Source organism: Carassius gibelio, chromosome A18 (assembly GCF_023724105.1).
Source record: "Carassius gibelio isolate Cgi1373 ecotype wild population from Czech Republic chromosome A18, carGib1.2-hapl.c, whole genome shotgun sequence".
Taxonomy (NCBI): Eukaryota; Metazoa; Chordata; class Actinopteri; order Cypriniformes; family Cyprinidae; genus Carassius; species Carassius gibelio.
The window spans coordinates 3,379,112-3,451,200 of NC_068388.1; the positions used below are offsets into that span (position 1 = coordinate 3,379,112).

A 72,089-nucleotide genomic window follows, 5' to 3' on the forward strand; every position below is an offset into this window, starting at 1 on the left:
AAAAAAAAGGTTATTAATAATATATAAAGAAAAAAGTATACTCAAACACATACACACATAAAGAAAATCAATTCAAAAGCTGAATGGTTAAAAATGGCTGTAAAAAATTGCTGACTCTATTAGACAACATGCAACAAGGGTTAATCATTTGTATAAAAAATTTGAGAAGTAAAAGTCTTGCCACAGGCAGTGAATATAAAAATCTCACTAAAGATTGATTTATGTTTAAAACAAGACAAATCAATTTGTCAGTGGGAATAAATCTTGCTTTAAGCAAGATGGACAAAAGCAGTATTTACGAAGTCTTAGTTTTTATCCTTCCAGAAAGAGCTACTTTCTTTTCTTTCTGGGTTTGCCTTATCTGTGAAGGATATATGTTGGTCCGACACAAACTGGGCCAAAACTTTGAAGGCAACATACCTACTTTATGATGCATAAAAATGCTGTTTTTAAAGTAGGGAGCTCACTAGAGTTTGGAACAAGGCTGTAGAGACTTGTTAACATTATCACAGACATGAAAAGCAACCCAGGAGTGTTTTTTTTTTTTTTTTTTTTTTTTTTTTTTATGTGAAAGCTCTTTGGAATACTTCCAGATAACCGAAGCACTCACATACAAACCCAGAAAGAGATGTGTCTTCATCTTAAAGAGCTCATAATCTCTGTCTCACTGTGGCATCAGTGTGTACAAGTGCCAGTGAGTCAGAGATGCACAGCTTTAAGATTATAAGTCTAAAGAAGCCAGTGGAAGAGCTGTACGCTTTAGAGAGAGCATCTGAGATAGCACATCATCTGTCAAAGCTTCAACATATCTCCAGGGTGCTACAAAAGAGATTTATATATATATATATATATATATATATATATATATATATATATATATAAATGTAACATAAACAAATATTAAAAAAACTGAGAACATAGTTTTAATGAAAAAAAAAACTATAATAGTTTATCTAAAATAAAACTAATCTAGTGTCTGTAAAAGCTGTCTGTGACTTAAAATCACACATACAGCTCATTCAGAACATTTATTTGTGCAAAAAATATGAATAGGAGCCTAAACATAATATGCATATTGTCAAACCGGTGGTGAATGTGAATGATTGCTCGTCACTGCATTTGTTTTTGTAATGTCGATTGACTTTTGATAGACTATTCAGAAAAGCACCTCTCTCTCTCTCTGAGCTGTAACATAGCAGTCTCACAGCATCCAGCATTCAATGCTGCTGCCAACCCTTACGAAAGAAAAATATATTTACCAATATATTTCTTAAAATATATTTTGATATATTGTAATATATTATTTTCCCTTTTTATTTTCTAATATTGAATATATTTGAATACATTTAATAATATATTGATGATACATATATTATATAATATATTGCAAAATATACAAATGATTGCCGCTTTTAATATATTGCAATTTATTGGAAAAATGTAAATATATATAAGAATATATGCCTAATATATTACATGATATTTTCCAATATATTGTAATATATGTTTGTTTCATAAGGGAAGCACTAAACCCTCAAACTCTCCCTTCACACATTCTTCCTTTCTCAAACATACAAGCTCTTATGGACTGTGCCAGCCAACAAGGCATGGCCTTTTCCTGGCACCCCACCCAGACTGAATTAGGTCTCTTAATTAAAATCTCTCAGCAGTGGCCCCAAGCGCTCTGAGTTCTCAGTTGCTATGATCTAAGCCAGTGGTTCTCAGCTGGTGGTTGCTGGTTTTCTAGTGCTTAACAATGCAACTAACCATTATATCATGTGTACTTAGGAGGACAACAAAACAAAAAGGCTTATCGACTTTTAACAAGAGGAGAAAAAGATTACAATTTATTTTGTTGATACCAAAGACTTTGAGTCCAATCAAACTCCTCTTTCATTTGATAAAAACTAGTCAAATTAGATATGCCAACATACTGTAGATAGGTATAGGTTTTGCGACATCCTCAAAACCCATTAGCAAAACTATGCAAAATAAAAATATTTAAAACACACTTGCAACAAGAATATTTTATATATGGTTTGTGCTGACAAAAACAGTGAAATATTTTCAACCAAGAAAATGAAACTAAATTACATAGGGATTGAGGTGTCTGAACCAGAGCATTCAAATCGCTTTCACGTGTTTGTTTATTCATTGACTTGAAGCATTGTAGCGCACTTTGTTTTGTTTTTTTTGTTTGATTTTGGATTTGTGCGCAGCGACGCTTCAAGTCAATCGAACAAACATACACGTGCGCATATTTGCATCGCTTTGAACATTCCCTCTGGACCTCACTTTCTCACACACAGCCCCACGATTGGTCGATTATGTACAGTACTTGCATGTTATTGGTCAAACTGCTCTGGATGTTTTAGGCAATATTAAAATCCTGGCCAGGACGTGTTCCATATGAATGGTGCATATGGCCACCCTACTTATAAGTTTTAATTGTACACACCACATGTACAATGTTACAATAAATGTTTTGTACAAAGTATAATAACAAAGTATAGTAACCCTTTGTATAGTAAAGCCTTCCCACCGGCCTTAAATGGGTTACCACGTCCTGGTCAGCTTGTAAAAACATGACAGATATAGCATTTGTAATTCACCAAGGCAGTCTCAGGTCACACTCCCTTGACAGGATGGCACATCACCTCCTTTTATGGGCACAGTGCAATCTCCTTGCTGAGAGCAGTTCATGTGCCGGGCAGACTGGACCAAGGAGCAGACATGCTGTCCAGGGACAAATGATGTGGTCTGTCTACCAGGAGGCACAGGTAGACCTCTTTGACTAAGAAGACAACTTTCACTGCCCAATTTTCTTTTCAAAGCAGCGAGATGCCCTGGCCCAAAAATGGCCCAGTGCCTGCTTGTATGCCTTCTTCCTGGTTGCCCTGCTCCTTCAAGTCAAAAGACAGGTCAGGGAAGTCAGATGCTCCTTGAGACGCCACTCTAGAGGAATCATATATGGTTCCCCAAGTTGATTCAGTTGCTATTGGCAGCCCCTAAGTCGATACCACTGAGGACGGACTTCCTCTCACAAGTGAGAGGAATGATTTGGCATCCCTGCCCCGAGATATGGAGCCTTCATGTTGGGCCACTTGATGGGAACCTTTACAGCTCTGATGGAAACTCAGAGACTGAATCCGGCTTGTCCTCATACTGTGCCGACCTGCGACCCTCCCTTTGAGCCATTCCAGTTGGCCAACTTGCGGCACCTGTCACTCAAGTCCACCCTCCTTTTGGCATTAGCATCAGTCAAGTGAGTAGGTGACCTGCAAGTACTGTCAATCAGTGATTCGGGCCTTAACTTTGGGCCTAACAACTGTAAAGTCATCCACAAACCAAGGTGTGCCTAAGGTACTCTCAACCCCATTTAGAGCACAGGTTGTTACCCCTTCTCACTCTTCCTAATTCAGAAGATGAGCAGGGTCCCAATCCATTCTGTCCAGTTTTGGCTCTTAGAGTGTACATTGAGTGTCTTGGCCCATTTTGGCACTCAGTGCAACTATTTCTATGCTCTAAAGGGCTGCAGTTACGAAGCAAATAGCTGATGCCATAGCCCTGCCTTATGCCTCAGAAGGCTAACAGTGTCCTATCCAGGTGAGAGCCCACTCCACCAGAGCGTTGGCCTCATCCTGGGCATAGTACAGTGAGATATCTGTTGGTGATATCTGTGTGGCCAGCTAGTCATTGTAATCAACCTTTATTAGGTTTTGCAACTTAGACATCCCTACCCTCCAGGCACAGTTTTTGTCTGGGATTCAGAGATTTTTCAGATTTTGTCTTAAATCACCTATGTGAATGGAAAGGGTTCTGCTATGCAGTCCCTAGCTGGGTGGCTCAGGTCTCATAATTAGCTCATGCTTTTTAAAAGCCATCATTACGGGCACTCTGGGGATGGTTTCAGAGAATGGCTCCGTTCTGCATTTGCTTATAGCAGAGCTTTACTGGATGTATTCCCAAATGGATGTACAACGGCTTCGGTTACTAACATAACCTCAATTCCCTGAGATAAGGGAATGAGCATTATGTAAACTTCCATGCTATTAGACTGGCAGCGAATCGATGGCTATCACTGTCAGTCAGAAGATTCAAAAAGCATCCACGTACACAACAAGTATTTAACTCCTCAGTGAATCGATGTTTAAATGAATCAGTGCTTCCGTCATTAAAACAGTAACATGTTTGGTTACTGAATGAATCAGTGTGTTTGAATGATTCAGTTAAATTATTGATTCAATGATCCACCCATAAAGGCTTGTTTCAGTACTAAATGATTCAAGGTTTTTGAAAGAATCGATCGAATTAATGATTCATTGTTTAACCCTTTCGAGTCGATTAACGCATATATGCGTTTTGAGTCATTTTCACCTGATAACCCCGAAAAGAACTTAAATTACACTCTCAGTTTTAATCGTACAGATAAGAGTAACACATCAATCGAATCTGTAAAGGGTTTAGTTTTTTTTGGATACAGACATAATAACAAAAAACCTTTGTGCACTTATAAAATAAAGATAACAAACAAGGTGCACTGTCTACAGTCTTTGTCTCCGCTGATCGTCATGTACAAACATTTCATTAAAATGAACTGTAACTCCGTGAATACTCAACGAAGAGACATGAGAGAGATATCTATAGAAAGCCTAGAATGTCTACTTTTAAACTAAACAAGTGCTGCCGAAAACAAATATTCTGAGATAAAGTAATCCATATGAAAACAACGCAATGTCTGTTTTTCATATCTCCGCTCATTATATCTAATGTGACCACGCCCCCGCGCTTAACGCGCTATTCAGATTCAAACTGAAGCGCGCGGCTTGAATACGCCCACACAGAAGAAAAAGCAGCGAGACTGCTCTTCAAGTTTTTATTTTATTTTACTGTTTGCTTCGCGATGAGAGGACTAAGACATAATTCACCCCAAAAAGATGTGATGTGGTTGAGGATTTGAGAAATGGATTTCCTCAGAAAAAAGAATGAAGCACTTTATTCAGCAGAGATCATAAACATGAGTAAGTCTCTTTTTATTTATTTGTACTAGTTTTCACATAAAGTGTAAACATTTACATTTACGTCAACACCGTGACGTACTTGGGGAAACAGGTGGGCCATGGCCAGGTCTGTCCTGTTGACGCCAAGGTTACCGCTGTGCTAGCATATCCAGCCCCCAAGACTAGACGTGAGCTCCGTCGTTTTCTTGGTATGGCTGGATATTACAGATGTTTTTGCAGAAACTTCTCAGTAGTCATTGTCCCCCTGACTAGTTTATGTAGTCCCGCTGTCCCGTTTGTGTGGACGGACGATTGTCAACATGCTTTTGAAGCCGTAAAATCTCTCCTCTGTTCTGCCCCTGTCCTGGCTGCGCCAAATTTCTCTCTCCCCTTTAAGCTTGAAGTTGATGCTAGTGCTACCGGCGCTGGTGCTGTGTTGTTGCAGGATGGAGAAGGAGATGTTTGTCATCCGGTTAGCTACTTCTCTGTCAAATTTAAGAAACATCAACTGAACTACTCTACTATAGAGAAAGAGACCCTTGCATTGCTGCTCGCTTTGCAACATTTTGAAGTCTATGTTGGTTATAACCCCTCTCCAGTTGTTGTATTTACAGATCATAACCCTCTGGTTTTCTTGTCTCAAATGTATAACCACAACCAACGACTGATGAGGTGGGCTTTGTTGGTGCAGGGTTACAACTTGGAGATCCATCATAAGAAGGGAGCTGACAATGTGATAGCCGACGCCTTGTCACGTGGGTGAAGTAACTCAGTCAAACTTCTAGTTTGAATTTATGGGGGGGAGTGTTACGTCCCTTAGGTCAGGTGTGTGTGTTTGTGTCTGTCTGTCTAGATGTACTGCTGTTTCTTTTGTCTTTCACAGGTTCTGTGTGCACACCTGTCTTTTAGTTGGTAATCAATTAGAGGAACACCTGTTGGCCATCAGCAGGAGGGCGAGAGCTGGTATAAAGGGAAGAGAACCGGCAGAAGTGAGTGGAGTGGATGGAGAGCAGACATCTAGCTGGATACAGCTTCCTAGAGCTGGGTGATACTGAAGGGGCGTTCGTGGAGTTCCTGCAGTAGCGTTTGATCCTCGTGTTGGGGGTTTACTCTCTCGGTGGAGAGAGGGTGGTAAAGAGTAATGTGTATGCTCTTTCTTTCCATCGTTGTAGTTCTTGGTATCTATTATGTATTTGGGTTAATTCAATGGGTAAAATAAAACACCATATATACAGAAGATCAGTTTCCTTTGTTTTTTCAACCCGAAGTGGTTTTATTATAATTATTATGGTTGAAAACCTTCTCCTCTGGACCCTTCACTGGAGGTTCGTAACAGCAGAGCTTTACTGGATGTATTCCCAAATGGATGTACAACGGCTTCGGTTACTAACATAACCTCAATTCCCTGAGATAAGGGAATGAGCATTATGTAAACTTCCATGCTATTAGACTGGCAGCGAATCGATGGCTATCACTGTCAGTCAGAAGATTCAAAAAGCATCCACGTACACAACAAGTATTTAACTCCTCAGTGAATCGATGTTTAAATGAATCAGTGCTTCCGTCATTAAAACAGTAACATGTTTGGTTACTGAATGAATCAGTGTGTTTGAATGATTCAGTTAAATTATTGATTCAATGATCCACCCATAAAGGCTTGTTTCAGTACTAAATGATTCAAGGTTTTTGAAAGAATCGATCGAATTAATGATTCATTGTTTAATAAAGAAAGACATTTATTGCCACCTATAAAAAAGAAAAATCCCACTTAACAATTAATCAAATTTGTACAACAACTGTTGTATAAAACAATATAAACACACATTTCAATGTTTTAATGACATTTTTGTCCAACAAACAGTTGCCACTTGATGTTCAATATGAAATGTGTGTCCTGATGCCAAACCAATTGAGAACCGCTGTCAGAGAGCACTCAACATCTGCCTTTGAAAACAACCCTCACTCTAAACAGTCAAAAAAAGAGTTTTGGTTTTGAGGATAAACCATCTGTGGTTATTTATAATTGAATGAGAGGTGAAAATTGGTATGGAGGTGAGAAGGATCAAAGAGATTTGTGTACCGCTGGTGCATGATTGCGTGCGTACTTTAGTCAATAGCACTTTACGAGTGAAAGTGATTCGAGGCACAGAGGTAATGCAATGCAAAGCCCTTTTCCTGAGAAGATGGACAGATGACTGAAAGAGTAAAGCATGCTGCTTTCATGCGGTAAGAGCTGTAGCGCAGAGGGAAAATGTATGTGCAAGGGGGTGTATTTAATAGAGAAAGTGGTGCAGATGGATGATATTCAAGGGTTGACTTTGAAAGCACTGTATGGACTCAATGCCAAAGTATAGGACGACAGGAAAAGAGCTCAGGCTGTACATTTTCTGTGTGCTGTGTGTAAGAGCAGGAGTGTATTGAATTCAAGAATCTAAAAGCTTTCAAGTCATTTCAAATTGATGTTTGCTACTAATTTTAAGATACTTATTTAATGTGATCCATTGTTAAGAGGAATAGGATATTTGACAAGAAAATAAATGTAAGGTGGGACTGAATTTTATCCACTGGGAATTGGATGGATTGTTAAATTGGATATGAAGTTGCAAAATTAGACAGACCAGAATGAAAGTTTGCTAAAAGCAATGTCTAAACAGCTCTTTGGCTCTTGGTCAAAGCTATAGCAAGGTCTTGGGACCAATGTACAAAACTTATTTTATTTTGAGAAATTCAATAAATAAAGGGTTGGATTTAAAATGTTTTTTTTTTTTTTTTTGTGAAGTAATCATTTTGTAAATGCTTGCTAATCATTTATATTGAAAAAATACTTACATGGTACCTCGCACTCTTTCAACTTTGACAAATATCAAATACTGAGGAGGTGGGGGGTGGTAATTTATAATATTAGATTAATTTCTAATTATTAGGGTGGTTACAGCCCTGCTATTGGTTAACTTTATCCAATGGCCTGCAGGGTACATTTAAACAACAATGTACTACAAAAATAAATTATTTATTTTTGTGTTTTTGAAAATATTTTTATTAAGAATGACATTGTTGTCAGAACGATCGTTTCTCACAGATCTACAAAAACAACAAAAAAATGCTGTATCATTCATGCCAGGCCAGTTGGTAATGTCCTTTTGTACAGAAACGCTACATATCTGTGCATAGACCGAACACATAATATGCATGAAGTCACCTTTTTCCCAAATATACATTTTTAAATGTTTACATGGTATAATTTTCAGAAACTTACAAACCCATTGAAAAATGTAAGCAGGTTGAAAATAGTTCAAGTAAATGCTTTTAAATTACAGCAGCAGAAAGGTGGGCAGATCTAGTTAATTAGGTTGATATTATTGAATTTGAACCAATAGATGTGCACAAAACTCACCATAAATAAATAAATAAATAAAACATGCTCATGCTCAACTAGTTTTCTGCAAAAAAAAATGGGGGGCCTAAAATTCACTGCAATTAGCTACTGTGAATTAGTCCCAGTGAGAGAAAGGGCCCCATTTAAAACAAGCACATCTTGAAGATTAGATGAGCACACAGTTGAACTTTCTATCCAGTAAGAGCAAATGTTCCAGCTGTGACTGCGGGATTGTGCTTTGATCCGGGACATCCAGTATTAAGGAAGGATAATGTCTTTGGAGAGACACTCTCTGCTTGTTACCAATGCTTTATTCTTTTGTTTGACCTCTTTGGACAATAGAGTACAGGAAAAAGATCCAGATAACAGAAAAATGAAGAAAAGAAACAGACATTGTTCTTTAAAGCTGTATAAATCCAAATGAACTTCTTCTGAACTTCCATTCGACATTACAAAAAACATGACAACTACTGTTTGCCAACCAGAGGGATGTCTTAAAAATGAAACAAAAGGGTTGTTGCTTTTTCATCTCGGTGTTTACCCTCAGTCCAGCAAGTCTTCCTCGTTGAAACGGTTTTACGTTGGTGAGTCTCTGGGGTCTGTCATTTCAAAAACACGGCTGCTAATTAGTGGCTTCACAAACTTTGTAAGTCTTTATAACTCAACGTACTGAAAGCTAGGGTTGGGCGATATAGCTCAAAAGATTACACTTCAATAGTTGTCAGCTTTTTTGTATTTGGTACTATGTATATTATTATATATTTATGTTTATTTATGCATTTGCTTCTTGCCAAGTATATTCAAAATGCTTCATATATGATACTTAAATGAAAACTAGTATAAATCTAGTTTAAAATAAGGCATGTTGTTCTGAAGTGTAATAGTTTGGGGTCATAAGATTTTTTTATGTTGTCGAAAGAAGGGCTTACCAAGGGTGCATTCATTTGATCAAGAATAGATTGTGAAATATTAATACCATTTGAATGTATTATTTTCATGTAGTAATATTTTCTAAAAAAGCAATTTAGTATAGTATAGTATTTTTTACATTACTATACAAGTTATTAAGTAAAATTATTATTTAAGTTGTAAAGTTGTCCTTTTTTTAAGTGGAAATAGTTAAGTGACGAGTTTTGTGTTACTAACGTAATTCCTGTGATTATGCTTATAAAATTGTTTTTAATTGTATTTGAATGTTTATTGTCAGACATCATGCATTATTTATGCCCTTTTTAAATTATTTTTTGTGCAAATCAAGATTATACTGCTTTAAAAAAAAATGTGTGAATTTAGCAAACACAGACTACATCCACATTGACTTTATCCATTAAAGGTAAATACAGTTTATATAGAAAGTTAAACACAATGACACAACTCCCTGTCTGTTTTTCTTTCTAGATTGAGACTCGCTTGCAGTTACAGAAGGGCAGCTTATCTTAACACGTTCCCAAGCTTTGGGAAAACTAACTGAAATTTTGATTGAGTTTTAATGTTGTGTTCATATCCAAAAGATGCAGGTGACAGTGTTCCAGTCTGTCTCTCGCTTCTCTCTAATGTTTCCCTCTATCTGTTTACTCGGGGGGTAAAGCTAAAATAATAGAGAGGCTTTTGTAAATAAACTAGCCGTGTTTTCCTTTTGATATTCATTTCAGCTCTGATGGAAACTCTCTGTTGATGCGTCCAACAGAGGATTCACATTTTCACTCTGCGTGTTTGGATGAGAATGACTAGAAGCTGTGTGAACCTCAGTGTTCACCTGTCAGCAACATGACTGATGAGTCAAGTTGACAATGTTGTCTTGATTAGGTTTTTGATTTAGAGTGAAATTAATGAATGACAAAACACTGACTATATTGTGGGAAATTATTTTTTGTCAAAAGAGTCATAATAACATGCTGAATTCCATCTAAAAATATACTGTAAAGACAAGAAAATACCACCTCAGTCTTTCTAATTCAAAATGTCATGGTAAATTCGATGTGTTATTTTGGTGTTTGTTTTTAATTGCACTCGAAAAAAAGCTGGGCTGTTTCAACCAAACTCAAATATGTCAAATATGGACTAACCCAAACGATGGGTTAAATTGTTTGATAAAAATTTTAACCCAAAAGTTGGGTTGGTCCATTTTTGACCAAAAGGTGGGTTGAAACAACCAGGCATTTTTTGTGTATTTTTGAAACTTTCTAGCAAGTTTTGAGTGAGAAAAAAACAACAACAAAAAAAGTACAAAAGAAAAAGATCAAGAAACATTTTTTACTAAGAATATCAATGTGGACCCACACTCAATTAAACATGAATTTTTGAAGACTGAAATATTATTGTCTTGTAATTGTAAGAAATAGTTCAGTAAATGATATTTTATTGACAATTATAATTTTTATTTTATTAATTACTATTTTTGTTGTGTATTGTAAACAGAAAGAAAGAAAAGACAGAAATAGTGTGTGTTTGTGTGTGTGTGTGTGTGTGTGTGTACTAGAACTGTATGTACTAGTGTTCTAGTAATTTCTAATTTCTGAAGTATTTCTACACCAATTTTTTTTCAGAGTATGAAAATTTACATTTGAAATGGGCATTCTTTCTGTTATATATTTGTATTATTATTTTTTTTATTTATTTTTTTTTTTTTTTAAATGTACTCCTAAAACCTGTTTTATTTGACTTTGAAAAGATAATTGTATACATTGTATGAATGTTAACCTAAAATCTTGATTTAAAATAAGTTCATTTACCAGTATTGTCACTTTGTAACATTTGTAACAGTGTCATTTACTCACCCTCAGGTTGTTCCAAACCTGTACGAGTTTTTCTTCCGCTAAACACAATAAATTAATTTTGAAGAATATTGATAACCAAATGTTTGCTGGTAGCCATTGACTTTTTAATAAATAAATAAAAATGTCTCCATATTATGGAAATCAGTGGTGAGCAGAAACTGTTTGGCTAACAACATTCTTCGAAATATTCTTCTTTTGTGTTCATACATTTATACAGGTTATGAACTTGAAGGTGAGCAAATGATGACAAAATGTTCCATTTTTGGGTGAACAGTGCTCATCTGTGAGAAGGAAGAGTCAGGCTTAGCGCAGACAACACAGTTGTATTATTTCAACCCCAGGTGAGGACATGATCTTCGCTTGACTCTGAGCTACAGCGTTTGCCCTTTGACTTTTCATCTTTTTCTCAGATACAGATCACACTGTGTTGCTTCTAATGAGACTCAGTCACCAAAGAGCATTCACATTTTATTCCATTTATCTCTCTGTCTTTGTACTGCAAACTTATATAAAACTTGGCGTCTGCACTTTTATTTTAAAGGACTGAACATGTGAAGAAAAACTATAGGAGTTTTAAAGTGAATAGATTTGAAAGAAACAGGAATTTACTAAAGAAGACAGAGAGATGCCTTGTGTTTTACTCTTCAAATCAGTCCCACTTTGTTCTTTAAATAATTCCTTACCATCTATTTTATTAAATTTTTTCCCTTCATGTTAAAATCAATTATCCTTTGTCACTACCGCTGAGCTATTTTCAGAGTTGAGCTGAGCATGAAGTGAACTTTTAATGTTCGCTGCTCATTAAACAAGTTTCTGCATGATTGTCTTAAGCATGTCGCTATCATATCTTCTCAAATTGGGTTGGCTGACTCAAAATCTCTCCACCTGGAAGAAGAGTGATGAAATAAGTCTTTTGAAGCATTTTGTCTTGATGTAGTGCATTCATCTTTCAGAGAATAATTCATTTATAATCAGTTTTTGTTGAAAACTCTCTCAGTTTAATGATATTAATGATTGAGCGGGTCTTTTTAAGTAAGATTTCAGCCTATGGTTACATGTGGAGCCCATACAGACGGCCCTTCCGCAGATCGATAAATCTCCATGTATTTTTTGATGTCGATCAATAGATTGCCCTCTCAGCAAAATACTGTCTCACATCTACCTCGAGTCACCTAAAGGTTGGGAGAAATCCATTCTGCCTCGCTGTCAACAACGCTGATGTTATTTTTATACTGGTTGAGAGCAGCTGAAAGCGTACGCGGTGAACGCTGTACTTTTGCGTCAGCCATCAGCTCCTGTCTGAAAATGTGAAACTTTGTAATTGGATTCATGCCTCATTTTAACCTTGTGCATGTGCTGTTTCCTCTTAATCAATTGTTTTAACCATCACACCTCTAGACAGTCTTTTGCAGTGCAGCAAAAAAAAAAAAATTACAAATCACAGTGCAACAGGGTTAGAAGTTAACCATGGTAAAATAAATTTGGCCATTTTCTCACAAATGTCCCAGATGTGGGGGCATATAATGCCTCTGTTATCTAACATTTGATGCACTTCATAATATCCTATTCTAGTCATGTCTAGTTAAATGTTTAATGCATCTGCGGAGACCGCAGTGACCTGTAGCTGTCAGATATATCTCAGAGCTGAGCGTTGTTAGACTTGTGGCTAATATGAAATGCCTTTAGATGGAAAAGATCTAAAATCAGCTCTGAAAACACTGGAACAATTCAAAATAACTGCTGAACCTCACATAGGGACAATGTTGATTTGATTCAACAGACAACAGTGAGATTCCAGATCTTGACTTCTTGATCCTGCATGTGTCTTCATGTGTTTATATGCCTAAAAAGATCTGTGACCCAACTTCCTCCACAGCAAACTGGGTGTTAAAAGAGTTGACAGCGAGCCTTAACACAGGCCATGTTATTTTAGACATTGACTCTTATCTCTCCAGCACCCACGTTTCAACATGGCATTAAACACAAATTACTCTGCACCTTTGATTAAATGTTATTTTACATAAACTGAGTGCAGTGCCCCAAGTAATGAGATATCTCTGTTTCTCCTCTCACACAGCTCTTTGACTTGGACTAGTAAGGTAAAAGTTTTACATGTGCAAGCACCACTTGCATTTTCTTTAAAAAATGTGGTTTAAAATACTTGAAAGTGTCCCATATTGGATGGTCTTCTCCAATTTTTAATGCTCATGTAGCATTTCTGAACGGTCTGGTTATGTGTGGCTGTGACTGGCAGTTTTGGAGAGCGTAGGGCTCTTGACAGAACTCCCATCTGCCTCTTCCATCCAAAATCCATCAGAAAGCAGTTCACTATAAGAGGCCTGAAGGAGAGAGGAAATCTAATTAAAAACTCCAGGGGCATCAGGAGAAGGTTCTGTGGTAACAAAAAAGCCAAGTTTAATTCAGTCCAGTTAATTGAATCTACAAGCCCTCCGACACTTTTTGCTGCTCAGGCGTTCTGCGGCGTTGACTCTAAAGGACCCTTCTTTCTGCACACGTTTCCTTTCCTGTGCTTCTCAGGGATGAAATCAATTTCATTCAGAGGTCACTTTTGAGTGCCCTTCTGTAACATACACAGAGCTCTTTAGTAAAGGGTCACCATTGACATTTTTAGTGCATGTAATGCCAATGTTTGGTTAGGCATGGCACGAACAGTGAAAATTAAAAGGTGTCATTAATCACCTTCACTTATGGGGCTGCCATGTGGCCTGCTGTGACGGATTCAGACCTGACGATGCAAAAATTTAAAAAAAACTCCAGCCACACCTGGTTTATGTCTAAAAACAAACAGTGGCAAAATGCCATTTTCACACCAGCCATATGAACCATACTGCAATAATGCTTTTTGATGGAAAAGATCTCAAATCAGCTCTGAAAACTCTGGAACAATTCAAAATAACTGCTGAACCTTAAATAGGGACAATGTTGATTTTAACCATGGTTAATACCAAAATCAGTGGTGTGAAAGCACATCAAACACTCCTGAGATTAAAGCCAAAACGAAATCACAAACAACCTTGTTTATTTCCTTAATGCAAATTTCAAGTCATATTTTGGATGTTATTACAAATACCAAATTGTTTGGTTTTACGATCCAAATTCATTAAGAAAAGAAGTATATATATATTTATATTTATTCAAACGTATGTGTGTGTGTTTGTGTGTGTGATATAATTTACAACATAAACACATATAGTATATAAAATTTTAGTTGTATTATTGTCAGTTATATTTATTATAAGATATATATTTAGTACCTTTGGTTTAAGTTTTATGATTCACTAGTTTGATTAATCAAACGCATATCATTCTTCTATTAAAGTTTAAATTAGAGATTAATCATCTGTCTAAACTCTGATTTACAAGACAAAGAATGGTCACAAAATTAATCTAATGTCTTTTGGAACTTGATGAAAAAATAAAAAGTGCATTTAAATGATTACAATGTTGCTAGAGTTCATGAATATTTGATATATTGCCCAGCAAGTCCATGTTACAAATCCCTTCAATTTGTTTCTATTAGCACGGAAGAATAAGTCTATGATCTTATTGTGTCAATGTGAAGTGCTTTTCCTGCTTCTCCTTAATCTAAATTAACATACTTACTGCCCATTCGTACAGCTCACAAAGAAGCTGAAATAAATTATGAAGCAAGACAGGAGGAGAAAGAAAGAAGAGAAGGTAGCAATCAGAGAAATCGATATCTAGATATATTGTTCAGTGGCAGATAATGAGATTTTCATGACATGGTGGCGGAGTTATTGAATTTGGTGAGATGGCAACATGCTTTTGATGACTGTCGATCCATCCAGGATAACTCTAAAGATCAAACAGATCGTTGGCCATTTAACCTTCTCACCTTCCCAGTCGATGTTTCAACAATGTCGCATCAAATTAGCTCGCAGAATTCACCCATTCGTCTACATGACTCTTATTGATGCGGAAGATCAGACTGGTCGAGTCAAGAAGGTGCAGCAACAGTAGATTTTGGGAATAATCAGTTATTTCTCCATTTAAATTCTTATTTTAACACAGACTGACATCAACTTACCCACAAAACAATAAAAGGAGTAAAAAGTAGGAGCACAAATTAGCTGTTAATGAGAACACAAAGCCTCTGCTGTCATCCTCTTATCCAATCAGAGACCCAAAGAGCGCATGCTCATTAGAGACTCTAACATTTGAAAATAACATTACACATGATATTTTACAGATCAGTCAGGAGATCTAATTACATTTTAATAGGCCTACTAACCTAAATAGTAATCTGTCTAATTCCTGTGCCACTAGTGTTACCTTTTAATACCTCAAACAAGCACAGCCCGTGAAGTGTCCGACACCTGAACAAATGACTCTTATGAACCGGTTCATTTTTAACGAGTCAAAAGATTCGAAAACTACATTCGTTCTCACTCGTTGGTAAAAGTTTTGAAGCAGGCTCACTCGGTTCACTCACTCAGTCGTTCAAGGCTGTTACTGATTCCCTTATTGAACAAAGAGTCATTTTTTGTTGACGTCCGATTTGAAATGAATAGGGAACTGTTAGTAAGTGATACTTGTTGCTCACATGATCATTTCGATTTGTGTTGTAATAGAGAGTATTTTAACAATAATATAAATATTTCACAAAAAAAAATACTATTGTTCATTTGTATGGTACATGTAATTCAAGCTGCTGGCAAAGAATCATCTGAATGAAATGATTCATTAAAATGAATCACAGATTTACTGGTTCATTCCAGGCCCTGTAGATATGCCCAATGAGTCATTTTATTTTATTTTTATTTTATTTATTTTTTTGTGTAGAAAACTAGATAATTCTGAGCATGAGTATGTTTTATTTATTTACTGTATATTTACTGGTTCAAGTTCTATACTATCGTCCTAATTAAGGCCTATAAGATAAATGATAATCTAAATTATAAATAAATCAAGAATAATATATATTTATGAAAATGTGTATATTTTTAGAAAAGCATTACAATTATATAATATCATTTTTATTGTTTTGTAGAATTAAGTCCAACAGAAATTGATGGATAGATTGCTTGAGATTAGTGATTGAAATATCTGAATCAACACTATATTCGACACAAAATGTATTTATTTAACAGGCATGGATATTCTTAAAGAAAAGAGTGATATTGATTGGCATAAATACAATCTGTTCTTATTAATTAATTTATTTTGGCTCTTTTATCCAACAATTAATTTAAAAAAATTAACTGTAATAATTATACTGTAAGTTCCTTTGGATAAAAGCATCAGCTAAACTGCCAAATTAGCAAATGGCACAACTCATTATGTCTTTACAACAGGAAGGTGTTGTGTCTTGTGTTAGGTCACCACTTCCCGTTTGCCATTCGAGTCACACAGTGGGCTAAAGCACATCACTTCAACTAAACGCAGCATTTTTAACTCACTTAATCTCAAAGGCTCGGTGTCGAGTGAGGGCACACAGGTCAAAGCACACACTCGGCCACTCCATGAGCTTTAATTGACTGTCACTGGAGACAGCAGCCCACTATATAGAAACCCACTGCAGTCGTCATAGTGATCTTTCAGGACAAATTAGGAAGCTGTTTGAGAAGTCTCTTTACCTATTTCACACAGAGAGAAACATCTTGAAGCGCTAGGATAAAAGACCTCAGTGACTCTCCACAGCTTCCACATCCCTCTGAGATGAATCAATACATCACTAAAATGGACTGCTGGCCTAATGTGTTTAACTGGCTCTGCCCCTCCCTCCTGCATTGGTGCAGTCCAGGTTACTGCACTGGCAGCAGCCAACTGAGGGAAATAGGGGAATACAAGCTTAATAAGAAACCTATCGTCTGGGCACAGGATACATCTATCAGACTAATTAAAATCAGGTCAAATGAAATGATGGGAGCCTAATGTCATCCTGTGTATCGATGTGTATCATTTATCTGTGTGCACAAAGAGAGGGTTGTTTCTTGCTTCTAATGGCAAAATTTACAGTAATGGTTGGACAGGCACAGTATATGATTCACTGGATCACTTAATTTTGATTAGTCAATCATAGCAAGTCTATTTTTATATATTATAACTCAAAATGACTGCACAAAGATGGCTTTGAAGGACTTTAGCAGACTAATTATTTTCAACTCTCAAGCAGGAAAAATAAACACTTCAGCTTTTACTCTCAAAAGCAATTAAACTATTGTGACAAGAAAACAGACAAAAGAATAGAAGAATTCACGTCAAATTAGATAAATGTGTCAAGTGCATTAAAGAACATTCATTTTTTTTATCTTAAATACTCCAAACTTTTGACCAGTAGGCTACTGTAATTATGACTTTTTTTTTTTTCATAAAATCCAGTTTTTATTCATAAAATACTGAATTCAAGACGTGTACATTTTATTATACTGTATTTAAAAACTGTAATAATTTAGTATATGTTTAATGCCAACAAATGTATTTAAAATGGAGTGTAACATGTTTAAAAACATGCACTGTTTAAAAAGTTGGGGTTGATAAGATATTTATTATTTTTATTATTATTGTATTTTTTTATATTATTTGGGTTGTGAAATAAGTATCTCATGCTAACCAAGAGTGCATTTATTTGATCAAAATTATAGTACAAATGTAATTTTGTTAAATATTTTGGGTGCTTAGTATTTTTGTGGAAACTGTGATTCACTACGATTTAAAGGTGTAGATGGTGTAGATGTATACTTTTAATTTAGAAATGATGCATTAAACTGATCAAAGGTGAGATTAAATATTTGTGTCCTGGGAAAATAAAATCATAATTTTCACAAATGATATGAAGCAGCACAATGCCTTTCAACACTGAAAATAATTAATGTTTCTCGAGCAGCAAATCTTGATATTAGAATGATTTCTGAAGGATCATGTGATACTGAAGACTGGAGTAATGATGCTGAAAATTCAGCTTTATATATTCAGAAAAGTTATTTTACATTCTAATAATATTTCACAATATTAATATTTTTGCTTTATTTTTAATCAAATAAATGCAGCCTTGTTGAGCATAAGAGACTCTTACATTTTGAACAATAGTGTACAGTATTTTGTAAAACTCTCGCTCCATTTTAAAGTCAAACTAACGCTCGCTAATGCAACACATTCAGATGTGCTCGCTTGTTTGATTTCTGGCATTCTTGTCTTCAGTAATGAGAAGCACCTGTTATCTGACCTCTGTCTTCAGTGCCCATGACGGTGGTCCGCTTCAGCTCTCCCACCCACTGAGAAAACAGCACACACCCCGTTCATTAGCTCATCCTTTCCAGCACAGCTGATTGGAGGACAATGAGACGTGACAAATAAACAGCCTACGTGACCTTCCGGTACATGAAGCAACAGTCTAATGAAAGCACAGCGAGACCTCAATCAGCCCAGAGACGGTGTGTTCAGATACGAGGTTATAAGAGGTGAAATGCTGACAGTAAAAAATTTACTTATTTTATGGATCTGAATATACATTTCTGGTCATAACATTTGGACTCTTTCAAACATGCTCATATACATGCAAACATGAGTGGATGAAGACATAAACATGTATCTGAGTGTAAACATATACATCAACAAACGCCTCGTGACATGTAATGGCATGAGTGGGTTCATGAGTAATACCCGCTGCTGTTCTCCAGTGCCTGGTTTATGCACAGGGTGGAAAAATCTGTGTGGGTCCAACTGGAGACCTGTCACCGTAATGACAGATCAGCTCTGGAGCGACAAACACACGGAAAATGTATTCATAAACACATGCATTTGGACAGCAAATAAGTCATTTCCGTTGACCAGTTTGCAAATAAATGCACATTTCAGCTGACAAATGCCTTGTTTTTATTCTAGACACGCTTCTGCTGCTGCTGCTGCTGCTGTCTGTCAGAAATCACATTGTGTTTTCAAACATCATATGCATTAATTGATTACAGCACCATGCATCATATTTGCCAAATAAAATCCAATACTTTTATCTAAAAATCCAAAAAATGTTTTGTTCTAGCACGTCACATTTTCTCATAAAAATATGATGCATTTCATGGCATTTTGTCTTTCGATAACCATTTCTAAGAAGAAGTCTTGTATTATCCCATAATCAGTATAAAACTGATTTCTGTCTCACTCTGAGCCAGGTTGGAACTATTCTAAGGTTAGAATTATGGCCAGTGACAGTGACAGTGCTTATTTTGCAAAGTTATTTGACATCAAATACTTTGCAGATTGCAGGTTGAACTGAATACTTATTTTTGACTGTTATTTTGATAAGTGCATTAAAGGGGTCATATGATGCTTTTTTTAAAGATCATTATTTGGTGTATTTGGTGTAACAGAATATGTTGACATGTTTTAATGTAAAAAAAAAAAAAATCTATATTTTTCAAATGCTGTACATTATTGAAGGTCCTCTATGCCCTGCCTCTCTCAACCACATTGTTCTCTACAAAGTCCCTCCTTCTGACAAGCGCAGTCTGCTCTGATTGGCTAGCTGACCCAGTGCAGTAGCTGATTCAGAATTACAGAATTACATCCTCTCCTAGGTTCATGAAACGGCCAAATAAAATGCTTTTGCTTTCACCTAGAAACACACACCATCTCCCTGACATAGCTGCTTCAACACTTACTGTGTTACTGAAACCACAACTTCTTTCTTTGCGTGAATATTTGGGTGGCATTACACAAATATTTCCACATAGTGACATAAATATGTGGGGGTGTGTTTGAACGAGTCATTTTACGGGGCTCTTGGAGTCTTAACTTTGATAAAGAATATCTCTTTGGATTGAGACTAGTCTTTGCAAGATCTTCTTCATCCACCAAGAGCTTGTAACACTCCAAAGAGAAAAGAAAAAACGAAATCGCATCATGACCCCTTTAAAGCTGATACATCATTGGAAAAAGAAAAATCTTATTTTGTGTTGAAAAGCTTTTATTGATATTTTTAGTTATTATGCTTATAACTCAGCATCATCAAATTAGATAATATATGGCCTTTTTCCACAAGATGCAAGACTGTGTTATATTTTGATTATTTATGGGCATTTAGTATGTTAAACCAATTGAGTTGGAGTGGGAGACATTTATTAATGCCTTATCTAAGTTTTATCTAGTTACTTTTATCTTTCATGTTACACAAGACATTGGTTTGACTGTATTTGAGTCCAAAATGTCAGAATCCTTGTCTAGTTCAAGTACAAGTCCATCAGAGTCCAAATACTCCAACCGTATTTTGTATAAGTATATATTGGAGGTATAAGGCAGGACAAAAAATGTGGAGTAAAAATATTCTATGGGGTGTGTGTGTGTGTGTGTGTGTGTGTGTGTCCTCTAGGCAAAATCTTGCATTTACATTTGGCAGACACTTTTATTCCAAGCAACTTGCAGTGCATTGAGGCTATACACATTTTTATTTTTTGATCAGTATGTGTGTTACCTGGGAATTGAACCTACAACCTTATGTACTGCTAACACAATATTCTACCACTGAGCCACAGGAACACATGAGTATGAGTGTTAAAACCCCAGCAGCTATTTCCCACAGTGCATTGAGAGTGAAAAGTGAGAGTGTGGTAAAAGAAGACAACAGTGTGTTTTAAAAATGTAATAGCTTGTATCCGTCACAACGGGCACTTTCATACGCTGCCTCTGCAAGCCCGTCTCTGATAGGAATCAATGAAGCGGGTCACGGGCCGCATCTCTTGTGTCTGCTCTGAGAAAACAGACCCAGTGAAGGGTGAGAACTATAAAAGGCATTGTTTTCAGAGAGCAAGGGTCCATGGCTGCAGGAACTAGCTGTCCTGGGAGAACGATGACCGAGTTAATTCTCACTTTCTCCGGTTATGAAGGCATCAGGATGGGAGATAAAGAAACGTCTAATCATTTTGAACCTCCAGATCTGTTATTGTTGTGATTGTTGTGTATTTCTGATATTTTTATATTATCATAAGTGCTTCAGAGAACATCAGCAGGGTTCCCAAACCAAAAATCCCCACGGAAGGATTGATTTGTAATAATAATGTATGAACCTTTCAAGACAAACTCACCATGACTTCTAAAGTTTTCATACGACTTTAGACAAAAAAAATAAATAATAATAAAATTAATGAATTGTTGAAATTGACAGGGAAGCGAGATCCACAAGTTTTTGAAGGCTAGCAGAGGCTAGATTGGTAACATTATATTTTGCATAAATATTTTTTGTCAATTTGACCATCAGAGAACCATGAACATGCAACAGTGTTGTAAAATATTCATATTTTAAAATCCCAGTGGGAATTTTCAGTAAATATTGTACGTCTAATTGGCTCAGGTGACAAAATATATTTGGGAAGCCCTGGTTTGAATAATATAATAAATAGACAAAATATTAACACATTTGATTTTAAAGACATTTTATATTGAATATAGCCATTGAAAATAACGCCCTACTGAATTCAAGACCTATCTGCACAGTACTGACTCTGTTCTGCTCGCCTGATGTCCCTTAAAATGAGGATGTCCTGTGGGAGGTTTCCTGTCTGCGCTCAGTGACCACGTGTGGATTCTCTTTCTCTCTGTAGGGGAAATCCCTCTGCTTCCCATGCCTTCATTTGCATGCTGCCGCTTCATGCAGTCGTCAGTGCTTTCATCTTCCCTTCCTCCAGAACCCTCATGAACCCTGTCAAGCTATAAGCTGCTAATTAGAAAAGCTAAAAAGGCAATTGCATTCTTGTCATTTAGCGGATACTTTACCAGTAACAAAAGCAAATCTTTCAAAACAGTTTCCATGAAAACAAACTGAATATTTTACAACCAAAACTATAACAACATAGGAAAGCATTGGGGGACTGCAAGGTTTGGACTTTGATTGGCTGGATTTCAGGAGCATGGTGAGAGTGCTGTAATCAGGGCCTGGAAATCAGTCTCAGGTCATCAGACGCCTCATATCATTCTTGATGAAGATCTCCTCCTCTTCATCCTGTCACATCAAAGACAGAGACGAGGTTTGAGCCGCCGGGTGCCTGGAAACAACTAAAAACCTGCACACGCACATACTGTAGTCACAAAGAAATGTCTAGAAAGAAATGCCATTTGTCACCTCAAAATGAAAAATATGAAATATATTTTGCATTGATATATTTATAGTTTTTTTTTTAAATGTAAACCAAATGAGAAATTTAGAAGTTAGAAACTGAAATATAACAAACTGAAATTTAAGTACTAAAATTACTAGAACAAACCAACATATGTAAATGCTAACTTAACACAAGATTTAAGTACCCTTAGGAAAGGAAAATATATTTACCAATATATTTCTTAAAATATATTGTGATATATTTTAATATATTATTTTCCCTTTTAATTTCTTTATATATTTGAATACATTTAATAATATATTGATGATACATATATTATATAATATATTGCAAAATATACAAATGATTGCCGCTTTCAATATATTGGAAAAAATAAATATATATAAGAATATATGCCTAATATATTACATGGTATTTTCAAATATACTGCAATATATTTTTGTTTCATAAGGGTACTAACTTATGTCTCTAAATAAAAATATTATGTTTCTTCTCTGAATCGAATAATTATTAAAACTGAACACATGACTCTGTACAGACACTCAAAATTATCTTATAGGATATATATTATAGGATTTGATCATGTCATCATCTCATGTCATTTTTTAATTCTTCACAAAAAAAAACTAAACATAAAATTCCTCCTACTTTTTCACCTTAGAAATGTTGTTCTTTATGCAAACTGAAATTTCTCGTTGATTTTGGAGTGAAATAACCAGGACATTTCTCTACAGTTTTCATGAGATTCAGCCACACACACATGCTCTCGCTGTCTGACATGAATGAAACATGAGTCAAAGTGTGACAGAAATGAATGTTCTTGTTTGAGAGAAATTTTACAGGAAGTGAGAGAGAACATATAAGAGTAAAGATGTGTTTTGCGTGAGCTCAGCTCTGGGCCAGTCTGAGAGCATGTGTTGATACTCACACACACACACACACACACACACACACACACACACACACACAGAGCATGTTCAGTAGGCCTTATAATCCAGTTTCAGCTCCACACAGCACACTAGGCTCCAAAAGAAAGGCAGCAGTCAGCCTCCAGCGGAGATTTGTCTGTCTAATCATGCACAAACACGTACACAAAGCACACAAATACACTCAAACACAACCGGGGCTCACAGATAACGCCATTTTGCAGGCAACTCTTGAGCCACGCCGGAAACACAAAACACTTTCCCAAACCATGCCACAGATTTTAGACATGCTAATATTCCATTACACGCATAATGTTGTCAGGAAAGGTAAAGCAACACTGCTAGAGGAGAAATCTGTATCATACACCATCATTACAGCAGCAAACACACATGTATAATAACTCTTACATTATTGCTCAAAGCAAGCTGTCATGGTTAAAGGTTTACAACTAATGCTTTAACAAACGCTTGTGGCAATCTTGAATTTTAAGAACATGGCTGACGGCAACAGAGGCGGAAGGAGTTTGGTGAATCTGGTGCTATTTAAATTACTGACCTCTTTATAATTTGATTAAAAGAATTTGGAATTTATATGTATGTATTTCTAATTAGAATTTTGAAAAATCAGCATATTAGAATGATTTCTGAAGGATCTTGTGACACTGAAGGAGTACTGATGCTGGAAATTCAGCTTTGCATCACAGGAATAAATTACAAAATATTTTAAATAAAAATAAACGCTGCCTTGGTGAGCATAAAAACAACAACAACTTATTTTAAAAACAACAACAAAATATTTCATTATACTCTACCGAATACCAGTATTGATAAAGTAATGAATCAAATACTAAAACTGTTCACTCTAATTAAAAATGAAAAACTTTACCGTTAAGCATGTTCATTTTTTACATTTTGCTACCAACTTTTCAGCTGCCACAAATATGAAAATGAAAATTCTGGTTATAAAAATCTCTTTGAAGACATGTTATGAAAAATATGCAAATATTTCCACTGGGTTTATTACTTGCTGTATGTCATTACTAAATTACTGAATCACTTAGGGTTAGGGTTAGAAAGTGAATGAGAACCATAAATCACAGATATCTGGCTAGATTTAGCTGGATTTGCGTGTGTGTGTGTGTGTGTGTGTCTGAGAGAGAGCGCTGAACCTCTCCGGTTGGTCTCACCAGTTGTATTTGTGTGTACGTGTATAAGTGTGTCTGTTCACCTGATGTGAATGAATGCTGAAATAAGCAAATGAATCAAGGCTGAACGCGTGTGCTGGGCTAGAGAGGCTGTTTTAATGAATGTGCAGACTGAACACTAATGAGCTGACTCTAATGAGGGCATCTAATGAGCGAGTTATCCGTGGAAGCAGGTACCCGGCGCGTGGTGTGTGCTGTTTTGCGGGACACGTGCCTCTCTGAACCAGACGGGCGATCAGGAACATAAGTGTGTTCTTACTGTGCTAGGGAAAAATCAAGAACCTATGCATGGTATAGGTAACACCTTATAAGGACTTTCATTAATCATTCATTATAGTTATTATCAAACTTAACATCAATTCTTAATAATGCTGTAAAATATTTATCACACACACACGCACATACACACACACATACAGTATATTAAAATGATTTCTGATAAGTAATGAAAATAAATAATAAATTACACCTTAAAATATATAAATATATAGATAGCAGTTATTTGAAATTGTAATAATGTTTCAAAATATTACAGTTTTTACTGTATTTTGTTTAAAAACTATTTTGAAATAAATGTTTCAAAAATATTCCAAATATTTGATCAAATAAATGTATGTAATAATCAATATGAATGTATAAATATCAATTTATTTTGTTATTATTAATTTGTGCTTATTATATAATGTTTAAAAATATAAAGGTGCTACGATATTAAAATAGATGTTTGTTGCAGCTCGTATGATTTGGACATGAATAGGTATAAAAAAATGAAATTAGTTTCTTATTCAATTAGAAACAAAAGTGTCAAAATTCCCTCTGTAATATATATTTTAATTTTTGCATAATGCAACATTAATAGCTCTTAATAATTAGTAAAACGTTTCAATACAATGTAAAAGAAAGAAAAATAAATGCTATGAAAGCCATTTTATACTATATAGCTGTTTAATAGGCTAACAACAACTGTAGACCTAACTTTTACTTCTTGTTGTCCTCTATTTACACACTTTTTAATCAATTATCACTACTCTTAATGTGTGTCACTGCAGTCCAGACAAATCTAATCCACTGGAATGTGTCCATCCTCACCCTCATCTAACTGTGTAGTGCTCATATTTCTGAATTCTTCCTCAAGGCAGGCCAGAGCCAGGACATCCTCCTCATCCTCATCAGAGTCCTGGAGGTCGAGCTGCTCCACCGACTGGACCTCCATGATCTCCTGAGCGGCACGAGACAGCGGCCGGTTTGATGGGTCTGGACGATAAGTAGAGAGGGGAGAACATCTGCTTATGGTGCCTAAAAAAGAATAATAATAATAGCTGGATGAGGTAATGAGAGAAACAAGAAGAAAACAGCTGCTAACACACCCTCTGATTTGATGGTCAGCAAAGTTTAATGTTCAAATATCTAATGCCAAGTACGAGCAGCAGTAACAGTGATGGTTGCCTACAGTTATCCTGCTTGTGACTGTGACATAGAAATGATGGGAAAAGGAAACACAGAAAGACAGCTGGGATTTGGCGGATTGAATTAACGGGGTCAGGATTATTTACTGTCACCTGGTGTCTTAATCAGCTTCAGTCGAACAGAGCTTTAAATGCTCTCTGATCCAGCAAATCACAATAATACACTCACACACGTCTCTCTCTTCTATGTGACCTTTTCATTAAATTCCCTAGTTTCTTCTTGTCTTGTGTGATCTTTCTCTTGCTCATAGTGAAATTAACTCCAATTAGACAACTCTACATTCACCAAACAGCACTCAGCTAACATTACAGTAGTAGTGAGGATACTGATTCACCAAAATACTGCTTCAGATTTATTTAGTGACTTTAGTAACATCACACCTCACACCACTAAGTTCTTATGCATTAACTGTGGAGTCAATCAAATCATTAACTCATCAGATTCATTTTAAAAACAGTGTTTAATTATCATAAGCATTTTCTCCATGAATTATATCACCAGATCAATTATTTTGTCCAATTCTGGGATATATCAAGATATAAACAAGAGAGATGAAATAAATTGATTATGAGTCATTTATTAAGTTTATAGTACATACACTACTGTTCAAAAATCTCTTGTGCTCACTAAGGCTGCATTTATTGAATCAAATATACAGTAAAAACAGTAATATTCTGAAATATTTTTACAATTTTAAAAAACTGGTTTCTATTGTAATATACTTTCAAATATAATTTATTCTTGTGATGCAATGCTGAATTTCGAAATCATTCTTTTATGCTGATTTGCTGCTCAAGAAACATTTCTGATTATTACCAATGCCCCAAATATCTTAATATTATTGTGTGGCTTAATATTGACATTTTTTCAGGAGTCTACAGCATTTACTGGAAAAAGAAACATTTTGTAACAATATAAAATCTTTTCTGTCACTTTTGATCAATTTATTGCATCCTTGCACAGTTGCATTATTATTTCAAACATTTGAAAAATACTGTAGAAGCTAATCAGAATGATTCCTTCACTGAAAAGATATATTTAAAAAGCGAGTAGCTCACAACTGAAATGCCCAGATGACACAGCAGGAGTGATCATGTTTTAGCTGATATCGCCTCCCATGATTTGGACTCGGGAGGCCGACGGCTTTGAGTATCCTCTGATGCTAAAGGCTCAATCTAGCGTGTCTAACCTGACACGAGTGTATGAGATATACAGAGAATGAACAGGAGAGAGAGAAAGAAAGAAATGCATGGACAGATATCTGACGCTTTGATTTGCACCAGCCGAAATCACAGCTGTCAAGCTGTTAAACAGATTATTTCTCCCTCCTCTGCAGACCTGCAAGTGATGAGCCGAGAGACAGAGAGGAAGATGTGTCGCGAGGTAGAGAAAGCGAGACTGATAAACCGAGCTAGCTAGCTGAGCCGAGAGATTGAGGAGCATGTCGTTGGCCGCATTCCCTGCACTCCTGCACGCTGCAACACACAATAATCTCTTTATGAAGCCTCAGCCGCGTGTGCTGGCGCAGGAAGCTCAGGAATCAGCTTGGCTTTAATTACGGGCACAAGCCAATAAATCACACCACGGCTGAGAGTCAGCGCGACTCTTCTACAGCCATGTTATTGATGTCCCGTTGTCCGAAGGCTCTCTGTAAATGATCGTTTAGTCACGGCAAAGATATAACATCAGACAGGCTCAACATTTTAAACACAGGTTTAGCCGCATAAGTCTGGATTAAGTCTGCACACAGAAAGGAAATTAAGAAGAGAGACGAAGGTTTTATTTTACTCAGACTGTTTTCTAAGGGCCTAGATTTGGGAAATAGACCAGAGGACGCAATTAATAGAATTGATAATTTCGTTTAAAAGGACAGTTCAACCAAAAAATGACAAATCTGTCATTGTTTACTCATCATCATGTCAATTCCAAACCAGTTTGAATTTCTTTCTACCTTGGAACACTCAGAAAGCGACATTTTCTTGTCCATTCAATAAATACAGACCATGACCAGATGCTTTCAAACGCAAAAAGCACCATAAAAGTAGTTCATACGACTTGTGAGTTATATCATTATATATTTTCTTGAAAGAAATTCATTTTTATTTAGCTAGTATGAATGCATTGAAATTGATCAAAAGTGATTGTTAATACATTTATAAAGTTACAAAAGATTATGTTTATACAAAAGGATTGTTTTTTTTTTTACTTTTATGTTCATTAAAGATTCCTGAAAAAAATATATAATTAGTTTTAATATACATCAGCACAACTGTTCTGAACATTAATAATGATCAGAAATGTTTCTTGAGCAGCAAATCATCATATTAGAATGATTTCTGAAGATCATGTGACTCTGAAGTCTGGAGTAATAATGCTGAAAATACATCTTTGATCACAGGAATAAATTACAGTTTAGAATATATTAAGACAGAAAACATCTATTTTGAACTGTAATAATATTTCACAATATTGCTGCATATTGCTGCATTTTGATCAAATAAATGCAGCCTTGGTTAGCATAAGAGACTTCTTCCAAAAATATTTAAAAAATCATACTGATTGTTTTCCAGAATTTCTCTGAGCATTTTTTCTCAGCCTTTTTTGACAGACAGTCTGAGAGCATGATGAACATGTCAACGGGAAAGATATTTTCAATGTTTTCTTTTCTGAAAGATTGATACACCGGTATGACATACGGAACAGAAAAAGTTATACTCTTCACAGCCACTTTTTCATTCAGATTGAATCTGGTTCTACACCCATGTCTGTTGTTGTACAAGAAATGAAAGCAAATGACCTTTGAAACACAGCCTCTGTGATGATGTTCTGCCACGGCATGGTGTGAACGTACGAGGAGTGCTACTGACGGGCCGAGCGTTCATCAGCGCAGCGACCAGCTCTTCCTCTGCGTGATGCTGAAGACTGCTGCTGGAGCTCCAGGACTCCTGCCCTACAACTACAGATCAAACAAACAATGAGATCTCCACACAGCAAGACACCCATCATGATGTGTTCAGAGCTAACATAGTTTACACAGGTTACTGTACATCACAGCTCTAAATATCCATACTGAACGTGGAAACCTTCTAACAGTAGACGCAGACTTAGATAAAACATACTCAGCATACTCAGGCTACACGACCACATTCAAACAAAAGACTTTCTCAAGGACAGAATAGCAGTTCGCTGCTCACTCATTTTTGGTTTCATACCAGCAGCCTACTGTTAACAAACCCCAAACCTATGCTGGAAAACCTTGCGCCTGTGATAGCCTGACGTGACATGCAGACAGTGAGCGGTTGAAGGTTAAACATGTGTGCATGTGTGCCATCTTAAACGCCTGCTGTAATTAAGCCTTTTTCCAGTCGACTGGCCGCTGCTCCTGTCAGTGTACGTCAGGGATTGCAAATGCACAGACAGGCCGATAAAAACGACTGGACTGTGACAGAGACAAAAAAGATGGGAACAGGAAAAGACTGCAGAAAATTGACGGAGTGACACAGCAGCCAATGAAAACAGAGATGACAGAGACGGAAGTGAATCAGGGACTTATCTGTCCTCTGTTTTCATCAACCTTGAAGCTCAGTGAACCAAACAGATGCTTCATTTTTTACGGTTTATTAGATTAAAAAAAAGTGCCTTTGCATATTTCGATTCTGCATACTCAAACAACGGCTTTAAATAGAGCTGTTTAAAAAGAAATATTAGTGTTTACAGTCAAGCTAATGGCCTTGCCAAGGTAGCACATTAGGAGCCAAAGGAGAATGCCAGGAAATGACTGAATGAATAAGAGAGAGACATAATTTATACTCCTCTTTAAGCTAGCAGCTCTCTTCAATGGCCAATCTATCTAAGTATGCAATAATTAGGCATCTAAATAACACGAGCAGAACAGAATGCACGGTTTAGGAGAGACGTCAATGGTTCTCATTAAAGCCTGGTCATATATTAGTGTTGGAAAAAAAACGCTGCTTTCCAAATGTCTTATCTCTATTATTAGCATAAAGGATGTATTAATGTTGGGAAAGATGTAAATAGCACACACTAAATGTTTTAACTAACACCTAGAATTGCTTTTGTGGTAAGTCAGGTTTTATGGGCATGATTAGTGAGGTGTGTGTACACTACTGTTGTTTTTACTGTAATGTTTCAGTTTTTTATATATTGTTTTATTCAGCAGGGCTACATTAAAATGATCAGTAATAACATTATAAATGCTACAAAATGTTTCTATTTCAAATAAATTTTGTTTTCTATTCATTAAAGAATCAAAACTAAATCATGGTTTTCACAAAAATATTAAAGCTCCGTTGAGAATATGCGTAGCTTGCATATTGCTTGTTTTCAATGTGACAATGACAATATTAAGAAATGTTTCTTGAGCTGCAAATCAGCATATCAGAATGATTTCTGAAGAATCTCTTGTGATGCTCAAGACTGGAGTTGATCAAAGGAATAAATGACTAATATGAGGTAATAATTATTTTTAATTATACAAATATTTCACAATATTGCTGTTTTTAATGTATGTTTTATCCAATAAATGCAGAGCATAAGAGACTCCTTTTATATTAACACTGAAAAATCTTAACCAACCCCAAACTTTTGAAAGATGGAGTATATGTTTTTAAAATTGCTTCTTATTAGGGCTCAGACTTGATTCCTTGTTGGTTTCGAGAGCTTCCGTGGCAGTCATCTTTCTGAAATTGTTAACCTCTGGTCTCTGTCAGATCATGCGGTATCATGCAGTATAATGGATGCGGATCGTAACTCAACAGAGCTCTGTCATTTCTAATGAAATACATATTAAGTGTACTTGTGCTCCTGTGAAAAGGAGATATTCTGCTGCAAGGTCAGTTCTTACAGAATAATCTGCTGTTTGTACAGTAACACTTGACTATTATGAACCTTACTAAGGTCTAGACAATGTTTCATTTCTGTACGAACGTCATTAAGGCATCTTGACCCAAACATCTCTGCACACGGAAATGTCAAGAGCTTCCTCATAATGGCAGGCTCTACGCTGACTGAGTGATTTTATAGAATTTCCACTTGTTTTAATATCTGAATCTTGCCCCTTAATCCTCAGCAGTCTTTATACTGTATATATATACCTAGCAAACTTCCTGTGTGGCTCTGCTCTTCTCTAAAGGTTTGAGCTGGAGCTGGGCTAGGCTGCAGGACTCCAGGGTCCACTCCCAAAGTCAGGATCCCCTCTAGGTCTTGGTACTGCCCCGACTGGATGTCCTGTCGCTGGGCTACAGAATGAACCGCCTGTGGGAGAGAAGAAAAACAGAAAGAACATTAGTCAGTAGTAGGTCAATGACATGGCGCTAATGTTTTCAAAATGATATCAAAATGCAATTTATCCAGACAATGACTTGAATACTTCTCTTATATTTGTTGAAAATATTTAAAATTTCTGCATTAAAATTAATGTAACATTTCTATCAGGCTTAAAGTAAATAAATAAATAAATAAGAAAAATAAATTGTAATCAAAAGGCTACAATTGTTTTTTTTTATTTTTTTTTATTTTTTTTAGTTCTGTTATCATTCACGTTTATCTCAGTACCATATATACTGACCTTTAAAAGTTTAAGGTCAGAAAGACGTTTCACAAAAAATGTTCAACTAGACTGCAGATTTTGTATTTGTTGTTTTATGCAGGAAATTAAGTTTTAGTGTTTATTTTTCTTTCTTTTTCACATTATATTGGTAAGTTACCAATTATAAAAACATAAAACTGGTAAAATACCAATTAACAGTTATTAATCTTGCATTTTGCAAATATAAAAATATATATTTACAAAAGTGAATTCTGAAACTACTGTTTGTTACTGAATAATAACTAAATTAATTATATATGTATATATCCATATCATATATCCATGCATGTCATATGGTTTCATATGGGTCTGCAATGTAATTCTATTTTAGTATCACTTTCACCAAGTAACACACTCACCAAGGCTGAAATTATGTGAAATAAAATACAGTAAAATCAGTATATTGTGAAACATTATTACACTTTAAAACAACTGCTTTCTATTTTTATAAATTTTTAAATGTAATTTATTCTTGTGATGCAAAGCTGAATTATTAGCATCGTTACTTCAGTTTTCGGCTTCACATGATCCTTCAAAAATCATTCTAATATGCTGTACTATTTGTGCACAATAAACATTTAATATAATTATCAATATTGAAAACAGTTGTGCTGCTTAATATGCAGGATACATTTTTTCAAGATTCTTTAATGAATAGAAAGTTTAAAAAAAACAGTATTTCTTTGAAATGTTGTCACAATGTAAAATAAAAACTTTTCTTTTAATAGAAAAACAAAATTGTGGACTCTGCCTGTTTGTGGTAATGTTTTGCTCATTTTTGGGCATTTAAACATGTTTTTATCTCTTATGCAGGTTAAATTAGGCCGAATTTAATTTGTCAATTTCAGATGAAACGCATGGACAGACAGATCTTTTTAAAAGAAAAAAAAAAGTTGTAAACTGAAAGGAAATGAGAAACAATTATGTTTTGATTGAGTCCCAGTCAGTGGCCTTTAAATGGAAAATGAGGTAGGGGAAAAAGAATCGGCGGGTGGTAGTTAAGGACACAAATTTTCTGATCGCCAGACAAAAGAGCAGAGATAAGGCCGCTTTCTGATCAGACATTTAATTTCAGGTGTTTCATGTAATTCATTCTCTTTTCTCTCTCTTTCTGTTATGCTATTAAACGCTGATGGTCCATTTACAGTTATATTTCCAGCAGAGAGTCTATGAAAGCTCATGTTTTTCATGATATCTTGTGGCTGCATTTCCATCTTCATACAATCAATAAACTAACAAAATTTTGGGGACAGAAAGATTATTATTTTTTATTTTTTTAAGAAATCAATATTTTAAATGATCAATGATGTATTAAATTTATCACAACATTTATGTTACAAAATATGTATATTTCACAGAAATAAAGTTCTTTCAAACTTTCTTTCTATTCACCATATAATCCTGAAAAATAAAATAATAATGAAATTTGAAACCTGGCTATTTTAACACTGATAATAATAAGCAATATTTTGACAAGGAAATCAGCATTTATATAATAATATTTCACAGTTCTTATTCTATTTTTGTTTAAATGGATGCAGAGTAAGTGCAGGCTCTTGGGATCTGGGTAATCTTTTACAAGTAACTGAGGTTGAGGAAGCGACAGGTCTCTGATCACCTGGGAAGATCCTGTAAACAGGTCCGGTTCTGTGTTGTCATGTTCTGACTTTGTGAGGTGTGTGCAAGTGAAATGAGGGTCTGCCAGAGGCATTGTGGTCGGACACGGAGAGGGAAAACCATTCTTTTGCTCTTCTGCATCTGTGATTCGCCTCAGTTCTTCATCAGATGAGTCTTCCTCACTGGGCACCAGGCAAGCATCTTCACCTGTCATTTCTTCTTCTGAATCTGAGCAGTGACAAATAGTGAGAGAAGAGAAACCATGAGGACAGGAGGAGAGAAAACACTGAGATGTTTCAGCAAACACACACACTTATCTAACGTTCGCAGCGAGCCGCCTGGACATTGTCTAGCAGAGCCTGTGTGTTTCTCTTCCCTGCTTCCCGACTGCTGCCTCCTGCATTAATAATGCTTATCCTACACAGCTTGAAGTTTCCATCACTCTGCTAGTCAGCAAATACTGAAGAAACAACCACTGTGTGAATGAAGGCTGATGTCTAAACTGGTGTTTTCTCATCATGTCTACGTGCTGGACCCCAAGGGATTGGTTCTAAATCAGGTTTTCTGTCATTTGTTAAGTATTTTTTAATGTTTATCAAAAAGCTCTTTGGAATACTTGATTTGGATTGGTCTTTCATGCATATATTATTGTACAAAGATGATAAAATGTATAATTGTCCGACACATCCTTCATATCTGTACTAGTTTCATGTCTCTCGTCACTCCTCAAATTCATATTTCATGCCATACCCAAACATGACCCTGAACTTCTGAACGGTAGTGTACATGTTACTTATTATTTATTAAATTATTTATTTTACCATATTGGTGTTGCCATCATTTTGCATTGGTTAAATGTTTAAGGGTAAATAACACTGCTTAAGCATAGTAAAATCTGTAATGCACAGTCAGCTTCGTGTGGTATATATTGGTTTTAAATATATTTCAACTGCTATTAATTACAAAGGAAACAGTTCACTCACAATCATTTTCAAATAATAATTATAAACATGGTGGCTAAAGCACATCATGCAATTAGATACTGCCAACTAACATTTTCAATGTTCAGACAACTTTAATAAAAATGTACCAATATAAATCTTACTGACCTGACATGCTCAGCTGTAAGGACAGCACTGTAGCTTTGGGTGACCTTCGCGGTGCCTTTAACCATTTGGAGACTGGAGGTGAACGGTGCCTGTAAGTATGAGAGGATTCAACTCTCGGCGTAGAGGACCTGATGGAGTCATAGATAGGCTTAGACGTACTTCTATCTGAGACTAATCCAGACTGTGATGATTCTCTAGTTGACGGATTTAATGAAGGAACTGCAGTGCTTGGGGAAGTGAGAGCTAATTTTGGTTCAGAAACAGGTGTTGAATGAGTAGGTATGGACTGGATTGGGTTGACTGGAGAGGAAGCTGATCTAGACCCTGGGGATGGAGAATCTGGAGGTTTAGGACTTTGTTTAGAGACGAGAAAAGAAGGAGGATGACATTGAGAAGCCCTAACAGATGGCACTCTACCAGGAGAGGGGGTGACAGTGGAAATATGGTCCTCAAAGCCTGGGAGAGATTGTTTTAATTTGGGTGTTAGGAGTGAAGGAGATGATGTTGGCAGAAGCGCTGAGGGTTTATCCCATTGTGCTGCGGAAGATCTCGTCCGTGGGCTCGGTTTTGGAGAGTCACTGAGTTCTACTTTCTGGCTTCCTGTTTGTGAATTCAACAGAGATGGCTCTGAGGTAGTCGACAGGTGCTGTGACTTCTGAAGCCTCGTTTGAAGTGGAGAAAAGCTTTCTGATCTTGGCAATGATGGCGAAGATTTGTCGGTCTCTTGAGACTGGGGCCACATCTCAGAAGAAGAGCTGATCTCTGTGTCAGAGTTACATTCACTGAAGGATCCTTTGGTCATCTCAGAGAAATACGGTGTTGGAGGCAAGACCGAATATTCAAAATCTCCTCCTTCAGATAAATCTTCATTTCCTACAGATGCAAACCTTAAGGAAGAAAAACAGACATGCATATATAACATCTAATAACTTACTCCCACAGTTTTATTTCAAGTCTAGTTGTGGCTGATATAAATGTAAATGTCAACATGACTGTATTTGTGTCAGTTCTGAAATAAGAAAAACACAGCAACTTCAATAATATTGTTGCTTCAACACGACACTCCTACTGTGAACTTTTCTGTCGCTTTCTTTCAAAGCATCTCATGTTTGCCTTGATCTTGAGTTTCTTACATTTTGCTCTCGTTTCTCTGCTTGACTCCAAAGGATCTGTAAAATGTAGCATCTCCAACCATCTTCTGGAAAAATTAAAATGACAAAAACAGTTTTTCAGAAGAAGACAGAATGATAAGTGTAAAGAAACATTACTGAGGAGTTATTCTCTGGCCCCCACCCAGCAGTCCATTAGAGAAACTGGGGTGCTGGGGTTCAGAATTACCTCATCTAACTCTATGATGCTTAAACAGGGTTCTGCAGGGCTGTTCGCTTTCCCAGCATCCTCAGCGGGAGGGATCGTGAACAGAGAGGTAATGTATTTATGCAACTCCATCCGCTCTGCTGCAAATCAGAGATGCAGTAAAACAGATTTATGTTTAGAGTTAAACACTGGAATTAAATCAGCTAAATGTTCAGTTTGTACACACTTATTCATAACACAGAGTGACAGATCTTATTTCAGTCCATGCTCTGTGAAAATGTTTATTTATTTTTATTTTTTTAAGACATTAATTTATTTTCTGAATAAACACCCCATCCGTGCACAATTCATTCATGCATATATTACTTAAAGAAAAAATGTTTTCATAATATTTCAAAATACACTACTGTTTAAACTTTAAAGATATGGGATCAGCTAGATTTTCGTATTTTTACCAACAGTAAATACATAATGTTAATAAATGGAATGCATTTTTTATATTTATTCCATTTAAATAACAATGTTTTTCAGTTACTGTAACAGTTACAGTTGCTGATCAAATAAATGCATTATTGGTGAGCATAAGACTTTTGAATGCTGGGGTCTTGAAAAAAAAATCAGAATACACAGGATGCGTTTGAAAAAGGGACTAAAAAATGTTTTGGGTGTGAGCATCATGGAGGGCTTTAGAAAAGATGCGACAGGCTTGGGCTGGTGCTGACGAAGAGAGATGCCACTCATCGTGGGGCTGTTTGGGAAAAGCTGAATGTGGTCAGTTCCTTGACAGCTGTGATCAACCGGCCTCCCAGCAGCACCTAGAAACTTCTCTCAATCAGCTGTCGGAGTGCTCTGTCAGACCATCGCCCTCCCTCCAGTGTAATAAGAGCTGTGTGATTACCCTTCAGGGACGGAGTGATGGATCCGAGTTGCTGGCTGTGAGAGGAAAGCTGCCCTCTGCAGTGACTCTTACAGCTCATTTCTCCAACTTTTTGGTGAGAGTGCACTTGTACGGGTCTATGTGAATCACAGCATGTACACGACCAGTCACCCACTATTCCTTGTCATCCATTTTCTAACCCAGGTATGATGATAAGACAAGTTTACAGTGACAAAAAAAAAGAAATAATATATATATATATATATATATATATATATATATATATATATATATATATATATATATATATATATATTTGCAAATGTATTTTATATATTTTTCTGGTCCTGTTTTGTACAATAAATTCACATCAACAAACAGTTGACGGTAGCCATTGACTTACAATATTTTTCCAATGGCTACAATCAACTGTTTGCTTTCCAACATTTTTCAGAACTTCTTCTTTTGTGCTTAACAGAAGAAAGAAACTCATACAGATTTGGAACAACTTGAGGCTGAGTAAATAATGACAGATTTTTGGAGAGGGTTATCCCTTTAAATGTTTGCAAGAAGAAGAAAAAAAGGTAAATATGAGCAAAGAAGAACAAAAATCTAACATTTCACTGAAGTAAAACAGTTGAAAGTGGGGGGGGGGGGATATACATGTATATTACGAGGACTGTCAAGCAAACTGGATTCAAGAATTTTAGAGAACTTCACAAGGAATGCATTGAGGCTGGGGTCAAGGCATCAAGAGCCATCACACACAGAAGTGTCAAGGAATTTGGCTACAGTTGTCGTATTCCTCTTGTTAAGCCACTCCTGTACCACAGACAACGTCAGAGCTTCTTACCTGAGCTAAGGAAAAGAAGAAATGGACTGTTGCCATTGGTCCAAAGTCCTATTTTCAGTTGATTATAAGTTTTAGATTTCATTTGGAAACCAAGGTCCTAAAGTTTGGAGGAAGGGTGAAGAAGCTCAAGTTGCTTGAAGTCCAGTGTTAAGTTTCCACAGTATGTGATGATTTGGGGTGCAATAACATCTGCTAGTGTTGGTCCATTGTGTTTTTTGAAAACCAAAGTCACTGCACCCATTTACCAAGAAATCTTGGAACACTTTATGCTTCCTTCTGCTGAATAGCTGACTAGCTGACCAGAAGATACTGATTTCATTTTCCAGCAGGATTTGGCACCTGCCCACACTGCCAAAAGCACCAAAATTTGGTTAAATGACCATGGAGTTGATGTGCTGGACTGGCCAGCAAACTCACCAGACCTGAACCCCTGAGAGAATAGATGGGGACTTTTCAAGAGGAAAATGAGAAACAAGGGAATTACTGAAATAAATGAAATTTTCCTTGACATTCTAATTTATTGAAACGCACCTGTAATTATGAAATTAATGTTTTTCTCCAATACACGTTGGCCACAATTATTAGTACCCCTAGAAATTCTTATAATTTGTATATTTACATTCATATTTACGTTTTTTTGACCTTTTTACAAAGGGGGCTAATAATTCTGACCACAACTGTATGCATATATATATATATATATATATGTATGAAAACACATAAATATTGTCAAAAGTAATTTCATGTTTTAAATTGTGTGACGTGAATGTCTATTATCAGTTTACTGTTTTATTGTGTGTGTGTGTGTGTGTGGTGTGTGAGATGAAACCGGCCACACCTGTCAGTTTTCGGCTCAGTTCATCTGTCTCTGCGGGTGGAGGTGTGGGTGGTTCTGGTCGGCGTTGGACAACAGACCGGGGCTGAAATTCTTCAATTTGTCCTCTGAGGGAGAGAAAATAATGCTGCTCCCAGTAAATCACACTCAGAAATTTGAGGATAATTAATCAGGCTCCCTTTCCTCAATAGTACAACTATAAATAAATGACATTTCAGCACAGCACAGCACTTTAGTAATAGCTTTATCCTCCTCTGAAAAATATTTCCACAGTAGTAAAAAATAACATTAACCAATAATGCAATAGCCTGACATGTTTTACGTCTTTTCAGCATTTTTTTAATCGATTCCTGATGCATAAAATCAAGCCTTGCCTTATATTATTTTAGAGATGTGTACAACTACACATTTTCAAAAACAGTTGGCTGGTGGGCTGTTTGACTGAGTAGTTAATTTGCCCATGTTGTAGGTATGTAAAATTAGGCCACTTTTGGTACAAATACAATTGAGCGTCATTGAAGTATAGAGTAGCTGAGTGACATACCATGATTTATGAATGTGACAAATACATAATCATTGTCTTATTATTTTTTCTTGTGTTCTAGTATAAACATCTTAACTTCTTTGAAACAAAATTTACTCTAAGAAGCAAAATTAGATTTTCGAGGTTTTGAGGTTTAAGATGAAAGAAAGAAAACCATGTTTATATAAAACCTGCTAACATAAATACTTACAGCAAAATGTATTTTATTCCTTTAATCAAATTGTCTAATCATTCCTCGAGTCTTCAGTGTCTCATGATCTTCAGAAATCATTCTAATATGCTGACTGGCTTCTCAAGCATTTCTTATTATAATCAATATTTAAAACAGCTGTTCTGGTTAATATCTGCTGTTTCAACAGAGCATGCAAAGAGTTTATTCTCTCCTCAGTTAATACAAAAAAAGCAACATAATTTCAATCCAAAACAAATGAAATTGGCTGAAGGAAGTTGATGACCCAGACTTCCTGGGTCCGAGAGTAAATCTCAGCTCAGCCAGATTTTCCTGACCCACAGGTTTAGTCTTTTAAACCTTACAACCATACAAACGTCTCTCTCTTTTATTCGTTGTGCTCTCATCTCCCTTCCTGAAGCCAACTCTTGCTGCCTGCTTTCCTCATTGCATGTGTGTGTGTTTGTGAGTGTATGAAGGGATTAGACACCCCTATCACACACTCCGTTCCTCCAGAGTGTGAGCTGCAGCCCTGGGCCACGCGTCTGCCCTCCTCCCACAGAACCCAAATACACAAATGCACATGCTGGAAAAATCCAGCTTCCTGTTCCGTGATTCTTCACAGAAAGAAGGCAATTTAACGGATTCACAATTAGACCCTTCTTAAATAGCCGACCTAAATACCATCGCTGCCACAGATACCATAACGCTCAAGAAGCGGTTCAAAGCACTTAGGAGGGTTTACAGATACTGTGTTTGTGTGTTTTGCTTGCTTTTGTCAGGCTCTCTCATTTCGTAGGCGAGCATCACAATCTTTTTCGGGGGGGGCAGAACAACCGTTTCACTGGCTCTTTTTCGAAACTTAGTGTGCTGTCTTCAAAAGCAGCACCCTAACTGAAATGGAAGACCTAGAATGTACTACAAAGGGTTTATTTTAGTATTATTCATACACTGTTAAATTTTTTAGTGTGAATTTCCAGGTTAATATTTGCATTACTTTCCCAGTGGGACTTGAACAGCATCACACTGTGTATCTACAGTGCATATGTACTCTGAAGGCACCCAGCAGGCAACACATCATGAATAGAACATGCTGTAGATTTTTCTAATTCATGTTGGTTTTATTTGTGCTACTGAACTTGTTTTTGGTTCACTTTTAGCAATTTGTGCTGTTTGTTTATTTTGTAACGTTGACTTATGTTGTAAATGTTGTTTTTATAGTGTTATTGTTGAGTTTTGTATGTCGAGTTATACAATTTTAAATTTAAATTTATGCATTTAGCAGAGGCTTTTATCCAAAGGGATTTACAGTGCATTCAGACTAACATTTTTTACCTAACATGTGTTCCCTGGGAATCAAACCCACAACCTTTTACACTGCTAACACAATGTTCTACCACTGAGCCATCCACAAACAGCTATGAATAGAAAATGCTTAAATTTTGCTTAAATAATGCTTAAATAAAATCTTCATGGTCATGCTAAGAATAAACTTAAAGTCAGACAATAAAATTTTCTGGCTTATCATCATTTCAACAGGTTTTTTTTTTTCATTTCTCATGTAAGCCACGAACCAAAATTTTGATAAACAAAAAAGTCAAATGTGTGTACGAAACAGCTTTAGTAAGGGGGGAAACCTACAATCTCATGAAACATTGTGAATATATATATATATATATATATATATATATATATATATATATATATATTTTTTTTTTTTTTTTTTTTGCAAAATATGCATATACATACAAATATTTAAGTATTTTGAGAGAATGCACAACAGATTTGTCTTTAAAGGTTTATAGGTTATTATTAAAAATCAATTCCCTATGAAGAAAATCAATGGAGTTTTTACTTCTGGGGCCCAACTGCTGCACTCAATGCTGCCTTTAGACTTTACTGCCCTTTACTATTTGGAACATTCTTCATGTTAGGAGTAGGGCTGTGCGATTAATCGAAATCGCGATTTCAGCTGTTGCTATTTGCTAATCGCAAAAGCCTGCGATGTGGACGCGATTTTATGCTGTTCCAGAGCATATGCATGACTGCCAGCCTTGAATGGCAATCTTACTAACCAATAGAATGAACGCACCTCTGTTCTCCCCAATCAGCTCTGTGTAAATGCCCATCATAAAAAAAAAACTACTAAAAAAACAAACACAGAGAAAGCAGGAGAGAGACAGAGTGAGATTATGGCGTCTACAGGGTCAGACCAATAGTTAGGCAAATTATAACTAAACAAAATCGTTATGTAAATTAAGCTTCGAAAAGACAGACAACAAACAAAAAGATAATTTGCAAGAGCTGCGTCACAATGCATATCAAGAGCATCCCTTATTGCATGTTCGCTATTCCCAATTCAGAAGAGCGCACACACAGCCTGTGTCTGAATGCTTCTCATTCTCGCTCCTCTCTTCCCCACACGGCGTGAATCCCGGGTCATAGACGAGTCGTTCACACTTGCTGCACTCACACAGTCTGTTTCGTAAAGCTCGGTTATATTCTCGCACGGCCCTGCACCGCAAACCTCCACGAGCGCATCTGGCAGTATGGATGGCTGGATGCATGCACGCAACCTGGCTCTGCATTTAAAACCAATGTAAATTCAGTCTAACCGCTTGCTAATTTCACTTGGATGAAATGAAACATTCAGCACATTTTCCACTTGTTCTTAAAATCCCAAATACAATGTAACATGTAATACTTTAATAATTTACTAAAGAAATAGAGTTCTTTATTTATATAAAAATTTAAATCTTTCCAGTGAAATGCAGTAATTAATTTGATTCGGTAAAAGTAGTTATACCATTATAATTTTGTCTGCTTAATATATATATTCTGCAGACCTCTGAATATATATATAATTGTCCCAAAACACAACTGAAAATGTAATGGATTTCAGGGTCATAATGGGATTTGTATTGGTGTAATGTAAACTATAATGGTGTCTACTTGATAGATTCCTATTGGAATAATGCCTAAAACAAAAAGGAATTTTGTAATGGTTTAATGGAAACTGTAATTTCAGCTTTTTTTCAGCAGGGTAATGATACTAATACTGTGCTGCACATTATTGACAATATTGAGCTGAAGCTTGCCTTTGCAAATTTAAAATCGCAATATCTGTCAAAAAAATCGCAATTCAATATTTTCCCCATATTGCACAGCCCTAATTAGGAGTGTGCCTATAATATCTTAAAATGGTCCCTACATAGGCAGCTTGCTAGGTTTGTGTACCAGTGTGTTTGTTTAAGGAAGATTTTACAAATATAAAGCTATACCATGAGGCTTTGGTGCTGATTAGCTCAATAAATTCCAGTGACTCAACTTAAAGGTAAGGCTGTGTAATTAGCAGCCATAAGTCATTAATTGATCTTAAATGGACCTTAATTTGGGCCTGGGAAGGTAAATGAAGCTTGTAATGCTCTTATTCAATGGGTGCCTGTTCGGTTATAAAGTGTTAGGTGACAAGCACTAACCTGCGGTGCTTTTTCAAGAGGAGTTTCTCCATGTAGCACAAAGTGTCCTCCTTGAACTCCACATAAATTAACGGCTGGGATCCTTTCTCTGTTTGTGTTTCCATCACGGACACTAGAGAGAAAACCACACCAATCAAGCCTTCAGTCCAATCTCTGTGTGTACAGAACAGGAAAATAACCATATTTACAGTGAAGTGTGCATGTAGCCTAGAAGTCGTTCAAACACTCTTTTTAGCAAACCCTTTCCTTTTTAGCCTCATGCAAACCACTAAAAAATTTATATTAAACAAATACTCGCTGTCGAGTGCAGTATTTATTTTTTTTAAGTTATTTTGCTGTATTGTGAGAATATAAAGGGCGGTTAGACTTCAGTGCATCTGAAACCCCCTTAACACAATAGTCATTATCACAGTGAGCACAAGCCAAGCAGCACTGCAGCAAGAGAGAGAGGGACAAACACAAGGAGTCTGATGCATGATAAGGACTAACTTTACTTTGCTGCAGTGTGATTCAATCGAGTGTAAGAACGGCTGTCCTATTCAGCTTTAAACCCAACTATACATAAACAATGTTTGAAATAACAGGCAAGCATACTACTTTTACTGTATTCGCAGCATGAAATATGTAAAATATGCATATATATATATATATAATCAAATTTCACATAACACCATGTCTACACTGGATGTGAAATATGTGTCACCATGGATCAAAATAAATTGCTCCTCTATTAATTCTGACCATTACATCAAAGCCAGCTCATGACATTTCTTGTCTCTGGTTTACCAATTTAAATATTCAAATTATAATTGTATGCAGCTGTAGCAATACTATGTACTATAAATAATAAAATCATTGCCTTTGCATTAATGTAAAGTATTAGCATTTTCCCTTTGATAAAGTCGAGCATCAAGATCACAGCTGATTAATCTTCTAAGCTTTATTATTATGAATCTGCCACTAATAAACTGCAAGATAACCTGATGAGATCGTTGTGATGAGGTTGTGATGTTCGTCATTGTATAAACTACTCCTAAAGCATAGTAAGTTTAGAATTTACAGTATGCACAAGACCTCACGTCTGCTCTCATTTAGCAACAAATATCCTGCTGTTCTTGACTAATAGCCCGAACAGATTGAATTTCTTGTGAACTGGCATCATCATTCAAGTTTCTGAGAATAGTTTTTTAAACTCATTGAATCATATGTTGTCAAATCATGGAGGCGTTTCAGCAAACCGCACGCAGCGCCTGAAAACACACACACGTTATCATCGAGAACATGTTTGTCATGCATATACTGAATGTAGTTACCTGGCAACCAATCAGCAGCCCTGACGCACTTGCAGCGTGCGTTCTATCAGTCAATGCCACACATGAGTGTGCTTTATGAGAGACTGTTTGTGTGTGTTCAGACAGCCTGCAAGGGTATATATGTGGCAGCTCACACCAACCTGACAGCATGTCACTTTAGTACCGTGGTTTGACTGTAGCACCTCCACACACACTCATAAATGTGTGTGTTACCTGGTCTCTGTCTTCCCTCTCTCCACTCTTTCAGAGCCTCCTGGAAGGACCTGGCTGACTCTTCTTCATCAAAGCCTCCTCTCTGCAGAGAGCTGTCCTCTTCCTCACCAGCCTCCTCATCCTCCAAGTCAACGCCGTCATTCATGAACAACACCTGAGGCGAGACACAGAGAACACAATAAGAGTGACAGAGACAGTGAGAGATGGAGATTCAATTAAATGGAGCACATGGCCAAGTTTCCACAGGTTTTGTGTTTAAATGTTGACTTCATTCCTGCCAGCAAGAACACAAGATGTATGCACTGAACTGATCAGATGTTGCAGTACTATACATTTATATGTTGCATAGATTAAAAAACACAACAACAAAAAAACCTGCTGTTCTTTTGAACTTTCTATTCATGAAATTATATGAACAAATGTCCTTATTTCCAAAAAATGGCACAACATTTATGTGTAACATTGAAAATGTTACTTGCGCATCAAATCAGCATATTAGAATGATGTCTGAAGGATCATGTGACACTGAAGACTGGAGTAATGATGCTGAAAATACAGCTTTGCATCCCAAAAATAAACTACATTTTAAAAAAAAAACATTTAAAACATTTAAAACTTTTTTTAAATGATAATTATATTGTACAATATGGTTACACTTTAGTAGAAATCTTCATATATAATGCATCATAAAAGTATATTTAATGCATTAATTCTGAATTATAATGCACCTTGTAATGCATTGTGTGAGCTCATCTATCTATTCCTTGTTACACAGAAAAAGTAATGCATTAAAGTAACACCACACTTAAAAAAAAAAAAAGGCTGATATGGCTAGGAACTATACTCTCATTCTTGTGTAATAATCAAGGAACTTTTTGCTGCCGTATCATGGATGCTGCAGGCGCAGTGATATTACGCAGCACCTGAAGATAGTGCCCAGCTAGTTTGTGTAGTTACTGCAATAGCAGAGTTGCTGGGGACGATTTTCAGGCCTTGCGTTATAAAGTGAGACTTTTTTCAAAAATAATGGAGTGTTCCTTCAAAACACATTTCTCAAAAGATCCATTTCAGATGAACCAAATCTGAAAATATAATGTGTTTTAACTTTGGTTATAATTATTTATGAAAATATACTGTATAATGCATTGCATGTACATCATAAATACCTTTATAATGCACTTGTACAGAAAAATAAACTTCTTTCCTTTAAAACTCCTTAACTCATGCTTGTAATGTCTGTCGTTGTTTTGTTGTTTTTTTGTGAACATGTGCTGCTAAAAAGTTTTATATACAATACAATGCATTATAAACTTTTTTTTTTAATGCCTTAATAATGTTTTTCAATGCACATTATATTGCACGATATGATATCTGCAAATATTATAATGCAGTTTAAATTTGGTTACAATTATTTATGAACAGAAATAAAAAATTACAATGTACATAATAAATCCGTCTTTAATGCATTGTCCATTTCTAACTGGATTTGACCTAAAGAAGCTAAATGTATGATTCACTGTTCAACCCCAAACAATCAGTGGCTCACCTGTGTGTGGTGTACATTGTTATCAGAAGTGGGCCAAAGGCTCCTAGGAGTTGATCTTTTCTCTGTAGCTTTACTTTCATCAGCAGATTTGGGGGACGCTCCTTGTTGATTCTCCTCACCGCTTACCTGCTGCTGGAGGCGGCCCAACACATCCCGAGTGCTGACAGGGGTCTGGAGCTCTGCCTGGAGGACGAAGCATAGATTTCAGTCAGACTTTCAGTTCAAAGTGTACAAATGCATCCTGTTAATGATTCGGCTAATGTACTGGTGCAACCGAATGAATGCACACTCTTTATAGGTAAAGCATTCATCCAAATCATTAAATGGGATGTCCTGTGTTCAAAACACATCATCTGTGACAATTTATCTGTCAGTTGTAAAAACCAGAAACAATAATGTAGTCTAGTATTTGGGACAGCAGGGTTAAAACTAAAAAGAAAACTTGAAACTTGAACTTAATCTATTTTATCTCAGCTCATTTGTATTGAGATTAACTATTTATGCAGTACAGACCAAAAGTTTGGAAACATTACTAATAATAATAATAATAATAATAATAATTCTTTACATTTATATAGCGCTTTTCTAGACACTCAAAGCACTTTACATAGACAGGGGGTATCTCCTCATCCACCACCAGTGTGCAGCATCCACCTGGATGATGCGACGGCAGCCATATTGCGCCAGAACGCCCACCACACACCAGCTTTCTGGTGGAGAGGAGACGGAGTGATGAAGCCAATCAGCGGATATGGGGATTGTTAGGAGGCCATGATGGTCAGAGACCAATGGGCGAATTTAGCCAGGATGCCGAGGTCACACCTCTACTCTTTTCGAAAGACATCCTGGGATTTTTAATGACCACAGAGAGTCAGGACCTCGGTTTAACGTCTCATCCGAAGGACAGTGCTTGTTGACAGTATAGTGTCCCCATCACTACACTGGGGCGCTAGGACCCACACAGACCACAGGGTGAGCACCCCCTGCTGGCCTCACTAGCACCTCTTCCAGCAGCAACCTAGTTTTCTCAGGAGGTCTCCCATCCAGGTACTGACCAGGCTCAGCCCTGCTTAGCTTCAGTGGGCAACCGGTCTTGGGCTCCAGGGTGATATGGCTGCCGGTAATGTTTACTATTTTTTATGTTTTTGAAAGAAATTTCTTGTGCTCATCAAGCCTACATTTATTTGATCAAAAATACAGAAAAAAAGTAATATTCTGATATATTATTACAATTTAAAATAATTGTTTTTTAAATTTATTATACTTTAAATGATCATTTATTTCTGTGATGCAAAGCTGAATTTTTAGGATCATTATCACATGATCCTTTAGTAATCATTTTAATATGATGATTCATTATCAAAGTTGGAAACAGTTCTGCTGCTTAATATTTTTTCAGAACATGTGATACTTTTTTAGGATACCTTGATGAATAAAAGTAAAAAAAAAAAAATTTAAAAAAGAAGAAGAAGCTATGTTTTTAAAAAAATAATTTTTTTTTTTTTTTTGATAACAATATACACTACTGGTCAGTAATTTGGGGTTAGTCTTTTTTTTCTTTCTTTTTCTTTAAATAAAATCAATACTTTTATTCAGCAAGGATGAGTTAAATTGAAAAAAGGTGATAGTAGAGAAAATATATTATTAGAATATATATTATTAGAATTTAAATTTTTATTTTGAATAAATTCAGTTCTTTTTAACCTTTTATTCATCAAATATATTAGACAGCAGAACTGTTTCCAACACAATCAGAATATTAGAATGATTTCTAAATGATCATGTGATAGACTTTTTATCATGTGATAGACTATTATTTTAAGTTGTAATAATATTTCACAATATTACAGTTTTTTTCCGTGTTATTGATCAAATAAATGCAGGCTTGATGAGCAGAAGAAAAGTCTTTCAAAAAAATTAAAAATAGTAATGTTTCCAAACATTTGGTCTGTACTGTATATATATATATATATATATATATATATATATATATATATATATATATATATATATATATATACACACACACACATACACACACACACACATAGACATTTAAAGAATAATAAAAATATAATAGTGTCTTATATAATGAAATGACACTAAAATAACACCGTTGGGCAGGACATTGCACACACTGGGGGGAAAATGGTGTAGAAGCAATTTTCACTCAGAAATTGCTAACAAATTTCACAAACAATTGCAAAGAAATGGCAAGTTACACACTGCATTAAACGTGAAATTTTCTTATATAACATCCAATAAAATTTGCTTTATGTACAACTTTGAAAACAAATTAGTGCACTTTTCATTTTAAAAGTAGTAACCATGAAATATGTCGTACAATACACTGCGAAACCTAAAACCCAGAAAACACTTACATGTAGCATGGTAGGGTTCCTTTAATTTGATCATATTTACACCAGGTAATTGCTCCTTTTATTACTGATTACTGCAAACATTATCAAATCTCGCCGTAAAAAGTGCAAATGAATAACAGTCATGAAGAAAAGTTTGATTAAATCATATAATACACCCAATAACTGGTACCCAGACAACAAATTCCTCTTTATGACATTATGTCCTTAAGATAACATTGTTAGTGGCCATTAAGGTGGTCGTGGCTGCTGAATAATGCTTTCTCTTACCTCACCAGATAAAACTGTCTTGTGAATAGATTTTTATTATGCACTCAAATTACAGTAAACAATAGCAAATGAATTAGTTTATCTCTGCATAGTGATTTTCAGACAATAGAAAGCAATAGGAAACTATTAAAGGGAGAATAAATGTGTGCAGTTTGAGATAAAAGAGACTGAATCAAAAGCAAATGGACAAATGCCTCTCTATCAAAAACAGACAAACCAAGCTTGCAAAGAACAAACCCTAGGGACAAAAATATTAATATTTGTTCCCTTTTCCCCCATGGAAGCAAATTCAACAGGATTAGGATGCATAAAGCTGCATCAGAGCCCAGTGTAGTTAAAAACAATTCTTAGTTTCTTGGCAAGACTGCACACTCCCTTCAAGCAGCACCCAGAAAGGACAATTTTGTCATAATTTACTTATAATTTATGTTTTGTTTTGTTTTTTCAATCCTGTATAAGCTTCTTTTCTTCTGTTGAATATGAAAGAAGATATTTGAAAGAATGTTGGTAACCAAACAGTTGCTGGTAGCCATTGACTTCCATAGTGTGGAAAAACATTACTATGGAAGTCAATGGGGACCAGAAACTGTTTTGCTACATTTATCAAAATATATTTTGTGTCCAACAGAAGCTAGAAACTTACACAGGTTTTGAACAAAATGAGGGTGAGTAAACAACAGATTTTTTATTTTTGGGCAAAAAAATAATACATGTAATACCATTAATACATTTTCTAATGGTATATTATACTAAAATAACAGCGAGGAAGCTCACTAGAAGAGAGCCTATGGGTTCCTCTGTTTCTCCTCCATCTGGACTTGTTTGCTTGTGTTTGTGTAACTACATCTTTCAGTATGCGGCAGTGCAGGGTGAGCGTCACACAGGGCAGAAGTAAGTTTGGTGGTGCACATTTGCTGCCTAATGCTGCATGATGGGATATAAACATGAAGACAGATGCGAAGGGTTTATGTGGGCCACTCAATGTCATCTTCTCAAAAGAAGAGCTGATCTCCACACCATTCCAGTATACCTATAGTGTGCAATAATTGGAGCACCTCAAATGCTACGATCAACACTGACAAACACATGATGATGCCTTAACATATTTGTATGCATATGTGTAGTGCTTTAGGACATGGGGTCATGGTGAAGTATGTTCCCTGCATGCCCTGGGGTCAGACTTTTCCCAGTTGACTCAACAGTCTGACTGACTGAAATACAGTAAAAACAGGAATTTATTTTCTATTTTAAATGTAGTTTTATGCAAAGCTGAATTTTCAGCATTATAACTCCAGACTTCAGTGTCACATGATCCTTCAGAAATCATGCTAATATGCTGATTTGCTACTTAATATTTTTATGGAAACCGTGACACACGATCATGCAATATTTGAAGGTCAGTAAGAACACTTTTATTCAGCAATGGTGCATTGAATTGTTTAAAAATGACAGTTAAGATAATTATGTTGCAGAAGATTAAAAAAAAAAAATAATAATATTGTAATAATAATACATAATATTTCAGTTTTTTACAGTTTTGATCAAATATATGCAGCTTTAATTAGTTTAATTGAGAGTTCAAAAAAACTAAATAACCTTAATGATTCCAAACTTTTGACGATATTGTAAATGGTTGTACATAGGTACACATAAGTGTAAATAGTGTCAACCTTCATTAGTCAATTAAGCAAGTGTAGATCATAGTGATCATATAATAGTAAAATCACATAGCTAAAAGGTAATTTAATGAGCACAGTTGTTTTAACATAAAGTTAATTTAATGGGAACAAAAAGAAATGAAAAAAAAAAACATTATGCTGCTTATTTGTTGCATTGGCTAAGGCAACCTTCCTGAACGAAAGTAGTCAGACATACAGTTTTCACCTTATAAAACCATGGGGCCGCTCAACTCTCTAAAACAAACTCAAGCTGACGGAAGCGAGTGTGTGTGAACACACATCAGCTGTTTGTGTTTGTGTGGCTGTTCTCTAACCTGGGAAAGGTGTGTGTAATTAGAGTTGGGTTCGAGTGAGCAGATTGTCCACTAATGGTCACCAGCATTCTGCGTTTCTAAGAAACGGCATGGAGGAGGAAGGCTGAATCTGGAGGTTTGTGCCTGTCGCTGCTGAGGGTGTGTGTGTGTGTGTGTGTGTGGGATGGAGGGTGGTTGTCAGAACACCTCCTCACCTGTACGGGAACCATACGATGGCGCTTCAGTGCCCCCTTCTGGTGGAATCTGACGAAGCAGCCCACACAATAATCCTCTCCGCATTCTGCACACGTCTGAAACAACAATTAAATAAGCCCAGGATTTCTACAGCAAGGTACATTCACCCAAAAAAAACTTTAATATCAGCAATATATATTTAAATATCTTACACTTTTTGCTTAACTCGATACATATTAAAATGGAGAGAAGGGAGCCGCACATATCTTAAGGGAGCTCATTATTTTGTTACAGATTGTAAATGGATGCGGAGGATGATAGGATAGGCCGTTTGATGGACCGACGGACAGATAGAAAGACAGACTGCATAGCAGCACAAGAATTTCAAAACCCACTATCAAACCCACAGCTGAAGAGCCACTTGTAAATGAACCCAGCCTGCTGTCTTGATTCATTCGGTCTGAACATCTGTATGATGATGCAGCACTTCAGCTGGAGAGATGCATGATGCTCCGAAGAGTTTCAATTCCATTTGGACAGACTTTGGATATGTTTGGAATATTATATCTGCAGTCTACATGAACATTTTTGCACATAGTATGTTTGTATCCAATATCTATTTTACCTATTACATTTGCCAAAATGTGGAGGCAAAGCACGGTGCATGAAATAATGTATCCCACAATGCAGTGTGCTCTACTTGACCTTCCGTTACCAGCATGACAAATTAATAACACTGACTATAGTCTGATAAATAGTTTTGCAACTTAAAATAGGTGGAAACATATACAGCATACACCTCACAATATTTCTGTCAGATAAAGATCAGCAACATAAAGGTAGTATGCTCTTCTGTGTGCAGCCATAGTTCATTAGGCTGAAGGTCAAGTGACCGGTCACAATTTGGTTTGTTTTACATGCTGTTTAACGAAGAGCTTATCCAAAGTAGTAAACACCAACTCATTCAAATAAGTGGAAATGTGTAGACTTCGCAATGTCTGTCCAAACGTTTCCTATTTCAAAGCTGAAGTTCTGCATCTTCAAACTGTACATAGCAGATATTTACAGATAATTTCACAAAGCTGAATATACAGTTCTGCTCATGGATTTTGGTTTACTTTCAACTAACTAGTGGATGTGCCATGCAAGCCAGTCAATCACGAGAAACTGGAGATATCAGCCATTTCTATGTACAGTACAGTATGCATCTTATTTATCTTACTTATCTGAGAAGTATATTTCACATATTGAAAAATTAAGTAGGCAGGCAGTATCCAGTGTTACATGCATTTTAGAGTAAATAGTATAGTACATTCTATTCTGAACAAAACAACAGCTTTCAGCTCAACTTTAGCTCCTCTAGGGATGTGTGAGTGAGCACGGAGGAAACCCTTAGGATGCCTTGGCTCTACAAATCCATAAATACATCGAGACAGACATACACACACACACCCCGAACATTCGCTTTAACACACTTGCTGTCTTTGACAGCCAAATGCCTGTGTGCAAATTCCACAGGTACATTTCCCCTCGAGGATGTCTGTCTCAAAGCACTCAAGCAGAGCATGAAAGTCCCAAATCTCCCAAGGGTGACAGGGTCCCCTTTAATACGGCCACACAAACACGCACACACACACTCACGGTGAATAAAGAAAAGGGTAAATACAGTGCTGCTCTGTGAATCTACAGCTGTGCCCATTACCGGCTCCTTTAATGGCCACATAAAAAAGGTCTAATTTCAGCACGACACCACTGAAATAAATGACAGCAGTGGCATTCTCCCCAAACTGATTTTTAAGAGGGCTTCCGGACAACAGAATCTGCACTTCATGTCTTCGTTGCTGAGAAATCCTGTTGGATGAGTAGAAATATATTTGCAGCTCTGTATTTATCAGCAGTTCAATCTAGTGCTGCCAAAGTAAAAAGTGGAATCTTACTGTTAGGAGCTAAGGAAGCTCTTTTATTTGAACTGATGAAGGATAACAGACCCTTATATCATGCACTTTAGTCTCGAAGAGACAGACTCTGACTATCTGTACCTTAGTCTGGTTGAAAAAGCTGCTAAACCGATATGTCTGACTAGTGATGGGTTTATTTGAAGTTCATGGTAGTTCTATAACAGCGTGGGAAAACAGTAATATATGAAGTGGCATGGCATTCTTCATGAAAGATCTGTGTAAATGTCGGCATGTGCAGAAATAGTTTTATAGAGAAAATGTTGTGTTTCTCAAGGATATTTAGATTAGTTTGCCCAGAAACACTCATACCAAAAAAAGTTCAAAAGGTCAGTGATATGTTTTTGGAAAACAATTAATGCTTTTATTCAGTAAGGATGCATAAATTGATCTAAAGTGACAGTAAAATGTGCAAACTGTAAATTTTACATACTGTAAAATATTTTACAGTTTCCACAAAAATATTAAGTACCTTTGTGTCACAGGAATACATTTCATTTTAAATGGTAATAATAATTCACAATAGTACAGTTTTTTTTATCAAATAAATGTAAAAAAATGCTAACTTTAGAGCAGCAGTGTATACCTGAGACATGATGCGTGATGAATGAAAGGGATGGATAGTTTGGAATTAAGAATAGTTCTGTTCACATAACAGAACGGATGAAAACTCACCAGTCCGGCCAGCTGAACTTCACACTGTCCACAGACTTTTCCCCTCAGGTTGAGCTTCCTGTTAGTGCCGTGTACCTTGGCGACTCGTTCCGCTATTACCTGCTTCTGTACTGCTGAAGTAACAAAAACACACAGACACACACACACACAATTCAGAACTCTGCACATGAAATCTGCATAGGATGGTATCTTCTGAGAGAATCATGCCATCTGACTGATTTGAAATGTCCCACAATGGCATCGACTCTCTCAACAGTTCAGCACGTGCATCACACATGTGAGACTCAACAGTAGATTAAAACAGAGCTGGTGCATAGCATGTTACTAAGTTAATGATTCAATATGGAAGTATATCCAAACTAACGTTCCAAAAAGTTTAACCCAGGGAACAAAGGATCCTTTGTAATGTGTTCATTATGTGCCATATAAACTAACCTGCATGAATGCTCTTAAAAAACAAAACTTTTGGATAAAATAGTCAATTAATTAATAAGACGGAGACATTTTCATCTAGACTGTGCCAAAATGGCCAATAATGTAATGGGTGGACTCTTTGTGTAAGCTATTGAATGTGATCAGCATAAAGATAGGAATCCGATGAACTCAATTAAAATTTTGTTATGTGCAAAAGTTATAACGATTTGTGAATTTTTGAACTGGTGGTGTCACTATAGAGTTGGTCCTAGGGACCCCAACGTTGGTCAGATCACTACAAATGTGCTACATTTGATCATTTTCCTATGTTCCACTCATAGGGCTGCCATAGACTCACACTGCAGTAGACAGCTATAGAGATGGCCCCTAACCACAGCCCCTTCAGGGCTTGGCCCCTAACAATTCAACAGCAAATCTTATCCTACTCAGTGTGTTGCTTCTCCAGTATATGTATCTTGTTATAAGGACGTTTACTGGAAAATAAGTCAAAATAATGACCAAGAAAATAACTTTTTGCAGTGCAATGTCTGCAACAGATACAGTACATGTGATGCCTTAATAATTATGTACCCTATTGTTTGGAACAAGTTTTGTTTCAGTTACGAGACGTTTGACTTGTAACATTTGGAAATTCCTACAAAAAAAGAAGGGGTTTGTAGTTAAGGCTTCACAATGCTTGTATCCAAGTGATAAATGAAAATGAGGAAATGGGAAAAGGAGTTAAAAACAAGCCAGGCAAAACACATGTCAGATTCCAGTCCACCCACCTGGTACAGGCTCGTCCTTCAGCACTCTAATCTTCATCTTGCCTGGAGAGAGCTGCCCGAAACAACACATTTCAAACACAGTTTCATGCAGTTAATTCTAGAAAGGCTATCCCTGGCATGAATGAAGCTGAAGTCAGCCTGATTGAGACTATTTGAAACAGATACACAGGCAGACAGATGTTTAAAACTCTTACTCTGTGAGGTGCGTTCTCCTTGTTTGTCTTGACGCTCTGAACTCCGGGCTGTGCTGAACGCCAGTGAGAAGCTCCCATCTTCCTGTGTGGAAATATCATAGAAAGTTGCTCAGTTTAGCATAGAACTGCAACTAGTTGTAATAGCTAATGGTGTGTGTCTCATAAAGCAAGAAACATTTGGAGGACTTATTATTACTTTTCGAAACCCCCCTAAGTAATAAAATCTTGTGCGTAACTCATGGTAAACTTTTAATTAAGCACATATCAAATAGTGGAAAACAAACAAAAACAGTACATGAAAGCATTTGCCCTACATAATCCAGCCCGATACACAGACGGAGGGTCGACTTCATTTGTTTTCTGATTTGTTGTTTTGGTTGCCACATCAAATCAACAGTCTAAATAATTCACGGTGTGATTGCGGGGGAAGCCATTTGTTTAGAGTGGGCTGTCATACTGGCGTCGAGCCGCAAGCCCGAGTGTGTTCAAAGGATGGAAATGAATCTTATGTGTGTCTGGCTGTACGATATAATTTTGCAAGTAAAGAGGTAACCGTGCTTTTGAAATGTCTCTTTCTCTCATATGGGTAGTGAAAATTCTGAAAACTATAAATCAGGAATCAGGAATGTTTAATAATAAAAATCTCAGAGGTATGTGTTGTTGGTGACAGGGCATATGACTTTGTCTACTTGTCTACTTTTACTTCACTGACCAGGCAAAATAATAAATCTAATCGCTCAGTAAAGTAATACTGTAATACTTAGGAGTTTGTTTAAATATCTAACCCCAAAAGCAATAAGAAAAGTCATAAATAGATCAAACTAAAAATACACAGCTCAGCAGCTCCACTAAAATCCATCTCATTTTATAAAAGAGTGAGATAGTCAGAGACTTTGGAAGGGGCCAGCAGGGAGAGAGGACACTTCCTCTGCATGCTGTCCACTCTCATTAAGGGCTGTTTATGTGCTGGCCTTTATCAGTCTGATGGAGACGGCGTTTGGGACGGGGATTAACTGCGCTCAAGCCTGCCTGTCAGCATTATGGAGAAATGCACAGGCAACGTGGCAGTTGTGCTAACAACTGGCGGATTACCATCACATGCACACTGAGTGCCAACCAGCAAGACAAACACTTATCTCCAGTCAGGGTCACAGACATCAGACCTCTCTGCTACTTGAGTTCATTGTGTGGCAGCAGTGGGACAGGTGAAGGGTTATTATACTGCACATTTAACCTGGTGTTAAATAAAATTTCAGAGTGATAAAAAAATTACCTCTAAAAGTGTTAGTCTTTTCAATAAATGAACTTAAACTTCATTTAATATAACAGTTTAAAATAGTCCCATTTTAATCATCTTGTACTATTAATGGAAATAGATGTATACATATATTAACTTTTTAACTCCCAATACTATAACTTTTTTTTATCATAATTTCTTCTCAGAATTCCAAAACATAAACTCAGAACTGCAAGATATAGATGCAGAAGGGCAAGCTATAAATTTCTGAGAAAAAAAAGTCATAACTGAGCAAAAATGTAAACAGAAAACAGATTTGTGAGATGTAAGCTGAAAATTCAGAGAAAAAGCTTGCAATTGGGACATGTAAACTAAATTCTCCATTTATCTCACAATTCATATATATATATATATATATATATATATATATATATATATATATATATATATATATATATATATATATATATATATATATATAACTTTTGAAATAGTATATACTGATGTTCAGGTCTGAAGAGAGAAGCAACAACAAAGTTTTTAAAAAGAAACTACAAGTTTGCTTCAGTGGTCCACTTTGTGAGTACAGTTTATTCACCCATTGAGCATAAGGCCCGAGCCCATCGGCTCTCATCTGCTCTTATGAATTCAACTGTGGCCCTTTAGTCCTCTGCCTTCGCTACAGTAAACAGCAAACAGGTTGAACGAGGAGGAAGATAACATCAACCATTCCCAGCACGGCACCAGCAACAGAAGTTCTGCTTTGATTAATGGCTGCTGATAAGAGCTAATCTGAAAGAGTTTTATTTAATAACATCCGTATGGAGGCAATAGTAATTGAGATATGGTACCACTTACATCCCTTAATACGATAGTTCCGGTACGTGGCCCAGATCTCGCAGGCATCTTGTCTATAGCTGCATTCTCAATGCATTCATTCCTCTGATTATTGTGAAGTGCTGTCTTATTTTATTGATAAAGGTGCACATCCTTTATAGGTCCATAAAGCTCCATCCCCATGAAGAACTCACAGGAAAACCTTCATGCTATTGTCTCCGATTGGCCTTCTGCCTTACTGATATATCTGCTTTCCAGACACAAATATTTAAAACTAAATTTGACTGCATATATATGTTTGCATTTGTTCGGTAGCATATATGAGAATATGATGTATTCACTGTATCTACCCCATTCCTGTAGTGTTTGCATCCCCTGCTGCATTACAAGCGAATGACTAAAACGGCCACCCCTTAAAATTCATGAAGTCACATTTTAGTGTTATTAATGAAGAGCTGAAGGAAAGGGGCCGGGTCGAGAAGAGGGATAGAGAGAGAGACATCAAATTAATAACTAGTGATGTTATTTTTTCCTATTCTTTTATTTTGACAGAAAACTAATTTCCTGTCTTCCTCGTTTTGGCACAGGGTTTCACTTAATCTTAATTTGTTTGGGAGAAATGGGAAGACAAGCATGGCGATGCAGCGAGAGCAGGGCTGCTGAAGCCGAGATGACTCAATTTCCTTCCACTCGATGGTTAAGCTGATTCCATCACACCAGATCGCTCTGAAGTCAAACCATGACCCAAGATTACCTGCAGGAGCTGCATACTCCATGTGACGATCAGATTTCAAAGCTAATGGCATCCCTGTCACTCCATTTCCAATTCTTTTCTACCTTGACTACATACACTTGCATTCTTTTTCCTCTAACGTAATCCAAAGTAACGAATGTCAAGTTAGATTAATATTTATTTGCAAAGTCAAATAAAAGTATAAAAAGTATATACAAAGTATAAAAGTGACTCAGACAGGTACGGAAAATATCAGATCTAATGTGTATTAAAAATAAATATGTATAACTTTAACATCACATAAAGGAGGACCTTCAATGCAACACTAATAACTTTAGGAAAAAGTCTGCCAAATAAATGAATGTAAATGTATGGCTTTAGAGGAATTGTGTGAGATGCACTACTTTTAGGAAGATTTTGTTGTTGTTGTTTTTAAGTTTGACAGCCGTAGTCACTTTAAACTGTCATTGTATAGGGGGAAAAAAATATTTGCATACAAGTTTTGGAAAGGTTAAAAAACCCTAACAGAATGTTTATTTAAAAGGGGACGTCGTGGCCCTGTGGTTAGAGTGTATGACTCCTAACTCTAAGGTTGTGGGTTTGAGTCTCGGGCTGGCAAAACCATGACTTAGGTGCCCTTGAGCAAGGAAGTGAACCCCAATGCTCCCCGGGTGTGTGTGTTCCTGGATTAAATGCAGAGCATGAATTCTGAGTATGGGTCACCATACTTGGCTGTATGTCACTTAATTTTGGATGAAGTATTTGTTGAAGTCGCTCTGTCCTTGCCAGCACACTTACCCTCACAGTCTTTCTCTTGCTGTTTCTTCCTACGTTATTCATTTTATTCATTGTCGTTTCATTGTTTACATTTCCTCTTTTATCTCAGCGCTCTCTGTCACAGTCATTGTTTGGCCCGTTAATTTATTCATCTACTCACTCATTCATTAATTCAACAAGCTGTCCCACCCCTCCCTGTTTCACTCACTCCCTCTCCTCTTTCTCCTGGTTCATACGCTGTCTGAGCTCCTCCAGTCTGCTCTCCATCTCCTTGGCATGTTGATCCAGCTGCACTGTTTCCATACGCAGTTCCCGGAGATTCCTTGGAGGGAGAATAGACACACACACATACATATACATATATATATATACTTTTTACATGCTATATATAAACTTGTACAAACCAGTTTGACTGACCTTTTCCTGTTTTATTACCACCACTCTGCTTAACACAATAATTCAACTAAATACACAAAATCATGGTATTCTGCTTAAATGAACAGACTACTCTGAACTTTTGGAGCGCCGCCATTTACAACCGTGACGTTTTAATGTGCTAATAATGTGAAAAATCTGAAGCGTGAAAAGAAACTCAAGGGAACCGACTGTTCAAACCTGACATTTAACTTCATTGACTTGGGCTTGCTGGGAAGTACCACAAAGTTGTTTAAATTCATGGTGCTCTCTGATCAGACCGCAAGCTTCACAGGCTGCAATTTTCCAAAGTGTCCTGAGAAAATAGAGATCTGAGTGAGAAACGCACTGCGCACAATATGACAAATTTCACTGAATTAACCCACAAAGAGGCCAGTGAAATGAATAATAGCAGCAAAAAAAAAAATGTAAATAAAAGACATGGAGCACTGATGGTATGAAATCATGGTACTGAATGATTTGCATATTTATTGGTATTTTCATGGTGTTCAAAGATATCTAAATGAATACCAGGGTACCACAATGTTGCATGGCCAAAGAACCATGGTAACAATGTAATGTTTACGTTACATTTGACATAAAATATACCACTATTATGTATTTGTAAGCTCAAACGTAGCCTACTTCAAATAATATTTATACTATCATCTATAAACATTTCATAATTCCTTACTTGTTATGTACGTCAATCGTTTAAGATTAAAGAATAGGCAGATTATAGAGATAAATTGACATATATATAACGTTACTCATTAGACTTAGTTTCCTGTTCATTTGGGCGTAACTAAATAGAGCTTTCTAAAACAAAGGCGATGGCTGTTAAAAGGAACTAATATATTTGTTTGTTGGTTTGTTTTTCAGAGATAAAATATTCTAAATCAACAATTCTTTATCAGAATTTATGAGGCTTTTAAAAGTACTTACACCAACAGCGTCCTTGTCCTCGTCCAAACTACCGCTTGTGGAAACTGTGTACATGTGTCGTTATAGCAACGCGTCGCGTATTAGCGGGCATGCGCACGTGCTCGTGCATTGAACTACTGATTGCCACAACAAAGAACAACAGCGATAATAATAATTTATTATTTTTATTAATTTATTTAATTTCTATATATATATATATTCGTATGAAATGCTGAATTATAATTGAGCAATGATTCAATGCATAAACATGAACCCTTAAAAGAAAATGCTACAACGGCGAAATTACTTGAGCTCAGGAGGGTTGTTGAAGTGTTTCCGAGTTTAGAACGCGTGAGGAGTTGTTAAAAAGTTTCTTGGGGGAAAAAAAAAAATGTATGCAGAGATTTACTGTTTTCTTTGTGCTAATGAAGTCCTGACGTACATCAAGCGTGCTGTGTCTTTCTGACACAGAGGAGAGAGACCTCTGTTGCTCCTATAATTATGGACAGCTTGATCTCTCTAATTAAAATCATTTCAGCACTAAAATCAAATTTCATGTGGATGTTTTGATTGCAGTCATAAGAACTCTCATTAAAGCGTCAGCATCTTCTGTCTCAATTAGTCTACAAAAATCTGTCTACTGTTTTGTTTTCACTAGTTTTCAGAGTTATGCATTTATTTCACTTCATCAAATTAAAATAAAATTTTCAAATGTATTCATCTTTTCAAACACACTTTCATTAAATCAATGTAAACTCTGGCCTCAGTTGTATATCTCTGCCCAATGGCCAAATTATCCAGATGTAATTAAATAAACTGATTGTCAGAATAAACCCTCGGAGCCACACACAGATATTTTAAACCTGGTGTTTATTAAAAATCATTTTCATTTCAAAATATTTTTGCATATTGATCCTAAACTGTATGATTGAGCATCATCCCAGCAGAATGATTTTCAACACAGCTGTGATAGTTTCAAGTTTCTCGTACCACTCTGCGCTCTCTTTCTGCTCACTTAATAAACTCATTTAAAATCCAATCAATATTTCATGTCCAGTTATTTATTTATATGCAGCCGTGTAATAATCACTCGTTATTGAAAACAAAACCCCAACATTAATGTGATCAAGACCCTGACGTGAAGTGTGTGTGTGCTCATGGACAGAAACTTCACAACACAGCCCGTCCTCATTTGTATTCGGCTGGAGTTGAAACTTTCAGATCTGCTATTGCAAAGGTACTCTTCCAGATCTGGTCTTGCCTCTCCATTCCTCTTTACTTGCTGCTTCCCTGCCTCTTTCTGTACCAAGACGAAAGAGAGAGGGAAGCAGGCATTGCCCTCCCTTTCTCAAGGCTACACTCCATCTCACCTTCCAGCATGACACTGACCAAAGAGTTTGTGACCCACAGATGGATCCCGTAATATTTGTGATACTTTATACAAAAGTTATACAACAGTTTTTATCTATCTATATTATTATTTATTTTAAAAAGAAACCTTGCATGTGCTGCATTAAGCAAACTGAGATTTTTTTAATATATATTGTTATGTGTGTGTGTGCGTGTGTGTGTGTGTGTGAGAGAGAGAGAGAGAGAGAGAGAGTATTTGCATGACAGAGGTGAACTAAAATCGTCATGGTCTTAAAAATAGGCTTTGTTTTCTTTAAACAAAATATAATCTCTTATGATACAGTATAAGACCCAGATGTGGTCTTGACAGTTTCGTGAGATTCAGTCTAATATCTATTCAAATCTATCCTATGCCACAACTTTGGCTCCAGCCACCTGCAAGATAGTCAGACTAGCACAGCATACAAATGAGCTGGACATCGCAATCAGAGAGAGAGAGAGAAAGAGAGAGAGAGGGAGATTAAAAGCACAGAGGTCATTGGGTGTAACAGTGACAGATGAGAGGTAAAATGTGGCGCATGTGCTGAAATGTCAAGGCTATTTAATCCATTATGGTACTCGATCACAGAGGCTTATTCAAATGTCATTTGTTAACGCTGGCTTTCATTCGAGACGACCGATTTTAAAATATTGTGAAATCCACTGAGCTATGACCAGAGGGCGGTTAACAATTTAAAATCATTAGTCTGACTATAGGCGGCAATGTAGCATATTAATAAGATGTTCTCTTTCTCAGCATTTACATACATATTGAGCTGCACATATCTTACACATTCTCGAAAATGGCAAGTCGTGGATAGTGATGAGACAAGAAAAATGCTGAAAAGAGTATTGATAAAATAAAAAACTGATTATTGGAACCAATATGTTTGCATACTATTTATTTATTATTATACTAAAATATGCCTATTTTAATTATGAACTCTATTTATTTTAAGGTATTTGAAAGTTCAGTGAAAAAAAAACATTAAAAAAAATATATAAAATCTGGAGGGAAAAAAAGACTATTTTAACTCATATTTGTGCACAACATTTATTTAAAAGTGATTTTTTTATTAACTCAAATTAGTCAAGAAAACATTTTAAATGTACATTGAAAACCAAACTGGATAAAATACCAAAATGTGAATCTAAATTCAATGAAAAAGTTCATTCATAATAATGAATGCTGAAAATAGAAAATAAAATGTTCCAGAAAAAAAAATGGATAACATAATTAACTTATTAAAGCAACTTTACTGTACAGTATGTATTTTAGGGAAGTCGTGGCAAGGCAACGAACCCCCAGATGCTCCTTGGGTGCCGCAGCATAAATGGTTGCCCACTGCTGTGTGTGTGTGTGTGTGTGTGTGTGTGTGTGTGTGTGTGTGTGTGTGTGTGTCTAGGTATGGTTTCCCATACTTGGCTGAATGTCATGTCATGTCACTTAAAGCACCCAACTGTTAACATAATTACAGTAGATTGCTGTATGCATGCATTTGCTACTGTCGTAAAGCAATTCATTCTTTTTGCCGAATTTCACACCAGATATTCCCAGAGCAGACATTTGGAAAGAAACAAAAGCCATTCGCCTTATTTGAGTCAGTGTACCATCCAGATTGATTTTAAAACTTATATTAAAAACAAAAACAAAATAAGTACATTATTTTGCTTTAAAAAGTGACTATTTTAACCAATATTTGTGCATGCTATGTATTTCTATGACTAAGCTAAGAGGCATAGAGCATGCTAACAACAGTGTCTATGGAAATCAATTATAAGTGGAGGTCCTGCCTATGGAGAGCGTTCCAAATCAATTACTTATGAGGATTCATTTCAGTTAGGATACTGTTTTAGTAGACAGCTGCCTGTGGAGGCAGGAGCGATAGCGATGACCTGATCACGGTGCTTAGAAAAGTAAAAAGACATGCAGACCTTGTAATAGGTGCTGTGGTGACAACATGATGGGTCAGTTTGACAAGCTAGTTCAACCCGGTCAGATTTTTCTCACCACTCAGTGACCTCCACCATGCTGCCAGTGAGGAGAGGTCAGGAGGTCGTCAAAATCCAAAGGGGGGTGGTGGTCAGAAGCGTCGATCTTGGAGCAGCCAGAGATGAACGTGATATAGGGGCAAAAATTCATGTAGTGCTGACCGCTCCAGGAAAGAAGTGGGAAAAAGTGATCTTTTCACTGACAAAGCAGATGCTCTTTTTGACCACTGTTAGAGAGAGAATAGAGTTAAAGAGATAAGCATGCTATGAAAGATAGTCTATGGCAGAGTGAGAGATTATGTTGAGAAATATGAAACTGATGGAAGTCAGACAGGCGTGAAAGTTCCTCTGATCTGAGTCCGGCAGCCTGCGGCCCGTTGGGCTCTACAAAGCCACGGGCCCGAGCCAAAGCAGCCGGCTGTGACGGACTAGTGTTGTGATGATGCTGTCACTGGCTCACATCCACTGACATCATAAGTCTGTTTTCACTCTTCACATTAACACAACACTCTGTCCTGACAGTCCTCCTGAAACCTGGAAGTAGAAACATTAGAGGACATAGTTCTAATAGTTCTCATAGTTCTAATCCTGTTTACTTTCTTAAACCTGCTCCAGGTCATATTGTGAGTGCATGTTGTTCTTGTTGTTCATGTCTTTCATCAAACTTCCTCAATCTCTGAGACAACCTTTCTTCTCTGCTGAATTCACTAAGGCCTGCGACAGTTTTATACTGTTGTGCATTAATTGAATATAGAGTATGACAAAAGCAAATAATTATAGATTTGAAAAGTGTTACCTTTAATACAAGGAGACACTCTGAAGGGAAAGTTTGACCTTTGACCTCATCGCCCAGGTCAAAAAGCCTCGTAAAAGTACATTCAAATCTACAGAATCAAGTTTGCCGAAAAACAATTATGGAGGGGATAAGAAAAACGTTTACAGAAAATACAGAGAGAGTATGGATAAAATAAAGTTATAATTTATTCCAAACATTATATATTTATTTGATAATCGATAAGTCAAGAAATATAATAAAAAAGTATACTGAAAATACAGAATTATTATTATTATTAATTTTTTTAAGGTTACTATTTTGACAATTATGTATTTATTTATTTAGCCATTGAAAAATACATTTAATTGTAATTTGACTTTTAATATTAATTGGCTTATTTCTTTTAATTCATTTAATAATTTTAGAAGTTCATTGGAAATAATCATTGATTAAGATTATGGACAAGCATACTAAAATACATTAAAAAAAATTGAATGCAGAAAATAAATGATAATTTAACTGTTTTAACAAGGTTTATTTTTATTTTTTTACAGAATTTCACTGAAGAAGAAAAAAGCATTTAAGATATGTAATTTCCTATCATACAATTATGCTTAAAAAAATATATGATACTAAAACAATACAAATGTACTAAAAATCTGGACTATTAATTTAATTGAAATGGACAAAACAAGAAAAATATTCAAAAGCAAATTGAAAATACCGGTAAGGAAAAAAGAAGAAAAAATATATATGATAGAGTCAGATCTGTAAAGCAGAGTGTGCTAAAGCACTGACACAGGAACCTGCCAAAAGTGTCAGGCCTCATCCTGTGTTTCAGAGCTGGCAGACAGACAGACCAGGACTTTGAGGACACACTTCTGCACTCCAGACAACGTCCATTTCCATCCAGTGCAATCTTTTTTAGGGTGTGACCAAACGACTTTGTTATGATGTTGTTGAAAATTAATGACGTTCCTATTTCATCTCTACAGGTGTTTTGCCCGGTGTCTGAGGGAGTAAATCAGCCCACAGCCCTCGATAAAAACACTCCGGCATGGCTTCTTCCTTCCAGGATGTTTTCATATGCTGCTCATTATAATAAATGAAAACAACACCATTTGACCTTCAGTAACCTTCCCTTTTCAACCATTTGCTGAACATTGAACCTGTTTGGGTTACATATAGAACAATTCAATATCTTAGAAAGAGTCAGATTAATGTACTTCACTGCATTGCTCAGCTAGACTTTTTTAATAACCACACTGCCATCTAGAGGTCACTACTGGAACTAGCAGGACTCTATTTGTCCAGATCTTACCAAAATGACTTCTTTCACAGGATCTTTAATGTCCATTTTGCCATTTTTCTAGCCAGAATTGATTAAAAATCTCAACCCATCCTTTCCTTTCTAAGTCAAAGGAGATTAGCATGCATTTGATCCTGCTTTATAGGCTATATTTATTTGGCCAGCAGGCTGGTTTCTCACCTGAGGTTTAATCTAAGCAGGATTTTTTTTTTTTCAAGACAGCATAGAGATAAGTGTGAAGACCTCTTCAGAAAGTCAGGGCTGCTGTGGGGCGATAAGACATGTGTCCTCATGTGACCAGCGGCTGTGGATGTCCAACACGGGGGACACCATTCACCAGATACTGATAGTCTAAGGTGGGTTTCGTTTAATAATCGTGTGACTATATCTGTGCACAGATGCTCAGCTACTCCTTATGAAAGTTTACCATGAGTTTACCATCATAACACTCGCTGTAGTTCCTATAGCATTTAGGAAAAAATGCTGATTCAGATATGAATGACAAAAATGAATGATTTCTCAAATCATGCAGCAAAAAAAAAAAAAAAAAAAAAAAAACATTTCAAATACATTTTATACTGAGGATATTCTGATACAGCCAGGAAAATATTTGTGATATTCTCAAAAAAAACCAAAAAAAAAAAAAACCTTGAAGACAGAGATAGATAGATAGAAAGATATTTTTAATTATACTGTTTGTGCCACATTGTATAGTAAAATGTATCTTATTAAACAGTGAGCCACAATTACTATTAAATCAAGTCTCATTGCCCCTGGCACATTAATTAAAACTGTGTTATAGGTATCAAATGTTCAGTGAGAGAACAATGAGTTTAGTCTGGAATTGACTATATACAGCCGTCTCTATCAGCGCCACAGGGCTGCAGCGTCCTGCATCTCAACAGCCTTTGATGGACCACTAAATGATGCTGTTTCCCTATAAGGTAATTTTTTTTTCTTCATAATGAATGGTCTGAAAAGTGATGAAGTGCCCCTCACAGGAAAACCTGACACACACCGAGTACTTTTCTCTCGCCTCTGAGCACATTTATTATTATAGCATATAAATGGCTTGCATTATTTATAATAAAACTTTGGTGATACAATGCATCATTGTAATCTTCTTAGGATAATCTTTTAATTCCCTCATTATGAATTAGCAAATGTCTTACCTCAAGAGTAAGCCAGTGGAAACATTAGCTTAGCCCTGCTTTGATGTGTTACTGAGATTTAATTAGCAGAGTAGGCATGAGTCAATCTCCCCCACAAGATAAACAAACCCACAATGCTTTGTGCCATGTTAGACAGCTCAACAACAGCGTCGTCCTGCACAGAGCCTCCTGGAGTTTTCAATCATTCCGATATAAAACTACCTCCAAAATGTTGAGTTGTTTCTGCCTTGTTGAGTCTAAAATGCATCTAAACATTCTGATTAAACACGTGGAGAAAAACATTAACGTAACAGCACATGCACAGCGGCTTATGCAGCATAAATGTTTGTAATTTCACTGCAAAAAAAAGTGTTGTCTAGGGTAGTTTCCAAGGTGTTGCTAAGGTGGGCTGAGTGTTGTTTTACTAGTGTGTTGTTATGGAGTTGCTAGGTAATTTCAAAACAAAACAAGTCGTTGTTAGGGTGCTGCTGCAGTGTTCTATCGATGGAAGCTCATTTTGGCCACAGGATAAAAAATTTAAAATTAAATAAATAAAATAAGGTAATTGTGACTTAATTTCTTTTTTAATACTGACATTTATTTTTTGCAATTCTGAAATTATATCTCACAATTCCGACTCTTCTTTTAATTAAGAAAATCTCAGAATTGTGACAGAATTGTGATACAAACATGTCAACTTCTATTTATTTTTATTTTTTTCTGAATTAAGAGAGAAAAGCCTGAATGGAGATAAAAAGTCACCAATACCTTTTGTATTTTTTTTATTCTGTGGCAAAACAGGCATCCATACCTCTCCATACAACATCCCATCAATAGAATAATACAGTTTTTCAGATACTATTAACAGAAATGAGGTCATCAAAATTATTTGGTTCCATTATTTGTTGCAAAAAGGGATCCGGTTCTTGATTCCAAATTCTAGTCTCAAAGCAACTGAGACCGGTCACTTAAAATGAGTGCTTGCTGACAGCACCCTGTTTGTGTGAGAGGTTATTATTCAGAGCTCTCTGAGCGGCTGGGTGTCTCTCCAGAGACTGAGACTGCAGTGGGAACCAGAGGAGAAAGACTAAATGTTCTGTATGCATAACCCCTCTCGTGCCCCTCTGCCCTGTGCCCACAGAAATTGGACAAGGCAAGATATTAGAGCTAAAGTTATATCTGTGGACGTGGCCGAGGGGCTGCACTGTCACACTGCATTCTGGGTATTTTTCTGCCTAAATGATTAAACACACTGAAATGACACAGCACCAACAAAGTAATATCCAGGCATTAATGCATCTCCTTAACGCTCCCATGTCGTCTGAACAGAAAATGCAGTCTGGCCACATTATACATTATTGTGGTAAACTCATAGGAAAGTCTCGGGTTATTTACAACTTAATGTGAACAGACAGCATCTGCAACCCACTGTCTGCTATCACAGAAAATAATTTTGACTCGTCCCTCAATGTATAAAATGAATGGGTTTACAGTAATGCACAAAGCCAAAATGTGCTGTTTGTATTTCTGTTGCATAAAACCTTGAGTGGAAATGTTTGTTATTTGAGTCGTAAAGTGGTTTACATCATCCTTTGGGGAGGAACTTGTGTTTATGAGTTACTGACTCATGTAAACAATTCTTTATAGATAGTTACATCATGTGCCGTTAATTTACAGTATCCTCTTATGATGCTGCTTTTCTACCATTGTTCTGAACAGTTCCCATTTTTGAATGTGTCTGGTTTTTTAAGTTTGAGTTATTTTTAACTTAGCCATTTGCAGTTTTTTTCATTCCAAAGCCCTGCGTCTTGTATTTTCAAATGCAAGAATGTGTTCAACAAAGAAGTTATCTGTTTGTTAATGCAAAGACGCATTGTGTGTGAACACAGGGTAAGGGAATTAACAAGAATTACACTGCTTTCCCATTGTTTTTCTATGTAAACATGCAAACACGTGTAATGTTTAATAGTTGCATTATACTTTCGGTAACACCATGTTATAGTTGCATATTTTAAACATTCATTTGAGGTGCTTGCACTGCCTGAGGGACGAGTCAAAATTATGTTCTTCTTCTCATAATAAACAACATGCCTCAGAAGAAGTACATGAAGATTAGCGTGAAAACACACTGCCAAACCACCTTTACCGGTAAATGCACCTGTCTCTCAATTTTTTTATTGAGAATTTTTAACAAATGCACCATCTATATAAGGGATTGCTCACACAAAAATGAAAACGCTCGTAATTTACTCACCCTCATTTCGTCCGAAATGACTTTCATCTGTGGAACACGAAAGCAAATATCATCTGGTTGGGTGAATTCAATTCATCTGATTGTTATATGTGTGGATCTGTCTCATAAAGAAGATTTTAAAAAACATTTAATCATAAATCAGTGACCTTGAAGATGGCTGCAACAGTGGCTCCTTAAGAATGAACCCCACACACACATGCACAATCTATCAATCTCAGTTGGGATTGGTGGGCATAATCATCTGTCAGTGTCCTAATGGCCTCTCCCTCACGTCAAGATGATGAAAGTGCCGGGTGGACGAGGGATAGCTTGGGAAAAAAAGAGTGTGTGAAGCTTCAGCTCGGTTCCCTTCCTCATTAACCTCAGTGATGGTCTGACAGACAGCTGTCACGATGAACAGTTGACTAGTATCTGAAGAAGAAGAACGGCTGGGTGGAAGGATGACAAAGAAGAGATCGAGAGAGAGCGGGGAAAGAGCAATGAGAGACACAGCAGATCAAATCAGCCAGAGAAAGATCGAATAAGCTACTGACACGTCATTAGCTTCACAAAAAGATCTAGATGAAAAGTTCAGGTCAAACTCAGCTGACTAATCCCAGGGGCTGCTCTTTCATAACGTGCTTAATCGAGTTCTTAATCATGATTTATTCCAGCTTCAAATGTCTCATGATGCTCTTGAAAGAAAAAAATTATTAGAAATATTTTTAGGGGGCGAGGGGGTGGTCCTCATGAGTTGTCAGGGTCTTCCTATGTTTGCTAAGGTGCTCTGACTTGTTTTAGTGTGTTGCTGCTACAGTATATGTTTACTGTACAGTACAGTCCAAATAATGCATCTGAATTAAAACTACACTTTAGACAACGTATGGTTCCATAAGGAAACTTTAACATCTATGAAACCTTTTTACTTGCAAAAAAAAAAAATTATAAAAGGAATTAGTGAAAGAAATAGTGAAAAAAGGTTCTTTAGATTATTAAAATATTCTTTATGCTAAAGGCATCTTTACATAGTACAGTTAAGACTATGCTGTGCATGCTCAAAATACTTTTTTTTTTTTTTTACTATTGGGCCAAAATGCAAATACATGGAAGATACAAAGTTAGATGCACTGAATGAAACGAAGCACACTCTTAAAAATCATTTCTTTATTGGCGTTCAACTGGACAAAATGTTCTTGAAAGTGGAAAAGGTTTCTTTAGGTTGTTAAAATGTTCTCCACACTAAGAATGTTTTTATTTGTATTTGTTAAGGACTAAACTGAAAGGTTCTTTGAGAAACCAAAAATGGTTTTTCTGTGGCATCACTGTGAAAACCCACTTTTGGAACCTTTATTACCATAGTAAAATAAAGACCTTTAAAGCAGCGAGAAAATATTTTGTTAATGTCAAAGACTGTGTGTCCAATAAAACACACACATGCACAAATTCTTTATTATTTAAAGGACTGTTTTGTTTACTGTAATAAAACTGTTAGCGGTGAATGTTAAACAATATTCTTATTGTGTTTGGTCGCCATTGGATGCCCAATGTTAAATCTTGGACCGAAGCAAAGCCAGATGGGAACCACTGATGTAGGAGAAACAATTGAGGGCCAGGCCACTGAGGGTTCGGCATGAGTCAGTTTCCCTGCACACGGTTTGAGACAGCTAAGCCGCGGTCTTAATCACTCTGAAGTGTGTGTAAGTAAGTGGGCATCCGTGGGCACGGGGTGGGCTGTGACAGTCTGGCCATCTCGCGGTAATGAGAGTCAGGAAGAGGGTGATCAGAGACGAGGAATCACATCATTAGGACCACATTCTCTTGCAGTCAAAAGCCAGAGAGAGAAAGAGACAGAGCAGTCAGTCACTCCACCGAACAGATCAAACTCTAATGAGGCTGTCTCTTTGTTCAGAGCCAAGACCTCTGATGCACTCCTGCCACACACACACACACACACACATAGACAGAGTAAAGGCAGAAAGACTTACAGTATACTCAAAAAAAAAAAAACGTCTATACATGAAGAGACTCCCTGTGCATCTTTATTTGTCAGAGACTCTAAGTTATGGCAGATTAAGGAATAATGGCTCTGTTCCAAAACCTACTGAGCTTCTTTTGTATGCAGCATTTTAGCATTATAAGTGTGTTCCTGAGGCAAAGTCTGTTCTGAAAAGTTGCCAGTAATATTATGCTGCCTCTTTGGCCTGATTCTAAAGTATGTACTTTACTTTCACCAGTGAAGTATGTACTTATAGTCCATATCGCAAGAAGGCATTTGTTTTGAAAGAAGTCTCTTATCACATTGCCATAAACAACAAGCTCCAAAAGTTAAGGGTTTGAAATATATATATATATATATATATATATATATATATATATATATATATATATATATATATATATATATATATATATATATATATATATATATATATATATATATATATATATATATTTATGTTGAATTATACCTTCAGTGTTACATTATGCTTCAGAAATAATTCTTATGTGCTGATTTACTGCTTAAGAAACATTTCTGATTATTATCATTGTTGAAAAAAGTTGCTGCTTCATCTTTTTTAAGAGACTGTGATACTTTTTCAGCATTTTTTTCATTAATAGAAAATGTAATGTATGAAAGTAAAAATCTTTTGTAATGTTTTTTTTTTTTTTTTTTTTTACTGTTGCATCTTGCTTTTTAATGGCAGTATATGCATTCAAAGCTTTTATCGAAAATCGACTTACATTGCATTGCAAGACATTTGATCAAGTTGAATTCCCTGTGAATTTAACATGTGATCTTTGCATTGCTGGTGCTTTACTGTTTGTGCTGGAGAAATCCCCGGCAGAGTATTTGGCTTGCAAGGCTGAGTAACTTTGGGGTTTAAAGTCTCTGAAATGTCCTACCTGTCATCTCTGAGCCTTCAACCATAGGGTCAAACATCCCCCTGATATTAAGCAAAAGCATAGGCTTCTGATGAACATGAAATGCTAAAAAATAAATGTCAGTTTAAAAGCATTTTCCTCTGGCAGATGTGCTTATCCAAAGCAACTTACGGAGCATTTAAGGTATACATTTTATCAGTATGTGAATTCCCAGAGAAGCATCATGCTTTATCAACTGAGCAGTCTGTACTCATTGCTATCAAAAATACTACTCTGTCCATACTTCGTCAGTGTGCAGTTCACCGTATGAGTACAGCGTGTTGCTCTTTATGTGCCTTCTCCTTGAAAGTGTGTTTTGTTCTTATTACCAGTAACCTCTCATCTGCCTCTGCCGGCAGAGAGACGTGAAGAGGCACTTTTGACACCTCTTCCCCATCTGAGCTCCAACACAAAAGCCTCCTGAACAAGTTCTTTTCAGATTGCATTTGCTCTCAGCCTGTTTATCTCCCCGATCGCCCGCCGTCCAGAGGAAACCCCACTCTTATCTGAGCAAAGAGAGAGACAAAAAAACGTGTGCTTTGAGAGAAAGAGGCAGAGAAGGAAAAGTAGTCTCAGATCTTGTTACCTCTACGCAGAAGTAAGGAAGACAGGCGGCTGAAATATACATCTCTTGACGTCTCACTAATGGACTGCCTCCTCTTTTATTTCACTACCATCATTCATCTTTGCTCTGTGGACCAGAAGCTTTCCAGACTCCTCAGGAACCCCGCTGAGCATTTTCTATGAAAATGCAAACCGCTGCATGTATTATACCTGAGCTGGTGATCTTCTATGACTTACATAACCTTCACAGTCTGTGGTTTTCACGAGTTTCTATGTCAAATCTATGGCTAAGATGACTATGTGGCACATACAGGAGTTAAAGCATGCCCAAATCAATATGGCATGGCACCTTTCAAAATCAAAATCTAATATAAAAAAAAGTCTTAAGTATACTTGCTCAGAAAACAAAACTAAAACAAAGGAATACAAATACATAATTGAAAAATGTATGTTAAAAAATATTAATAAAAAAATTTAAAAAAAAGGCAGGCCAGAACAATATGAAATGGCACCTTTATTATGAAAATAAAATAAAGAAATAAAATGTAAAAAGTCTTAAATGTACTTGCTCAAAAAAAAAAAAAAAAAAAAAAAAAAATTAATTAAAAAGTCCTAAAAATTATATATATATATAATAAAATGAAAATAAAAGTTCTCAAAGAAGCAGGCC

The 72,089-nt window shown here is 36.3% G+C and overlaps 2 protein-coding genes across 3 annotated transcripts; both read right to left on the reverse strand.

The window, feature by feature from the left end:
- Nucleotides 1–21,446: 21,446 nt before the first annotated feature.
- Nucleotides 21,447–34,416, reverse strand: LOC127934223 (uncharacterized). 2 transcript variants are annotated; one of them, XM_052531463.1, is made up of 6 exons: nt 34,176–34,416; nt 33,068–33,294; nt 30,956–31,115; nt 28,639–28,797; nt 25,464–25,670; nt 21,447–22,125 (listed from the first exon to the last, which is right to left on the reverse strand). In XM_052531463.1, the coding sequence occupies exons 1-6, from the start codon at nt 34,180–34,182 to the stop codon at nt 22,121–22,123; spliced, it is 765 nt and encodes a 254-aa protein (XP_052387423.1). In that variant the 5' UTR covers nt 34,183–34,416; the 3' UTR covers nt 21,447–22,120. The 2 variants fall into 2 exon arrangements, with proteins under 2 accessions (XP_052387423.1, XP_052387422.1); XM_052531462.1 differs by lacking the exon at nt 21,447–22,125 and having other exon boundaries at nt 25,065–25,670.
- LOC127934092 (zinc finger B-box domain-containing protein 1-like) lies at nt 34,233–59,219 on the reverse strand. Its single transcript, XM_052531266.1, has 15 exons — nt 59,106–59,219; nt 58,362–58,476; nt 57,955–58,068; nt 54,163–54,244; nt 53,969–54,020; nt 52,767–52,879; nt 50,157–50,252; nt 45,322–45,504; nt 43,776–43,929; nt 42,250–42,361; nt 38,061–38,164; nt 35,514–35,632; nt 35,309–35,373; nt 34,335–35,062; nt 34,233–34,264 (listed from the first exon to the last, which is right to left on the reverse strand). Exons 2-15 carry the CDS (start codon nt 58,421–58,423, stop codon nt 34,233–34,235), a joined length of 2,016 nt encoding a protein of 671 aa, XP_052387226.1. The 5' UTR covers nt 58,424–58,476; nt 59,106–59,219.
- Nucleotides 59,220–72,089: the final 12,870 nt, after the last annotated feature.

Excerpts from the sequence above, each read along its gene's own strand:
- LOC127934223 (XM_052531462.1), bottom strand. Across the intron at positions 31,116-33,067 it reads TGTTTACAGGATCTTCCCAG|GCGGTTCATTCTGTAGCCCA; the intron begins GTGATCAGAGAC and ends TCTCTCCCACAG. Across the intron at positions 28,798-30,955 it reads CCACACAGGAAGTTTGCTAG|TTGTAGGGCAGGAGTCCTGG; the intron begins GTATATATATAC and ends TTTGATCTGTAG.
- LOC127934092 (XM_052531266.1), bottom strand. The coding sequence starts at position 58,423 with ATGAATTTAAACAACTTTGTGGTACTTCCCAGCAAGCCCAAGTCAATG. Across the intron at positions 54,245-57,954 it reads CAGGAGAAAGAGGAGAGGGA|GAAGATGGGAGCTTCTCACT; the intron begins GTGAGTGAAACA and ends ATTTCCACACAG. Across the intron at positions 52,880-53,968 it reads GAAGGACGAGCCTGTACCAG|CAGTACAGAAGCAGGTAATA; the intron begins GTGGGTGGACTG and ends TTGTTACTTCAG.